Source organism: Dasypus novemcinctus, chromosome 16 (genome assembly GCF_030445035.2).
Source record: "Dasypus novemcinctus isolate mDasNov1 chromosome 16, mDasNov1.1.hap2, whole genome shotgun sequence".
NCBI classification, from domain to species: domain Eukaryota; kingdom Metazoa; phylum Chordata; class Mammalia; order Cingulata; family Dasypodidae; genus Dasypus; species Dasypus novemcinctus.
Genome location: NC_080688.1, coordinates 6,222,349 through 6,294,437, shown reverse-complemented (window position 1 = coordinate 6,294,437; position 72,089 = coordinate 6,222,349). Strand labels below are relative to the sequence as shown.

General features: G+C 40.4%; 2 long non-coding RNA genes across 2 annotated transcripts; both read left to right on the top strand.

Moving 5' to 3' along the window:
- Positions 1 to 24,070: 24,070 nt before the first annotated feature.
- On the top strand, positions 24,071 to 29,256 carry LOC131273620 (uncharacterized). The gene is made up of 3 exons (XR_009180868.2): positions 24,071 to 24,158; positions 28,588 to 28,824; positions 29,153 to 29,256. It is a non-coding gene; the product is annotated as an uncharacterized lncRNA (long non-coding RNA).
- A 3,210-nt stretch (positions 29,257 to 32,466) lies between these two features.
- LOC131273619 (uncharacterized) lies at positions 32,467 to 34,228 on the top strand. The gene is made up of 4 exons (XR_009180867.1): positions 32,467 to 32,650; positions 32,896 to 33,000; positions 33,762 to 33,910; positions 34,195 to 34,228. It is a non-coding gene; the product is annotated as an uncharacterized lncRNA (long non-coding RNA).
- The last annotated feature ends 37,861 nt before the right edge of the window (positions 34,229 to 72,089 follow it).

Sequence of the window (72,089 nt, the reverse complement as noted above, 5' to 3'; positions counted from 1 at the left end):
TGGGTCCAGTTTGCTAGGTCACTTTAAACACTCTTAGTGTTTCCCTCTGGTGAATGGAGTGACTCAATATTGAAGGGAAACTGTCAGGAATTGTTCATTGAACAATACTTTCCTTGTGAAATGTTCAAAGCTTCAATATAAATGAATTGAATGTGTGTATTATTGATACTTCCTTTATCTACTTCAAGAAATGCTTAATAATTAAGAATCTACCTTTGCATCTAGTTCCTGTGAATACAACAGCAACCACTAAATTTGAATCTCAGCAATTTGGTATATTCAGATGAGCTGAATCACATCTTTCCCCCATGGAATACACAGGGAACAAAATAGCTTCCTTGTTTTATCTCCCCTACTTTTACTTGAAAACTTTATCAATTCTGGATTATACAAACAGAGTTTTGCAAAACAAACAAGAGCTCAAGATATAAGCTGCATTGTGGGAAAACCACCTTCATGATCATGGTATCGTGCCATGGATGACAATTTTGGTTAATAGCACAAATACAAGAATATCCAGTGAACTAGAATGGATGTATGTCAAAATTGTGGGGTGGTGGGAAGCATGGGAAAAATACAATTAATGTAACATATAAACTATAGTTAACAATATTGTAATCTTGCATCAATGCCAAAGAAATGCTGTACTAATAATAGGGATGTATAAAAAAAAAAACAAAAAAGTATGCTATATACCCTGGTAAATGGTACTAGTCTGAGAATATTATTTTATAACCTGTAACAAATATTCCACAATGGTGTAGTGTGTTGGTGAAGTGGTGTTGCTTGGGAAATCTACAGATATGCATGTTTGTTTTGTAATAACTTCTGTAATAAAAATATATTTTAAAAAGATATGTTGTGAGCTAGAGAAGAAATTAAAACCCACAGACTTTAGAGGGAAAAAAATAAATAAATGAACAGCAGTATTGCAGGAGAAAAGTGGGAATCATTCCTGAAGAAAGGTGAAAAGAAGACAAAATTAATAACATCAAATACTCATAATATTGATTAATTATGCTGGATAGTCATGCCAGGAATTCTGGTAGAGGTACAAAGTTGTTGCAGATACAGGCAAGAATGAGTGGTCATATTTAGTTGTAACGGCAGAGACCTTGAAAGAAAACATTTTGTTTTACTACAAGTTCTCTGTGTTCTGTTTTAATTAAAATTGTGGGGACAAAATGGCAGTATAGAACACCACTGGGAGGTCAGACTTTCTTGTAGATAATAGCCAGTGCCCAAGGGTAATGTCTAGATGCTGAGAAAGTAGGATGAAAATGAAAACCATATATGAACATCACTTTTGCATTTTAAATATTACTAACGTATTTGAACGTGTGTATTTTTTGTGAGTTCTTGAAAACAAGAAGTTAAGAGGCCCCCAGGCAGCCTATACCAAATCCCTAGAAACCAGGTTGTACCACTAATCCTCAAGGCCTGTGTTTGAGGAATGGAATAATTTTCACTAGTGAGACCAAAGTCACAGAATTTGTTTCATAGAAAAAACAGCCCATATGAAATAGTTTATTATGGCAACATAAAGGGATTAAATGCTATTTATCAAACTGGTTCTAAAGCCCAGCACCCTACAAAAAACATTTGGGATAGTATCTGGCACTTATTGCTTATTAGAAATATTAATATAATGGTACAACTTACATTCTGTTCCTGTCAGGAGAACAGAAGACTTTCCCTGGTTCTTAGAAATATTACTAATATTTCTATCATTGATATCCAGTTATATTAACTATGTTCAAAAAGCACAATCTATTTTTTGAATGTGAATTCATCATTTAATCATGCAAATTTTTAAAATTAGATTTGAGTATGGATGTATATTGATAATGTACACAAAGAAAAATGTTTATTTTTCTGCAAAATATTCCAGACGATTTTGGTCAAACAAGGTGAAATATCTCACTTCTGCATGCTTTCTGTTCAGTGAGTCTGGGATATGGTTGTCCATTTTTGAAGTTACAACTAATGTAAAGATTCATTCAGACAGGGTTTATGAATCATAGGATAATGAGTCCTACATTTTAAATTGTTTTAGAAGTTCTTTAGTAACATCCATAGAACCAGTGTCTTTTTCAGCAAGATGAATACAACAGCTAAACTGATGCAAATATATTATGTATTTTCTTTTTTGTTGTTTTTAATACATTTTAATAGATACTTAAATTATATAAAATATTATATAAAAATATAAGAGAATCACATATGTCTCTCTACAGACACCTACCAACCTTCCCCACACTAACAACTTCTTTCAGAAGGATGGTACACTCATTTCAATTGATGAACACATTTTTGAGCATTGCCACTAATCATGGATTATAGTTTACATTGTAGTTTGCAATCTCTCCCATTTAATTCTGTAGGTTATGACCCATATCTTTTACTGTAATGTCACACAGGACAACTCCAAGGCTTGAAATTGCCTCCATATTACAGCTCTTTGTCCCTCTCTCAGACTTTAGCACCTCCAGTGGCCACTGTCTCCACATACATAAGATAATTTCTCCATTCCAAGAATCACAATAAATCTATAGTAGAATACCAATAAGTCCACTCTAGTCCATATATTATAGCCCAGTACTAAGGATTCTGGGATTGTGATGCTCCTTCTATAATGAGAGGGGGATTCAGACCTATATGACTGATGTATGGGCCTCTCTTGCTTGCTGATGTAGACTATCTCATTTCCCTCATGTGGTGGTTGTCCATTCTCACATCCTTGTTAGTTGTCCTTGGTGAGTCTACACCCTGTCATATTCCTTCACTGCATTACACAAGCTTTATGAATATTTTGCACTGAAATATTTATTTATTTATTTATTTTTGGAACACTGCAAAGTCTAGTTTGAAATATGCACAAAATACCCTTGAATTGGTGAATAATGGGTAGTTAGCAAATCCAGTATACGTTAACTAAATAGATCAATGATGCTATTCTCCAGACTTTATCAATCTTATTTCTTGTTTAAAGAAATCTTCTATACAGGGATACAATTTGGATGGGCTTTGTAAGCTTGAGGGCATCTAGGGTGGGGAGAATGGGTCAGATGGCCCAAGGAATTGGGGGTAGGGTTGGGGAGCAGATAAACATGCAAGATTGCAAGGTACATAGTTGAAACTATAATGTTGAGAACTCTTTAGATAATATAATAAGGAAGGATTATTCATTTAAGGTGTTTGACAGGTGGCATCTGGCACAGGGTGAATCTGGGGAGTCTTCTAGGGAGTGTGTGAGTGCTCATTTTGTCATAGCATTTTATATCATTGGGTGGAGACCCATACAATGAGTGGGAAGGTGTTATATCCTCAACCTGGGAGATCTGATGTTCACAAAAAGAGAAGAGGGTGTCCCTCAAGAGCATGGTGGCTTCCAATGGAGGACAGACTAGTGTGTCAAGCCCTCACCATCATTTCAAGTATCTATGAATTTATCCTTCAATCAGTGAAGCTTTGTTGTCACTGTGGGTCCCAAGAGAAGGGAGAGAGGGGAATAGAATAGATGGAAGAGAGGTAACTGGGGGCAATGGAAGTATTCTGCATGATTGTACAATGATGGATATAGGCCAGATTAAATTTCACCAAAAATTTATAAAAGTGCATAGGCTAAAATGTGGAACATAATGTAAACCATAATGTAACTAAAAATTATAGAAGTGTACAGTTTAAAATGTAGACCATAATGTAAACCATAATGGAACCATGGTTAGTAGCTATATTTCAATATCTGCACATCAGTTGTATCAAATGTAAAATCCATATGTACAAAAGATCATTGTTGTGGAAGCGGGGGAAGGATTTGATGTTGGTAATATGTGAGTCCCCAATATTCTATACATGACATTACTGTGACTGAAAACTTTTTTGAACACATAATAAAAAAGAAGTATGTAGACACTGAGGAAGAAATGGAAAAGACTGTTTTGCTATTGTAAATACAGGGCAACACCTATTATAGTGATGAAAGTCAAAACATCAAAAATTATGATATTTTTCATTTTTTTAATATCCCAATTTATTATTTACTTTATTTTAGTTTTTCTAAATCATTATATATTTTATTTCAAAAAATTTTTTAGGTTTTATATATAGATTTTTTTTAAATTGTCTTTTTTTATAAAACATACATAGATCACAAAAATATTACATTAAAATATAAGAGGTTCCCATATAACCCACACCCCACCCGCCCCCACTCCTCCCACCTCCAAAACCTCTTACACCATTGTGGTGCATAATTACTGTTTCATTTTCCTATTAATTGAATTTGGAAATATATTATGCTTCTTTTTTGAAGTTTTAGATCACAGAGGGTTCAATTATGGCAGGGGAGGTGTATTGGTGTGGGGTGACATGGATGGGTGATGCATGGGAAGATATTTGCTTGGGCATGCATATAATGTATATTGATGTTTAGATGACATTGAGTATTGACATAGAGGGCAGAGTTTCTCACAACAACTGAGGAAGTGCTGAGTTCCCATCCTGGGCAGTTGTGTCACATTCCCTAATGGAACAGCAACAATCCCCCAAGGGCAAGGGGAAATACCAGTGAACAAAGATGGTCCAATGATGGGCCTTTGACACTGATGACTATGTATTTGAAATTTCTACTAGGCCTAGAGCTACACTGTGCCTAACAGGCACCTCCTGAGAACCTCTGTGTTACTCAAATATGGCCACACTCTAAGCCAAACTCAACATGGGACATTGACTCCCTGGTGCCAAGGTAATATTACCAAGGACCAATTGGTGATGCAACTAGAAAAATACCTTGAATACAAGGGGAAAATCATAAAGATAAATGAGTTTATATGGCTAAGAAATGTTAAAATGAGTTATAAGCTCAGCAGTGGCATTGCACTTATGCACCTCTTAGCAGGATTTCTGAAACAGCCAAAGTAGATACAATTCCAGATACTGGTGCTCCTGAGGGCTATGGAGACAACAAGGTCCTGTGGTCATAACAGATGGCTATGGAGTTCAGTATCTTGCCAGTGAGCCCTGCTTTGGAATTTGTGCTTTTTTAGTGTGATGGATTTGGACTCAGATGTGACTTCTCTACATATGTCATTTCTGTCATTTTACTGAATCTGTGATTGGTGCTGGGGTTTGTATAAGCTCAGGAGACTTGAATCTATGGTCACTCCATGTGCCAGTTGGGCCCTGAGCTTCAGAAGTGTTGCAACACCTACTCTCCAGTTCATTGGACTCACCCAGATTAACCAATAAGGAAGTGAAGCTGGTCAATCACCACATCAAGGAACTGAGAGTGTCTACAACTGCAAGCAGGAGAATCCCATCCATCAGCCATGTGGGATCTAAGTCCTCTCTCAATTTATCATGGAGTTGGCATTGCCATCCCAGGGTACACAGGATGAAAGAATAAATTATGGATTAGAGTGGACTCTACTATAGAATTACTGTGATTCCAGCAATGGAAGAAATTATCTCATTGATAAGGAGACAGTGGCCACAGAATTTGTTGAAGACAGGGATAGGGAAAAAGAGGTGTGATATTGGGCCATTTTCGGGACTTGGAGTTGTCCTCAATGATATTGCAAGGAAAGATGCAGGATATTGTATATCCTGCCATAACCCACTGAATGGACTGGGAGAGATTGTAAACTACAACATAAACTATAATCCATGCTGTGCCGCAGTGCTCCAAAATGTACTCACCAAATACAACAAATGTACCATGCTGAAGAAAGGAAATGCCAATTTTGGAGGATTGGAGGTTGTGGGGAGTAGAGTTTATGGTAAACTCATATTTTTAAATGTAATATTTTGTGTCATCTATGTATCTTTAAAAAGGTATAATAAAAAATGAAAAAAGCTGACCAATAATATTTCAGTTTAAATAACTGGATTGCAAGCTATAATAATGCATATGAAAATTACCATGAACTGTCACTCCTATTGTTAATTATAACTTCATAATAATAGTTTCATGGCATTAAAAACCCTTACAAGTTTCCACAAATTATTCTTTAATAAATAATGAAGCAAAAAATTACATACACACAGAAATGTCTACTTGTATCACTGACTGGAGTGATATTCTTTATATGTGCTTATTATGACAAGTTTCTGAATTGTGCTGTTCAAGTGCTTTATACCTTTCCTGGTATTTGTCCATGATTTAGAGTCTCATTACATTGTATTTTTATCTCCAAATAAGATTTTGTAATTTTTAAATGTTCCTTTGTATTACTCTGTTTTATGCTGTATCTGTTTGGAATATTTATTAGTAGGTGGCTATAAATATGAAATTACTATGACCTCCTAATAGATTAACTTTCTTTTCATGAGACAAAATCCTTAACATTAACATACTTCATGCCTCATCTCTACATGTTTCACTAGAGTTTAGGCTTACAGCCAAACCAGCTGTCTTTGACTTATGTTACATTATGCATTTTTCATTTTATTTAAAATATTATTTTCAATGCATTCATCCTTCTCTGTTATCTATTTTTTCCACTCTTGGATTGATGAAATTAATAATAACTTTTACTTTTTTAATCAACAAATTTAATCAACAAAAGCTTTTTAGTCATCCAAAGTTATCATTTATTTTTAAATGTCTTATCCTAAAAGTATTTTTTGCAAATGTGTTATTTAATTTATTTACTCACTAATTGTGATAGGAAATAAGGACATCGATTAATATAAATATGTATAATTGATATATATATATACATATAGTATAGATGTATACTCAAACATCCAGCTTTAACAATTTTTAGGTGTATAATTCAGTGGCATTAATTTAATTCACAATGAAGTCCTACCATCCCTAACCTCCATGTTGAATTTCTTTCAGCATACCAAAAATGAGACTCTGTACCAATGAAGCACTATCTCCCTATTCCACCCCAACCCCAATGCTGATAACCTGTGGTCTATTTTTTGTCTCTGTATGTTTGCTGAATACTTGACTCCATGGGGAACAGCCAGACTATTTTCCAGGCGACTGAACATCTCTACCAGCAAAGTGTTGTGGTTCCAGTTTCTCGACCTCTTCCAACATTTGTTTTTTTTCTGCGATTTTTAAAATAACAACTGTCATTGTCATTTAATTGAATAGGTGCCTCACTTTGTTTTTGAGGGGCATTCCCCTAATGCCTAATGTGTTGAGCATCTTCTTATGTGCTTTTTTGGGAAAATCTTTATCAGAGAAATATCTATTCAAGTCTCAATCCGTTTTTTAAATGGTTACTCATATTTCTGTAGCATATGTGCAAGGGCTTTTTAGGTATTATGGATATTATACCATTATCAGATATATTTTCTCCCATTCTGTACAGCATATCTTCACTTTCCTGATTTTGTCCTTTGATATACAAAAAAGTTTTTTTTTTTATTCTGATTATGTCCATTTAACTATTATTTCTTTTTGGTGTTCATGCTTTGGTGTTATTTCTAGGAAATCACTGTCAAGTCCAAGGCTAAGAAGTAATTTACCGGGAAGTGGATTTGACTCACCTGATAGAGTGTCTGCTACCATATGGGACGTCCAGGATTCAAACCCCGGGCCTCCTCAACCCATGTGGAGCTGGCCCCTCTGCAATGCTGATGCTCACATGGAGTACCCTGTCATGCAGGGGTGTCCCCCACATAGGGGAGCCCCATGTGCTAGGAGTGTGCCCCATAAGGAGAGCCACCAAGCATGAAAAAAAGTGCAGCCTGCCCAGGAGTGGCATCACACACATGGAGAGCTGATGCAGCAAGATGATGCAACAAAAAAGAGACACAGTTTCCCAGTGCCACTGACAAGAATACAAGTGGACAGAGAAGAACACACAGCAAATGGACACAGAGAGCAGACAACTGGCAGGGGTGGGAGGAAGGGGAGAGAAATAAATAAAATAAATCTTTTTTTTTTTAATTAATTTACCTATGTTTCCTTTTATAGTGTTCAGGGTTTAGGTATAAAGTTTAGGTCTTTGGAAGAGTTTGAGTTCATTATGTGTGTGTGTGTGGTAAAGTGGTATAAGTAGATATACTTCTTTATCCCTTTACATGTGGACTTCTGGTGTTCCTTGCATCGTTTCCTGAATGATTGATTCTTTCCCATTTATATACTTAGATCTCTTATCCAAATAGCCAAGTGTGAGTTTGTGGATTAATTCCTGAACAGTCAGTTGTATCCCATTGGTTTATATGTCTATCTCTATTCTGTCACCACAATCTTTTAATGACTGTATTTGCAGTAAATTTTGAAAATAGGATAAGTTGCAGCTCCATTTTGTTTTTCTTTTCAGTTATTTTCAGGGTTGTTTACCTCTACATATGAACTTAAGAATAGGTTCTCCAATTATGGAAGAAAAGTTTGCTGAATTTGATAGCTTTTGCATTGAATCTGTACATCTTTTGGGGTGGTACTGTCATCGTAACAATATTAGGTCTTCCTGTTGATGAACACTGGATTTCATTCCATTTATTGGAGATTCTTAAAAATTTCTTTTAACAGCGTTTTGTATGCTTTTAATGTACATGTCTGTCACATTCTTGTATAAAATTATTCCTAGAAAATTTTTCTTTTAGATGCTAATATAATAGAATATTTTTCTTTGTTTCAATATTGGATACTTAATTTGGCGTATGTAGAAAGAAAAGTGAGTTTTATCATTTGCCAAGTTTTTTATTTTTTATTTTTTTATTGTTTGACTTGTTTTTTACTCATATAATAATAATAGATAGGTTTTACAATATTTCTTTCATACTCAATATTCCTCACCTCAGGAAAGTCTTTAAGTGTTTTATCTGATGCACCACAGTTAGGAGATTTCCCATGCTGACTGGGGAGAACATGAAGTATATCCCATATGTCATAAATTCCAACTATTTTTCTACATGTTCTTTTTTTGAACCAGGCCTTGAGTAGGCCTTTGTATACGCAGTGTCCTCAGCTGAAGACTGAGGGGAGACCAGCGTTCAGCTCTGTATCACTCTTTCTTTTCCTTTTGTTCTCTCTATATATAATGATATATGTCATTTTCTACCCTGAACAGCTCTCTCCTTTACATGCAGCTCTCTTCCTCACACATTCTGAACTATAAATTCTAGTCAAAATGCCTCCGTGGGCTCTCCACTTCATCTCCTGAACTCAAGGATACTACCAGGCTCATTCAGGGGTCCCCCACCTGTGGGGTGGTCACCAGACTGTCCTAGCCTGCCCTGGGGAGGACTGGTCTTGACAACAGTGTGGAAACAGCAGTTAGGCCCAGTGGTCACATACTACACTCATGCTCATAGCTTATCCCAAATGAAGGTTCTAAATGCTTGGCCACAAAATAACGTTGTCCAGTGGTCAAATGGCAGTTCAAGGCCATTAAATTTCTGAGAACTTGACAGACCTGTGAGGGATAATAGAGAAGTAGGAAGAGTCAGCTGAATGCTACATACACAGGTAAACAAGTCAATTCATTAAAATATTGCTTTGAAGTTTTTGAGGAAGACCATCTTTCAGAATTACTATTTTCTTTCCAATTTGTTATTTTTAAAAAGATACTTTGATAACAGAAATGTTACAGAGAATATATAGGGGATTCCCATATGCCCTGCTCCCCATACCTCCCACATTCTCCCACATTACCAACATCTTTCATCAGTGTGGTACATTCTTTGTGATTGATAAACACATTTTGGGGCATTGCCACTAAGCGTGGATTATAGTTTACATTGTAGTTGGCACTCTCTCACATTCGAAGCTGTATATAATGGCTGGCTATATAATGGCCTGTATCTCATTGTAATTGCATTCAGATGATATCCAAGTCCCAAAAATATCCCTTTATTGCACCTGTTTTTCCCTCTCCCTAATCCCAGAACTTCCATGGGACACTGCCTCTGCAACAATGGTATTTCTTCTATTGCTAGAAACACAATAAGTCTATAGTAGAATGCTAGTAAGTTTCTTTTAGTCCATAGTTCATTTCCCAATTCTGAGGACTCTGGGATGGTGTTGTCCACTCCACCATTAATTTAAGAGGTCTTCAAACCCATACATTCGATAGATGGGACTCTCTTGCTTGCAGTTCTGGGCACTCTCGGTTCTTTGGTATGTTGTTTGTCCAGCACCTGCTCCCTATTAGTTCTCCTGGGTTAGTTCACTGAACTGGAGAGTAGGTGTTGCAACTTCGCCTAGACTCATGTCTTAGCTGGCACATGGACAGCCCAAAGATGTAAGTCTCCTGGATGTACACTTACCAACTCTAGTCGTAATTACAGGTTCAAATAGAAGGGCAGAAAAGTCATTCATAGGGAAACTTTTGCTGAGTTTAACTCAGTCACACTGGGGAGCACAAATACCAGATTAGGGCCCTGGTAAGGAGCTAAATTTGAGTTGTCTGCCTTGACTAGTGTCTGCATGTCTCGATATCCCTAAGCAGCCTCTCTATTTGCAGTCGTATCTACTTTGGCTGCCTATGAGTTCTTGTCGAAATGCTCATAAGCACTACTTCTGGGATGGCCTCCCAATGTACTTTAAAGTCTCTTAGCCATGCACACTCATTTATCTTTAGTCAAAGTAGGTTTTTGTTTGTTTATGTGTGTGTGTGTTTTAATTTTCCAGATGCATTGTTTGTTGGTACTTGGTAGCAATCCCTCAGTGCTGGGGAAGCTCATCCCCAGGAGTCATGTCCCATGCTGGGGGAAGTTATTGCTTTTCTATGCTGTATTCTGCTCAAAAAAGAGGCCACATTTGAGCAACAAGGAGACTCCCCATAAGTAAGTCTTAGGTCAGAAAGGATGGAGAGCAGTCCCTTTGTGGTTGTTTTAGCCAGCTGAGCCCCTCTTGGTTGTTGGAAGGGGCCCTGAAGCTACAGAGATAGGGGAAGGGGAACTCTTTAACCATCAGCCTAGACAAAGAGTGAATTTACATCAGAAAAGAGGCAGAGGTAACAGGGAAGGAAGAGTAGCTGATAGATTTCTAAAAAGTCTTGCACACCTAGGAAGGCACAGTAGTTCAGTGGGAGAGCTCCTGCCTAGAATAGACAAAGTCCCTGGTTTGATCCCTGGCTCCTCTCTGAGAAGTGATACAAGATTATCAAGCATCCAGTGAAACTTTATGACAGGGAACATAATGACATCCTTTTTGTATTATCCTTTATCGAATCTCTTATAGAAAAAAATAAGAGTTTCCATTTTTACTTTCCTTATTTTACTCACTAAAACCTGGCTTAAAGCCTGCAAAGAACAGGCTGCAGGGTGATTGATTGTTGAATAGCAACAGTGTGAGAAATCAGTAGGAGTCCAACAGAAAAGGCTGTTTTTCCATGTTTATCTTGTTTTTTTAATTCTTTTCCTGCTTTCTTCCTGTTTTCTTTCTCTTTTTTAAAACGAGAAAAATGAGTAGCTGCTGTTTCGATTTCTTGTTGTGTCTCCCCTTCCTTTCTTTTTCTGTTCATTAATTTTTTCTCTTTCTTTTGTTTCCCAGTTTTCTCTACCTAATCTCTATCTTTTCCCTCTTTCATCCTTTTATTTTCTGTTTTCTGTTGTTCTTTCATACCACCTCTTTGGACTTGGTCTTTAATTTTGTTTGTACTCATTTCTCTCTCTCTCCTCTTTCTCCTTATTTTCTCTCTTTTTAAAAAATTTTTTGTTTACTTCTCTCTTCTACTTTTCTGTTCCCCTCTTCTAGTCATTGTGGATTTTAATTCATTCTATATTTTTCTCTGTTCTATTTCATGTTTCATTGTTTCTGTTCCACTTTTCTAACCTTATTCTTCAGTACTTCTTACTAGGAAATATATATATGCACATGTATATATATATGTTAGGAAACATGTGTGTGTGTGTTAGGAAAAGACAGAGAGGTACTCTCAGGAGAGGGGAAGTAAGAACTCCTTTCCTTTCTCTGGCTGGAGAAAAGTGTTTCAGTCTCCTGTGGTGCCTGGGCATGTGCTAGCTCTGCTGCTGACTCTACTTGGGATGGTGATGTTGGAGCCAGGGCTTGCATTGCACCCAGCTCCCTATCTGAACTTGCCATTTTTGCTTCATCCAGCTCAGAGGCTGACTCCAAATTCATAGGGTCTGCTACACATGGCATCACATCTAGGGTTGGTGCTAGAAGTGGACATGATTTCAGCCCAACATCCTGAGTTGGTCCAAAAGCCAGCATTTGGTGAGGGAGGAGTGTTCTCCAGCACTACTAGTGTCTCTTCCTCTCATGCTGGGACAGGAGTAGGAGATAGTGCCAATGGAGCTGGCTCGAGACGTGACACTGGAGCTGGAAGAAGAATGGCCTTCAGCATCATGGCAGCCTTGGTAGATGTCTTTTTAATAAAAGGAACTATTCCCAAGCCTATCATATGCAATGGCCCCAAATCACCAGTCCCAAATCAAGAACCGTTTTCAGACAGATGTCCATCACATGACTCTTCTGAAGTTATCAAGCTCCTGGCTCCACAGCAGCCTTGAAAACTCTTGCCTTGGTACTCCCCCCAGGTCCTCTGCTCACCCTCATAGGCAACATCCTCCAATTCTTCTCACCTTCTGGTTCAGCCTCTCTTAAATCCAGAGTCTCAAGCTGAGCACAGAAAACATGTGCCTGGCATTGTATTTCCAAGCCCCAGATCCTCACCTCTTGAAGCCCAGCAAGGTCTTGAGTGTGGAATAATTCAGTGTATGAAACAAGTCTAATTGAGGTGAGGCAACCAGATTTCCAGAAAGTACAATATAGCATTGGGGGCAGATGAGTACTGAGCAGATAGAGGCCTCGCCTTTCCATTAACCATCTTCTTAAATGATATGCTTGTGTGTGTTGGTGGAGGGCTCCTTTGCCAGCCATTCCTCATCCCTGTGTCCCCAGCCCACAAACAACCCCTCTGTGACAGTCCTCTTGATGGCTGGTGGGTGCATGAGCAAGGTAATGTTTGGAAACGGTCAAAATTAAGGAGATTGTGATCAATTTTCCCCAACTCCAGGACCCCCTGATGTATATCTGTCTTTCTCCTGGACCAAACACCGCAGAAATCTGTGCTTCAGGAGGGCAGGGAGGAGCTGTCTTCTTTTCTCACTTTTAACAGTACATGCCCCATATATACAAGGTACTGGGAAATTTCTGAACCAGACTTCCCAGAGCCACTATTGGCCCTCAAACTGATATTTGTGCATTATTATTGTGCCTGTCTGGATCTCATCCCCCTGAGACTGTGCTCCTGCAGACATGGGTAGAGCTTGGCCCTGCCTTGCCTGCAATAGAACATCCTTGCCGGAGTATCCAGGCAGGGTGGGGAATAGGCTGCTCACCACATCTCCTGTTCTGGGACTATGTATCTTGGGTTAGAATCAGGAATAGGGGCAAGTCAAACACAATGGGATGATGGTGGGATGGTTCGAATCCTCGCATATGGGGTACTCAGTGACCTGGCTACAAGTCCCTGCCCCTACACTTGCCCTATATTTCCCATCCCACTGAGGAGAAAGAATCATCTCATTCTTTTTCTCAGAGTTCACTCACATTTTCAGTTTGTGCAGAGATCTTCCATCAGCTTCTGCTACATGGAAAACTTGTCCATACCTAGAGGAAGCACACTGGGTGTCCCACCTGATATGTTGAGTTCCCTCCCAGTTTGTGATTTCCATAGTCACTGTCTGACTTCCCAACTACAATGGAAGGCCAAGAGGCAAGGAGTTTTCTCCTTTATTCCTCCAATGGATGTTGTTAATGTGGGAAAATGTGGGAGGGGCAGGAGGTGGTGCATATGGGAATTCCTTATTTTTTATGTAACATTTATGTAATCTAAAGTTTCTTTAAAATAAAATTTAAAAATTTTTCAAAAGAAAAATAATTTGAAATTTTAAAAAAACCTCCCCAGCACATATAAGCACCCAGGCTATATTGGTTGATTGACTCGCACTAGCACCTTCCCAGATGTGAGAGCGGGGTTGGGGCACGTCTCCCATCCCCCAGACATATCTTTAGGGGGATGGAAGCCCCAGACAGAGCCCCAGACAGAGCTCCACCAGATGACTCTTCTGAGGTTCCTCATGTCCCTGGTCCAAAATGAGCCCTGGAGGCTCCTGCATGGGTGTTCTCTCAATGTCCTCCCCTTTGGCTCACAGACACCCATCTGGAGTCTTATTTACCTGTGCTTAAGTGCTCTTGAACTTGCTCAAGCTGAGCACAGTAAAGATGGACCCAGCCCTGCAACTGTGAGCCCAGAATTTTAATCTCCATGTAGTCCAGCAGAGTCTTACTTCCTGGAGAGCCCAGGGGATGAAAGGCACTATCCCTGAGGTGAACCAGCCAGGTTCCCAGAAAGTAGGATACAGCAGTGATGGGAGGATGGTTGGCAACTAACCAGCAGCCTGGCCATTCCTCTCAACATCCCCTACAACAATATCCTTTTAGTGTGTGGAAGACTCCTGTGCCTGCCACTGCTCCTCCCCAGTTTCCCACCCCACAACCCACATCCTAACTATTAGTACTGGCATTGAATGACTAGTAACTGAGCAGGGGACTAGTGAAGTGGTCCAACATAAATAGAATCATGATCAAACATCTGAACAAGTCTCTCCTATTTCAGGAACCCTGACACATATCTACATATTTTATTTGTCTACCCATGGCACAACATGGGAATCTGGGCTGCAAGATGGCAGGGAAAAGCTCTGACTGCTCTTCACGTTACACTGTGCTTGCAAGAGTAGATGCTCCTTAAATACTTGGTGAATGGGGGACCTCCTATCTCAGCCATTACAGGACCTTCTTTGTACCTCAACCTGAGGCTTGTATAACAAGAGTTGTTTTGTTTTCTATGTGTTCTTTGAGGGTCTCATTTACCTGACACTGTCCTCCAGGCTGAATGACTACAGCCTGGCACTCCTTGCCTGTAGCTGAGCATACCTAAGTGAGCAACCAGGCAAACTGGGGAACCTGTTGTTGTCCAAATCTGTATGGGACTATGTATCCTGCACTGGAGTCGGTAATGGGGGATGTCAAACTACCATGGGGTGATGATGTGATGGTAGGATTCATCAGATGTGGGGTACCCAGTAATTTGACCTGCATGTCCCAGTTTATACCCCCACACCACATTTCCCATTCCACTAAGAAGATAAAATCACTCGATGACTGACTCAGAGTTCAATCACATTTTCAGCTTGTCCAGAGGTCTTTTACTCACTTCAGTGATTAGGAAAACATGGCCATACCTAGAGGCAGGCAGTACAGCATCCCATCTCACATGCTGTGTAACCTTCCAGCTGGTGAGGTCTACAGCTACTGTCTGACTCCCCATCTGGAATGGAAGGCAAGGAGGCAGAGAGTTTTCTGTTTTATTCCTCAAAAAATGATAAATTAAGAATGAACCTGTACAAATAAGCACACAGTCTATATCTGTTGATTGAGTACTACCATCACTTTCTCTGATATTGGAATGGCCCTTGGGCACTTCTCCCAGATCCCATGGATCTTTACTGTGAATAGACCTTAGATGGGGACCTCAAGGATGGAATCTCCAGATTTCTTTCCAAAAGGGAAAAATTTAACGTGGCCTGGTGATGGAATAGGTGATGCATCCCTGGAGGATTGGAAATGTATAAGTCTGAATACCGTTAGTGCCTCCAGCACGCCATCTTGCAGAGCCAAGCCACTGTCAGTCATTCCCATGACTCATATTCTTGGTCCTCATTATAACACTACACATATGTTTTACTACTCCTTGCTCCTCTTAGGAGCTACTTGATGCTCAGTGAAACAAAATGATCCCCCAATTCTCATGAGAAGAGCTTGCAGTGTCAGCGTCATGGATGGGGCAGGTGCTTTCATGCTGACCAGCTGGACCAGGGCATGTTGAGTGTGGATGAAGGGTCCATTCCTCCCTAGGAATGAGGAGGTGACAGAGCACTCCCTGCCTAGATTTGCAGGCATAAGGCACTGTCTGGGCTTTTCCTGTTTGCAGGACCTGGGGTCTGTCTGCACCTGGTTGGTCTCCTCCATGTCCTTAGCAGGCTCATTTTCACAAGAATGTGGGGTTTGGGACAAATGAGGAACATGCAGTCAGATACTTCATGGACATGTGTTGTTCCCTGCTGCTCTGTTGAAATGGCAAGAGGATAGTCCTCGAAGATTATTAGAATTGACTTCTTCTGTATCTTTTAACACTATCAATACTTCCTTCCCCAAGAAGTCAAAACCTAGTTAGGCAGTAAAAAAAATAAATGGGCGCTTAAATAATGCTGAGTCCAATAATAACATATGAGGGCAATACACAAAAATAATACAAGAATACCCACAGGGCAGTGTATGCTTTGTATGTGAATAAAATGACAAACTTGAATAGTATTTTTAAAATTTCCTAAAATGTTTTTATATACATTTTATCTATCACTTATAACAGGTTAAGTGGTTGATCAGGAAGGTATGAATATCCTCATCTTATAGATGGATATATAGAGGAAACCAAGCATTTAATCGGATTATGTGACTGACCATAGAATGTAAGTGACAGATTCAAGACTTCAATTTAATACATTTTGAGTGCAAAAAAAAATTGATTTATTTGATGCCTCATGCTGTTTAACAAAGGGTAAAGTCTTGGAGGACTGGAGAAATCTAAAAAGGCTTCTTGGAGAAGGTGATAAATCTGAGCCGAAGAGGGAGAACTTCCCAACTGGAAGGGAAAAAGCACATCCTGTGTCCAACCCACAAGGGGAAACAAGCCAGGCCTGAGCAATAGCAGATGAGATAGTTGGACTAGAGAGGAAGCATTGGTCTAGAGTAGTTGAAGATCAAGTTAGGGAAGGATGAGACCAGAGTGGAGAAGGTACCAAATGGAATGCCAGAGAATCTCTGTACTTTATCAATGGCAATGAGCAGAAGATTTTAAGAGTAAAGTGAAACCATGAATATATTTTAGAAAGTTGAATATATCAATAACTATATATATTAGCTGAATTAAGTAGAAGGAGATATTGAATAGGAAACTGGAATTGTATTTTTTGAGGGCTAGAAAAATAAGGGGAATATAAGGAGGGATTAAAATTTAGGGATAATTTTTTGATAAGTTTTATTGCACTTCTTTTCCTATTACTTAGGGAGGAAAATGAGGGACACTTTTTTTTTTTTCCATTAATTTAATTCTAAGTTTAAATGTTGCATTAGTTTCCTAGGGCTGTCACAATAAATCACCACAAACATGACGGCTGAGAACAACAGAAATTTATTCATAGTTCCAAAGGCCAGAAATCCTGAATTAGGTGTCAGTGCACTCTTTCCAAAGGCTCAGGGAAGTATCCTCCAAATTCTTTTGGTTCCTGGTGCTCCTTGACTTGTGGCAGCCTAACTCCTATCTTTGCCTCTGTCTTCACATTGCCTTCTCCTTGGTATTTTTGTGTTTCTCCTCATCTTACAAAGACACTTGTCACTGGACTTAAGACCTACCCAATTAATCCAGGATGACCTCACTCCAGATTTTTCCATTAATTACAGCTGCAAAAAAACAAAAACAAAAACAAAAAAACCCTTTTCCCAGAGAAAGTTGCATTCATAGTTACTGGTGTTAGGACTTAGACATATCTATTTGGGGAATCATCATTCAATGCACTACATATTTTTAGCCCCTTCAATTAATAGAGAGGAATATTGAGTCCCAGGGTGGTTAGACAAAATAGAATCTCACTTTCTGACTCAATTTAATATATTTTTCCAATTTAACTGGTTTGCTCAACAAACATAAAAAAATGAATAATAGACCAATTCACTTACATGTGCTGAGACCCTAAAACAAAACAACAAAAGGAAGTGTCATATTTTACTTTTTAAAATAATCCAATGAAAACTTATATCTAGATAAAATAGGACTGAGAAGATTAAGGACTGATAAGAGGGGTTGGGTAAGAATTGTGTTAACAAAGAATTAATAAGGTTTCAAAGATGACTCCAGGTTATGAAATACAGTGAATGGGCAGGAAAATAATTGTACAGAGTGAAAAGGGAATGAGATCTATTTGGGATATGTAGAATTTGCAGAAATGGCAGGCCATATGAGTGGAAATGTCCACCAGAGTTGTAGTTGCTGGTCTGGAGACTGGGAGGAACAGTAGGGAAAAAAAAAAAAAAATAGCAAGAGGAAGTGACCCTGTTAAAGTCAAAGGGAATGAACCCTGGATGTGCTCAGCCTCTGCTCAGGAACATAATGCCCACCTGCTGCTTGTCCTAGAGGTGTCATGGTGGTAAGCTATGTGAGCAGGTTTGGTGCAGAGGAACAGGTTTTATAGTGGAATCCACCCATCTTTTTAGGTAAAAGCAACGCAAGAAATGTGAGGATGAGTAAGAATGGAGACGATGCATTGGGACAATCTAGCTAACAGCAGGTGGGACACCAGAGCCATGGAACACATGCAGGCAGGTAGAGCAAACAATCTAGAGCTAATCTATAACAAAGACTGTTATGATTAAACATGAAGGTGAATAAAATCTCTTTTCTGATATTGCATCAAACACTGCATATGGTCAGAGGTGTATTGGTGAAGGTTAGGTGTGGGTTGGAACCTGGATCCCTCTGAGAGTGGGACTGAGCGCCAACAGAGGGGAGTCCCTGAGAGGGATCCTGGGGTGCCACCCTGGTAGGGTCTGGATACTGGCGTGCCCTCTGGCTCTTTTGGAATCTGGGTCTGGGAACCTCTCTATTCCCATTTCACTTCCAGGCTGCTCTGCTCTGGTCTTGTGGGTGAAGCTCTGCAAAGACAGGGCCATCAGCCAGGCTGGGAAGCAGCAGCTCTCAGCCTGGCATGAAGTTCTCCTCCCAGATAGGAACTGACCCTGTTTGCTGTTCCCCTCCCAGAACGAGACACCCCAAGTCCTCACTACCAGCCATGACCTGGATGTTAACATGCCGAACCTCCCATATATCCACTCCCAACTCCCTTCTCCTGCCCAGGGTCTGTCCACACTCATGCCCCTCTCCTGCACACACCCACACTGTGAGTGGGAGGACTTGAGGCTGCAAAGGCAGGACCACAGGGTTGGCCTAGTTTGCCTTTCCTGCTGGGGGCACTTGGGTTACATTTGGTTATGAGTCATCTATATGGAGACTCACCTTAGAACTAAGGATACCAATAGACTGAAAGTGAAAGGCTGGAAAAAGAAATTCCACTCATGCAGTAACCAAAAAAAATCTAAGTAGCTATATTTAGTTCAGATTAAACAGACATTGAAAGCTGAACTGTTATGAGACAATAAAAGATATTATGTTAATAAAAGGGGCAAATCACCAGGAAGAGATAACTGTCATAAATATATATGCACCTAACCAGGGTGCCCCAATTTACATGAGGTAAACACTGGAAAAAATGAAGGGAAAAAGAGCTATCTCAACAATAATAGTTTTACACTCCATTATAGCAGTCTCAGCAATGGAGAGAATATCTTATCTGGACAGAGGATAGATAAATAAAGAGAGAGCTTGAATAATATAATAAATGGTCTAAACCTAATAGACATATAGAGAACATTATACCCCAAAAGAGCAGGAAATGCATTCTTCTTAAATGCTCATGGGTCTTTCTCCAGGATAGACCATATGCTGGGTCAAAAAACAAATCTCAATAAATTCAATAAATGGAAATTATTCAAAACACTTTCTCTGATTATTCAAAGCACTTTCTCTGATTATTGGAATAAAGCTGGAAATCAACAAATGGTAAAAAAGGGAAAACTCACAAACATATGGAGATTAAACAACATACTTTTAAATAAACAGTGGGCTAAAGAAGTCATGAGAGAAATCAATATCTATCTTGAGATGAATTAAAATGATAACACCATATATTAGAAGCTATGGGATCCACTGAAGGCAGTGCTAAAAGGACAAAAAAGAGCTAAATTCAGTGGCCTAACTACACAGCTGGAGGAAGTAGAGAAAGAACAGCAAATGATTCCCAAAGCAAGCGGAAGGAATGAAACAACAAAGAATAGAGTAGAAATGATGAAACTGAGAATGAAATAACAATAGAGAGAATTGATGAAACCAAAAGCTGGTTCTTAAGGGAGATTAACAAAATCAACAAACCCTTAGTTTGACTGATAAAGAAAAAAGAGAGAAGATCCAAATAAATAAAACAAAAAATAATGAAAATGGGACATTACTACTGATCCCACAGAAATAAAACAGATCATAAGTGGATACAAGGAACAACTGCATGCCAACAAACTAGACAATGTAGATGAAATTTCCCTAATGGTTTTGGATGCAAAAATCCTCAATAAAAATATTTGCTAATCAAATCCAAAACACATTAAAAGATGTATTCCTCATGATCCAAGTGGGTTGATACCAGGCACACAAGGGTGGGTGAACACAAGAAAATCAATCAGTATAATCCGCCACATTAATATCAAAGAAGAAAATTACACAATCCTATTGATTGATGTAGAAAAGGCATTTGACAAAATACAGCATTCTTTCTTGATAAAAAATACTACAAAAGATAGTCATTGAAAGAAAGTTTCTCACCATTGTAAAGGCCATGTATGAAAAACCCACAGCTAACATCGTACTCAATGGAGAAACTCTGAAAGCTTACCCACTGAGATCAGGAACAAGCAAAGATGTCCACTGCCACCACTGTTGTTCAATATAGGACTAGAGGTTCTAGTAAGAGCAATTAGGAAAGAAAAAGAAATAAAAGGCATCCAAATTGGGGAGGAAGAAGTAAAACTTTTGTTATTTAGTGATGACATGATCCAATACCTAGAATTTCTTGAAAAATCAACAATAAAGTTGCAAGAGCTAATAATCTATTTCAATAAAGTGGTAGAATATGAAATTACTATGCAAAATCAGTGTTTCTATATGCTAGTAATGCACAATCTGAGGAAGAAGTAAAGGAAAAAAATCCATTTACAATAGTGACTAAAGGAATCAGTTAGGAGTAAACTTAACCAAGTACACAAATTACCTGTACTTAGAAAACAGGGAAGCAGACTTGACCCAATGGATAGGGCATCTGCCTACCACATGGGAGGTCTACAGTTCAAATCCCGGGCCTCCTTGACCCATGTGGAACTGCCCCATGGGCAGTGCTGATGCGCGCATGGAGTGCCCTGCCACGCAGGGGTGTCCCTCATGTAGGGGAGCCCCATGCACAAGGAGTGTGTCCCATAAGGAGAGCCACCCAGCATGAAAGAAAGTGCTGCCTGCCCAAGAATGGCACCACACACATAGAGAGCTGACACAACAAGATGATGCAACAAAAAGAACACAGATTCCTGGTGCTGCTGATAAGGATAGAAGCCGTCACAGAAGAACACACAGCAAATCGACACAGAGAGCAGACAATGTGGTGGTGGGGAGAGAAATAAAAAAATAAGTAAATCTTAAAAAAGAAAAAAGAAAACCACAATGCATTCTTAAAAGAAATTTTAAAAAACCTAAAATGGAAGAATATTCCATGCTCATGGATTGAAACACTAAATACAATTTAGATGTCAATTCGAACTAAACTTATTTACAGATTCAATGAAATCCTGATAAAATTGCACCAGCATTTTTTAAAGAATGGAAAACAAAATTATCAAATTTATTTGGAACTATAAGGTGTACCGAATAGCCGGAAACCTCTTAAAAAGAAGTGTGAAGTTGGAGGACTCTCACTTTTGGACTTTGGATCATATTACCTTAGTTGCAGTGGTAATAGTTGCAGTGGTAAAAACAGCATGGTCCTGGCATAAAGATAGACACATAGACCAATGGAAGCAAATTGATTGTTCAGAAACAGACCCTCATATCTCTGGTCAAGCAATTTTGACAAGACTCTCAAACCCACCTAGCTGGGGCAAAACAGTCTATTCATTAAAGGTGCTGGGAGAACTAGCTACCCATAGCAAAAGACAGACAAAGGACCCTATCTCATACATTTACAACAAATAACTCAAAATGGATTAAGACCTAACTATAGAATTTACAATCATAAAGCTCCTAAGAAAACATAGGAAAACCTCTTCAAGACCTGGTGGTAGGTGGTGGATTCTTAAACCTTAGAAGAAAAACGCAAGCAATGAAAGAAAACATGGATAAATACGACCTCCTCAAAATTAAACTCTTTTGTGATTCAAAAGATTTTTCTGAAAAGGTGAAAAAGGCAGCCCACTCAATGGAAGAAAATATTTGGAAACCACATATCTGATAAAGGTTTGATGTATTCTATATAAAGAGATCTACAACTCAACAATAAAAGAGCAAGCAATCCAATTATAAAATGGGCAAAGGACTTAGACATTTTTCCAAAGAAGAAATAAAAATGACCAAAAGCACATGAAAAAGGTGTTCAGTATCACTAGCTATTAGGGAACTGCAAATCAAAATCACAGTTGGATATCACCTCACACTTCTTAGAATGGCCACATCCACACTGCCCACACCCTCAAAACTGTGCTCAGAGGCCACCTCCTCAGAGGTCTTGTGCAAAGTACAGGCTTTAGGGTTTGGACCCATTCCTGGGCCACATGAGAACCCGAGACAGGCAAGTTCATGTGGTTTCTCAGAGCCTCGGTTTCCTCCAAATCAAAGTGAGTGACTGGACCGCTTGAGGGTATGTAGGGCAAAGTTGGGCAGATGAGGGCCAGAAGAGCCTGGACTCAGGAAGCCACCTGGACAGGGGGCTCCTGTCTATGACAAGCCCCTGAGTGTCAGCACAAGACAAGGATGGTACAGAGCAGTGATTCTGAGTCCCACCTCTGGGCTGGGTTCACTTCTCTCAAGCTCAGGGACCCTGAGTGCTGAGCTTACGCTCATCTACAAAATGGGAGACAGCACTGGACCAGGAGGGGCGCCCTGACAGCAGGAACTGCCCCTGTGCTCAGGGCAATCCGGGCTCTGCCCCCTCCCAGGGCTACTTCCACCCCAGTTGTACCAGCTGAAAGGGGAAGGGTGGTGGGAGAGAAGGGGAAGGGACCTGACCTCCCCTTCCTACTGCCTCCCTGGCCACAACCAGCCTGCAGGTCAGCAGAGCCTCCACAACTGGTGGCAGAAAAGGAAGAGCTGCGGCAACTCCAGAGTCTGCACCAGCACCAGGTCCACTACCCTGCCGCCCTTCCCTGATGGATCTGGGTGTCCCACGGCCCTCAACGCCAATGCAGGACAAAGAGCAGGTGCTTAGTATGCTGGGGTCAGACGGCAGCTAAGGGGCAGAGACATCGGCGCACTGCGCATGCCTGGTGAGGCAGGGTGCATTGTAAGCACTGTGGTCTCTTTCCCGCGGGACCCCGGCATCCTGCGTGGCAACCTCTGTATCTGCACATTAGGGGAGTCCCTTGTTAGGATGCGGCCCCCACTTCGGCATCCCCAACCCATACCCAGGCGGAGGGCCCGCCCTCCGGTCTTCTTTGAACACGCCCTCACCCCAGCATCCGGCCAAGACCTCTGTGTGCAAGTAGGAAACTGAGGCCCAGAGAGAGGCGGACAAAAGGAGCGGGCAGAATCCAGAGAATCACGAAGCTTCTGGCCTCCTAGGCCTCGACTCAACCCATCCGTGGTGTTTGCCTGGGAGATGAGAGCCCCTAAACCCTGGGGGACCCCAAAATGCTCCTGCGCATGTGAAGCTCTTTTCTCAGCATCCTAATGAGTTCACAAACATAGGCTCAGAGATACAGAATAAGTAATGGGCGTGGGCAGTGGAGGGGGAGGCAGAGTAGGAGCTGGATGCAGGGAGGTGAAAGGCGACAAGGAGAAGGGTTGGAGACAGCTCTGCCAGGGGGCAATGGCCTCAGCTGTCTGGGTATGGGAGGGGGATGCCGCATTGTGGGTTGGGGGTGCTGTCAAGGGGCTCTCGTTACTCCAGGAGGTGGAGGACTCTGCGCGGGACGCCCAGATTGTGCCAACAGCTGGGGTCCGCACAAGGCCCTCAAGGAACAGAGGACAATCTGTGGACGAGACCCCGCCTCCGAAGCATGCGCAGCGCGCCAACGGCTCCACCGGCTCCCTTGCCACGCGACCCCCGCACACTAGGCGCGTGCTCTTTATCCTCTACTCCCTTGAGGACGTTGGGTCACCCCAAATCCATCATGGAGGGGCGGCAGGGCAGTGGACCTGGTGCGGGTGCAGACCCTGTTTTACCTGCCGCCCTTCCTCTCCTCTGCAGTGTCCTCTCCTCGCTTGTGTCCAGCGAAGCCAGCAGGAGATCAGGTCAGGACCCTCCCACTCCTCCCACCCTACCCCAGGTCAGCTGGTGTAACAGCGGTGGGGGCTGCCCTGGGAGGAGGCAGACCATGGACTGCCCAGAGTGCAGGGGCAGTAGTTATTGTCAGGGCGCCCCTCCTGGCCCAGGGCTGTTCCCCATAAGTCGATGAGCCGCAAGCGCAACAACAAGGTCCCCCAGCTCTGGGGACTTGAACCCAGCCTGAAGGTGGCACTCAGAATCACTGCTCCGAGCCATCCTGGTTGTGTGCTGACCCTCGGGGGCTTGTCCTGGGCTGGAGCCCCCTGAGCCAGGCTGCCTCCTGCGTCCTTCCCTTCTGGTCCTCATCTTTCCCAGCTTTACCCTGCACACCCCAGTGGGGTCCGGATGCTCCCCACCTTTCTATTGAGAAAACTGAGGCTCTGAGAAGTCACATGCTTACTTGCCTGTCACAGGTTCGGACATAGCCCTTTGGTGGGTCCAAACCCCAAAGCCTGGGGTTTACACAAAATGCACTAAGAGTTGGCCTCTGAGCAGAGCCTTGAGGGTGTGAAGAGCGTGGAACAGGATCCTCGGGAGGGGCACTGAGCAACGGGGGTTCAGTGGTGGTCAAGGGCTTGATGGGTCTCAGGGTGAAGGAGGTTCTAGTGAGGGGATACACGGTGTGGGGAGCACCTAGGGATCATCCGAAAAGGTCACACAGGGCTCTAATGCCTGGTGAAGAAGTTGGGGATGCGGAAAGGTGAGGGTGGGCAGAGACCCTGATCCAGGAGGTTGTCCTCCTGGAGCCACTGCATCCCAGAGCTGGGGGAGCTAAGTGATCACCTAGTCCTCACCCCCCATCTGAACATCAGCAATGGATGAGTGGCTGCCTCAGTGTCCTTCTGGGTACCTGAGGGCCATGGCAGCCATCTGCCTCCTGCTAGGGGTGGGCATGCTGCCTGGAGGTCACTGGTAAGAGTTGTCATTCAGGAGAGGTGGATACATAGAGAGGACACATCCAGGGGTCAAGGCGATGCCCCTGCCACTCCCCTGGATGCTCTTGTACCTGTCACTGTTGTCCACTACCCAAATGTAGTCCAGGTCACAGCAGGATCCTCATGAAGTGAATGTATTTAAGGTGTCAGTATGGACATACCAAAAGAAGAGCAGGGAACATATATTTCAGGTTATGGTCAGCTCTTAAGGCAAGTGTGGGCCCTGACTGGCAGCGATTTCTGCAGGCAAACATTCACACATTCCATCCGAGAAGGTCCTGCTTCTGACTTATGGCAGAGGGGCTTCTGATAATGTCAGTAGGAACCATTCCAAAGATGTGGTCCTTCTTTAGTGAGGGACCACCAGTCCAGCAGGATGAAGACATTGATGGTCTCTGTAATTTGTGGAAGTCAGATCTTTAGGGTTATTTGAATTAATATCCACCAAATGACTCCCCAAAAAAGTCATGGAATTGTGGAGCTGGAAAAAGCTTGTTTTACAGCTGAGGTGACACCAGTCATATTGGATTTAGGGCCCACCCCACTCCTGTAGGACCTCATCTTAACTAATGCATCTGTAATGACACTATTTCCAAATACTTCCACATTCTGGGATACCAGTATTAGGACTTCAACATATCTTCTGTGGGGACACAGTTCAACCTCTAACAGCTGATGATATCCAATAGGAGGTGACTTTAATCATTGCTATGTGCTGCCCTTACAAGGGAGGCCCTGAGTTAATGCTGATTTCTCATGTAGCTGAGTTATTTTTTAACCTTGCTCTAAAATTGGCATTATGTTGACACTGTCTATGGTGTATCATGCCATGTGTAATCACACCCTATCATATTCACAATAAAGCCTAAGGCATAAACTGCTCACAGTCACCTCTGCCATGCCCCCTCCCTCCTGCTGCTGCTACACACTGGCCTCCCTATACTTCAAAAATACCAGGCACTCTTACTGTTGATTGTTGTGACTCCTACTGCCTGGAATGTTCTCCCTTCAAACCAGTGCTTGGTCCCCACATTCCTCTCTTTAGAACAAATTCTACCTTTCAAAAGAGAATTTTCTATACTGGTCTCTGCAAAACTGCAAGATTTAAACTTCCCTCCTGTTGGATATCATCAGCTGTTATGGGTTGAAATCTGCCCCCACAAAGATATGTTGAAGTCCTAATGCTGGTTTAGCAGAATGTGGAAGTATTTGGAAATAGAGTCATTGCAGATGAAAGTAAATGAATTAAGATGAGTATATACTGGTGTGAGTTCAGTCCTGAGTGGAAATAAAAGAACAGGCACTTACAGTGCGGGTTAGCAAGGCAAGTGTTGGGGCAGAGCCATTGGGAACTGACTATGCCTGGTAAAGGAGGCCCATTCCATGTACTGTCCTTTGTCCCTTGTGGGCCCCATGTGGGTACCCAGCTGTCAGCATGACCCATGTGTCCCATGCAGTGCCTTCCACATTTGCCTGTTAGATTAGCCCCATGCCAGTGTACCCCTGAGCATGGCATCCCCCACCCATACCCAGGCAGGGGAGCCTGACTGTCCTCCTTGAGCACCTCTGAACCAGTCCAGGCACAAATGCCTGTGTTCAGTTAGAAAAATTAGGCATAATCCAGAAGTCTTGGAATCAATTGGCTGCCTAGGCCAGGCTCAACCACTCCTGTGGGGTTTGCTTTGGAAGTGAGAGTCCCTAATCCTGTGGAACCCCTACCTGCTCCTGCCCATGTGAAGTGATTTTCTTCTGAAAATCCTAAATTTCATTCACAAGTACAAATACATACATGCACACAAAGGAAGTAACCAGTGGGGACGATGAGGGGGAGGCAGGCAGGAGCTGGCACCAGAGAGGTGAGAAGGGGACAGAGGTAGGAAGTTAGAGACAGCTCTGCTGTGGGGCAGTACCATCATTCTCCTGACAACATGCCCACTGCCCACAGCACAGGGAGGCAGAGATGCCAGGTTGATGGGTAAGGAGATGCCTGATATTGCCAGGGATCTTCTGGGCCTGGTCAGCTCCAGGACAACCAGAAGAGGACAGAGCTGGTGTCCTGCCTACCCCACTCTGGGCACCTGGAACTAGGATGAGCCCCTGTGTACATGGAGGCTGTGATGGTTAGGCTAATGTATCAACTCAGCCAGGAAATTGTGCCCAGTTCTTTTGTCAAATGAGCACTGGGTTAATTGTAATACAAGGACATTTATGGACTTTAGTCACCAGTGACTTTACTGCATAGATAGCTGATTACATCAACATCAATCAGGGATGAAGCAGTGAGTGAAGCTTTTACCACTCGGTTGAATGCCTTAAAAGGAGAAGTGATTTCAGCATTCAGAGAGAATTTCCCAGCTTGTCTTTGGACAGCCAATGTCCTCAGGAAACTCATCAAGGACCTTCATTGGACTTTCATCAGAGCCCCTGGTTTGCAACCTGCCTGTGGAACCTCGACTTGTGCATCCCCACAGTCAATTGAAAGACTTTTATAAAATCTCTTACTATCAACAGATAGCTCCTGTTGATTCTGTTTCCCTAGAGAAACCTGACTGTTACAGGGGCTTTGGAGAGAAGGCCTCAGTTTCCTTCTCTATAAATTGGAATACTTAGAGTAGGTGACCCCAAGTGTTCCTCACCTAGAAGAATTATGCTTGGCTGTGGTTCTCCATCAATGAACTGCAGTGCCCTGAGACCCTGGAAAATACATTCCACATGCTGGGGTTCTTCTAAGCAGATACAGGCTTGAAGGTTTGGGATTGTGTGGCCCTGGGGTGGCACAAAGCAGGGAATGGAACCAGACCACAAGTCTGGAGTCTAGGGAAAGACAAACTTTGTGGGAGTGATCAATAGGATACAATATAGAATGAGAAACTTTGGAGGATTTTATACCCAAGTGGTGACAAATTCTGATATTCACTGAATTTCAAAACCCTCCTGCTGTGGACTTAGAAATGAGGACAAAGTAATAACTGACTTTCCATGATCATAAACCCTGAACTCTGCCCTGATTTGAGTTGTGACCCATGCTGCTTCCCACCCTTCTTGTACATCTCCCTTGTCTCCCTTCTTGAAGTGGCTACACATGACACCAGCCCTCGAGGTTCTTGGTATCAGCTCCCATTCACCTGATGCCATCCCTGGGAAAGAGGAGCTAGATTGGTCTTATTGTGGAGAAGGGGAGACGTAGGAGACCCTGAGGGTCACACTGACTTATTCAGGGTAACAGAACTGGCAGGAGGAGTGGGTCTGAACCCAGCTCATTCCCCTCAGATGGTTTCTGATGCCCCCAGGCCTTAGTAGTGCAGTCTGGATGCTGTGCTGGTGAAATTGAGCACAGTTGGGAAAGGACAGGGGAGAGGATGGTGAGTAGTCAGCAGCCCACAGGGGTCCTTGGGGAGTTGTTATCCAAGAAAGGGGCACAGGGAAGGGGACACAGGACGTGACCTCACTTCCCTTGCAGATGGAGCCCAACAGAACTTGGAACCTGGTAACCAGGCACCCACATTCTAGAGACAACCGCTAACTGGTCACTCCGGCAGAGAAACTTGAGAGAGCAAGATGTTCACTTGCTGCCTCCGAGCTTCCCAAGGCTCTTGCGTCAAAAGTCCCTGTGGCGAGAACCTTATGCGACGCTGCCGGCATTGGCTCACCCCCACGGCCTCGCTGGCTGTGGCCGTTTACTAGGAGGAACCATGAGGTAAACCATGGGGCTGGGCAGGAGATGTAGGCCAGGCCTACCCTGTGGCCTGCCTGGGCAGCCTCAGATCATCCACTCTGGCCTGGGTGTGTGCAGGGGATGATCATGAGTGAGGACATCTCTGGGCAGGAGCAGAGGGTTGGGGGAGGATGCCAGGTGGCTTGTCATGTTCACTTCCAAGCCATGGCAACCAATGCATGATGGGGAGACATAGGCTGGCATCCCTCTGCCAAAATATTGATTCTGACCCATGGAGCTGTCCCTTCCCATTGACTGTAAGGCTGGGCCCTGATGCTTCCAGGCCTGGTTGACAGACCTGTCTTTGCAGGGTTCCAACCACAAGACCAAAACATAGCAAGACATGGAGGTCATCAACCCCTCATCCCAGACCTGGAGTCTCAGCATCATGCCACCAACAGAGACCAGAGCAGACTGGAGGTGAGATGGGAGCAGACAGTCCCCACGCCCAAGTCTCTAGACAGTCATGGGAGCTCCAGGACACAGAACCTGCTTGAGCTGCACACCAAGTTCCCTCCTGGGAACTCCTTCTGTTGGTGCTCAGTTCTAGCAGAGGGATCCAGGCCCCAACCCGAACCACAACACCTACCACACAGCCCCAACCTTGACCAGGTGCAAAGTTTGATAGAATATCAGAAAAGAGACTTTGTCATGATTCACCTTCATGTTCATTCATGATGGTCTTTGTTTTTGTTATGTGTTTGTTTGTTTTCTCTACCTGCCATCGGGTGCTCCCCAATGCCAGGAGTCGCACCTGAAGTCAGCTAGATTGTCCCTCCACACCATCTCTATCCTTACTCATCATCAGGTTTCCTGGGTTGTTTTTACATAGAAAGGGTGAGGGGATGTTACTGTGATACATGTTTCTCAGCATCCTGCCATCCCACAGAGCTCACCACTAGTACCCTCCAGGTCAGGTGACAGGGCTGCATCATTTCATAGGATAGGACAGGGACATGAGGGGTTCAGCCTCTTACTCCCTTGGGCCTTGATGGGAATCCTTCCTCTTGCCATTTCAACAGGATTGAAGGGAACATCCTGTGTCCCTGAATATCCTAATGTTTCCAGCTCACCCAGAATAGACTCCTGGGAGTGAGATACTCTGGGCAAAGGTTATGCATATATAAAGTTTGAATGGCTGGGGCCAGAGTACTTGAAGGAGTTAAAGACCAAAAAACAGGCTGCTTCCCTGCCATCTGACAACCTTGTGTGTGAAAGGGTTTGAAAACTTTGTCTGGGAAATAAAGTCATATGTGCAATTTCTCCAGTGAAAGGGGGATCTACCATAAACATTTTCAAGGCCATTTAGAATTTCTCTTCACTGCATCATCAGCTCATATCCTTGGTCAAGCCAGGCTCTTTGTCCCATTCAGAAATTTCCAAGCATTTACCCATATGCAGAATGAGGGATCACCATAGAATGAGTTGGTAGTTGCTGAGGGCAGGGAGAGGGAAGAAGAGATGTGACATGGGGGCATTTTCGGGACTTGGAGTAGTCATATGTGATATTGCAGGAACAGATGCTGGACATTATATATCCTGCCATAACCCATTGAAAGTACTGGGGAAGAGTGTAAATTATAATGTAAACTTATCCATGTGGTGCAGTAGTGCTCAAAAATGTATCCATCAAATGCAATGACTGTGCCACAATGATGAAAGCAGTTGTTGACATGGGAAGAGTGGGTTAAGGAGGGTGAGGGTTATATGAGAACCCCTTATATTTTTTTAATGTAACATTTTTAAAAAATAAAGAGATCATAGGAAACAAAACTCTCTAAAAGCAAAAGGAAGAAGAGAAAGCTTCCTGCTTTGTAATCAAATGCATGCACCCAGGGTGAGACTCCCTGAGATCTTGAGATTTCCTGGTCTGACCTCTATCCCCAACCCTCCTGGTAGACAGAGAAACTCTGACTGTGTGTTTCTATTTTATCCCTGATGCCTACATACCAGTGGGAAAATGAGCCTCCAGAGAACATAGAGAAGACTAGCCCAGAACTGATGTTGCCTAGGGACAGAAGGCAGAAGGAGCATGGCCAACTTTTGGGGAAATTTGGACGTTTCCCCTGCAGGCAACAGGCCTTGCCTGTCACCAGATGAGCACCCTGCCCCCACCAGGCCCTACTCCACTAGACTTTAGCATGTTTCTTGGGATGTCACTTCAACACCCTGAACCTCAAGTGGCTCATTGGGAGACTAGGGCTTGAGAGGACACAGCTAACAGGGTTATTGTGTGGAATAAATGAGATACGCCATGAGAAGTCCTGACACAGTGCTAACCAGTGTAATGTGCTGCTGGAGGACTGGAGATTTTGAGACATATTCTCACTTTTCCTCCCCCATGAGGAAAAATAGGACTCGGCCCTCACATACTCTTTGTCCATGAACTGTCATATGTTCTTTCTGTCAAGATGTTGGAGATGCCATCCAATGTCAAGATCTGAAGTCTAGTCAGAAAAGATTTTGCAGTGGGCTGGGAGGAGTGCTCCATGCCCACTCTGGCTTCTAGGAAGGTGCTGGTGGGACTCAAACAAATACATACAGGTGTCTTTGGGTGCAGGTATATTTCTGTATTTAGCCTAGTTGCAGGAGTAAAGTAGAAAAATATCTGGCTATTGGGCTTCCATTCCAGTCAGTAAATCAGACAGTGACTCTAGATGTCATGAGCAGGAAGGGTCCAGAGGGAAATGACATCCTCAAGCCACCCCATAGGTGTGAAAGAAACTTCCTTGTCATGGATGGGGATAGGAGATGCATGACACAACTAAAAATGTGAGTGGACACTAGGTTACAAACAAAAGCTTCCTAAATCTTCATTGGAATGAAAACTGTGGAGTGTGGGTAGTGCCTGGAGGAGGCACTTCAAGTCACTAGGCCCCCATATCTAATGTTTCCCACCTTCCCAACCTCACCCCATCATTGTTCAACTTTCCCCCATTTCCGAATTAACCCAGGATACATGGTCCCAGAACAGGAGACATGGGTAGCAACCTGTTCCCCATTGGGCTGCATCATCAGTCAAGGATACACACCTACAGGAAGGGTGGCTAGGCTGTACCCATGCCTCCAGGAGGACAGTGTAGGGGGATGAAAGCCTCACATGCACACAAGGAATAATGCACCTGTACTTGCATGAGCCTCAGGTTGAGGTGCAATGAGGGCCCTGGGAAGTCTCCAGTAGAAGGTCCACAAGCCACCAGTTATTTAGGGAGCTCCTACTCATGAATGCTCAGCACACTGAGCAGAGGAGATACAGGCCATCTCTACCCAGCTGAAATTGAGATCCCTGTGGTTCATGCAGGGAGAGAGACAGGTATGTGTCAAGGATACCTGTAGTAGGAGAAACTTGTGAAGATGATGGGGCACGAACACCCAGTGGTTTAATCGTTTCTCAAGTTTCCTCTCTGTTAGCATTCATCCACTGAAAGGACAACGAGGGAGGGAATGGGTTGTGGGGTGGGGACAAGAGGACAGGCAGGGACAGTCACAGGAGCTGTCCACCCACACACATGTCCACCCACACATTTCAAAAGGAATACTTTTGAAAGGGACAGTGTTTAAAAAAAAAAAAAAAGGCCAGACTTCTGATCTGATGCCCACCATTATATCCACAGTAAAATATCCTTCTTCAGGGGAGCCTGGCTGGAAGACTGCACAGCAGATGTCTTTCACATCCCGGTCTCTACCATCCTCAGTGCTGTGGTTTGCACAGTAGAAACGAGCATCGTGGGATCAGGTTTGCAGCACCAGGATGAAATTTCACATGTGCAGCTTGAGACTGTGTATTTAAGAGTGGCTGAATCAGAGGGTGAGGAGGACTGGGGGTTGCAGACTGTGAAGCTGAGGGGAGGACGGGAGTACTTGGATACACCTCCAGGCAGGAACCCCTAGGGCTGGTGTTAGTCCAGTGGCAAGAGGAACCTCACATGAGTCATCTGGTTGTGGATAGGTCTTTAAGTGTTTGCACCTGAAAGGCATGGAGATTATTTCTGCCTTCATAAGGGCACTGGAGATGCCAACATTTGGTGAACACTCATCCTTTTCCAACTCCAGCATCAAGACCTGCACCAGGTTGATTGGCAGCTCTAGCTCCAGGACCAGCAAAATGGCCAGAGAAATGCATAAAGAGCTGGAATCCCCTCAGCAAGAACTGAAAATGTGAGTGGACCCTTGGGCAGGCACAAGTGTTTCTCCAAACTAGAATGGGAAATGTCGGTGTGGGTAGTGTGTGGGAGGGGCAGGTCAGATCACTGTGTCCCCCACATCTGATCTTTTTAACCATCTCTACATCTCCCCACTATTGTTCCACTTCCCATGATCCTGACACTACCCCAGGATACCGCGTCCCAGACCTGGAGATGTGGTGTGCAGCCTGTCCCCCAATCTGCCTGGATGTTCACTGAAGTATGCTCAGCTGCAGGCATGGGTTGTCCAGGCCACACCCTTCCTCCAGGAGCAGAGTGTTATAGGGGTGAGGACTTTACAGCACACAGAGTAGATGGAACCCTTTGGCTCGAGATTCAGATTGTGGTACACTTCTAGTCCTTAGAAAATTTGGCAGGAGGCCTCTCAACCACATGGTTTTTAGGGAGCATTTACTGTTGATGTGAGCAGAGCAGACACAGCCCCTGCCTGTCCATCCGGACCCCAAATCTTGGGTCTACACTCAGGGAGACAGATGTGTCTGAGGTTTCTGAAGTAGGAGAAATTGTTGAGATGATTGATCATGACCCCTTAATGTGAACTTTCTCCTAAAAGTCGACCATGCCAGGACTAACATGGAGGGTTGCAGCTTGGGTTGGGGACATGGGGATGGGCAGAGGCAGGTAGAGGAACATCCTACAGACACAATGGCAAAAGTGGAGGAGGTGGAGGAAGGAAGGACCAGTCCTCTGATCTGCCCACCCTCCCCCCACCAGGGCCATAACCTTCACCCTGGGAACCTGGCTGGACCACTTCAGCAGAGAATTCCCCCATCCCATGGGCTATCCCAGCTGCAGGGTCCTGCTGAGGTCCATGGAAATTAAGACCCAGCATGTTGAATTACCATGCTGGGCACATCTCTGTGGTAAGCATGAGACCCTGAATTAAACAGGGGCTGGGCCAGAGGGTGAGGTGGGCTGGGGGTCATTGTTTGTGAGGGTGATTGGAGGACCTGGGGGGAGCATCTGGGCAGGAGGTTTCAGGGCCTCTGAGGGGATAGAAGAACATCAGAGGAGTCATCTAGTGGTCCTCTGTAAGGAAGAGTTACCTTTGGGGGTTGGGGCCTTTGCCTCTGAAAGGCTTGGGGATAGTTTTGCCATTAGGCACCTGGCATGGCTATCATGACTCTGAATACTGCTTCTCTTCCAGCTCCAATGTCTAGTCAAGCAGCAGCAGCCTGGCCAGCTCTACCTCCTGCTCATTCAGGTTCTGAGCTTTATGAAGCAAAAATAGCAGGGCCACACGTGAAGCTGGGCACAACGCCAGCCCTGGCTCCAATGTCACCCTGCACAAAGAGGTCACCTGAGGAGGTCACGCCTGTCCAGGCATCACAGGAGGCTGAAGCTCCACTTCTCCAGTCTGGTCCAGAGGAAGAACAGGAGACTTCTCTTCCTTCTCTTGAAAGTACCTTCGGGGTTTTTTTCTTAACTTTTTTGATTGTTTTTTATTTTTTTATGGTCATATTTATTTCCTAGTGTTAAGTTATATATATTAAATTTTTGTTATCATTACTCCTTTGTAGTGTGTTTTGTCAGAGTCTTAGGCAGATTTACTGCTGTGCCAACATCCATCACTGTCTTTGAGAAAGTTTCTTTACGCCAAAATGAACCCTTCCCTACTTGGCAGCCACACTCCTTTCTTACATCCTTTGGACCATGGGAGCCACTGATGTGCTGCTGCTGTGTTATTGTTTCCTGGGCTCTGGCATGAGCAGGTGGACAATCTTAGTTCCTGGCTCAGAGTCAGGCTTGACCAGGGAAACATTATCCACTTTTGACAAATGGGTGCAGCGCCGCTCAGGCATGTTAAGGGACTTGCCCAAATTGCCCCCACTGCAACATCAGGCAACAAGGATAGAACCCAGACCAGGACTCACAGCAGAGCAGGTGTCTGAGGTGTCTGAAGGCCAAGTCAACAATTTTGTGGTGGGGGCCCTCCGTTCTTCTGCCCCTGCCAGTGTCTCAGCCCCACGTACCTTTTCAAGTTCTGGCCACTTCTATCCAGGAGGTGCTTTTGGCTTGTTTTACAGGATATGGTTAGAACCGAATGCATGGAGAAGGGCAGCCCTGTGGCCTCCTGGAAATTGTCTACACGATCCACCCTACAGGGCACTTGTCATCCATGAAAATGGAGGGACAGGTAGGGAGAGGTCTTGTAAATTCTGAGAATGACAGAGGAGAATGCCCTATATTTCAAGGCATTCACTGGGCATGATCATAACAAAAAGATCCTGGAGGGAGACTGTAAGAGGAGTATGGAAGGATATGGGGAATTGCTCAGGACTCAAAGACTCAGGTCTTATTATGGTTTCTACAATTTTGATGGCATATATACTCACCTCCTCTTGACATTTTAAGGCATCATGCTACTCATATTCAGTTTCATCAAAATATATTTTTCTCTCAAATGATTCTTATTCTTCATTTAATTGGATGAGGTATGTGTCCTGCAAACTTTAGCTTTGGCCTAGACTGAAAGAAGCTCAGAGATACATTTTCTCTGTTCTTGCTAAAAAGTTTCTCCCTACATTTCTCAGTATATTTATTTTATCTTCATTTCCTTTAAGAATTCCCAACCTGTTTTTTATTTTACTTGACCATTAGTTTCTAGAGGTGTTTAAAGTTTTAGGGGCTTGAACTCTATTGTAAAGGATGAAGATGGAGCACTTGGGAGTCATTAAACAGATGACATCATACCATGTTCTCTCCGTCCATACTGTAAGACAGCTGTTACATAGACCTAAGGATTTACTATGTACGGGCAAGTTTGGGTGGAACAGGGAATCCTAGGAGTATGTAAACAGCTTGAGACTGAGATGTTATAATGGGACCTCTCAGTTTTCATCGGGTCTGATCAAATCAGATGAGACAGGAACATGGAGGAACCTGTGCAAGTTTTCCCACAGTCACTGAGTTATTGAGTTACCTGATAAGAGAACATTACAGGATGGTGAAGAGTCCCAGATGGGTCTCCCCTGGGAACCACCCTGCACCCACTTTTACTTTTAATGTTGGCTCTGGTGCCTAGACTATGGTGGATGGTATTTTGGGAGAGAAGCATTCCAGGCGAAGGTGGAAGAAAAGCATCTGGACTCTGGAATGCAGGGGAATGCACTGGTCTCAGAAATGGGTTCACCTTGGATGCACAAGGCAATCGCTGTATATGAGAAGAAAAAAATCTCTACTTTGTGTAAAAATTGGTTTATATTCAACTCTTTTCTTGGTCAGGCATCATCATTAGAAAGAAAGGAGCCTGAGGGTTTGGAAGGGACCTTGCAGAGCTGAGCAGCTACATGTCCATGAACAGCAATGAGGATGGTCCACATCCAGGTAAGGTTCAAAAACTCCACACATAGTTGAGGGTAGGCTTCCCTGCAGAAGGTGGAACACAGGATGTGGTGGGAAGCAACTACAAGCAAAACATTTGCTTCCACCTGCCCTATAATATCTAAGCCTCTTGTCAACCTCCAGCAGTTACTACAGACATCTTCCCAGTGGGCAGGGAAGGTGGTAGCTGGGGGAGGTCCAGGAACTCAGACAAGCCTCAGGGTAGGTTAAACATGAGAAAGTAGTTGCTTTCTGATGTAAGCCCCTGGATGGGATGGCCTGCTGCAGCTTTCCCAACCTTGGCCTCTCATCAAGAAAGGAAGACAACTGAGGGCACCAGGTTGGGCAACTGTAGTCTTTATGGACTATACAATCATAGACATCAGTATGCAATTAAGCTATTTTATGGGGGCCTTGAAGCTTGTGGGTCAACGGGCCACTAAGTCTCATACAGAGAAAGCGCCCAATCCCTAGAGTGACCCAGGGAATGAGCACATGTACCTGGGCAAGAAAAAGATCAAACAACTTTGTTGGATTAGCGATGACTCTGATTATAGAGGTCTTCAACAGACCAGAGCATTCAATGAATCTCTAACTAACAATAATAATATTTCTGAGAGATATTCTTCTCAAAATTTTGAAGAAATGTTGTTAACAAATTAACTTCTATCTCCATATATAGCATTCAAACTCTTCTTACTGCCTTTCTATTATCCTCACAGATTTGTCAAATGGGAAGGAATTTAGAGACTTTGAGGCCCATCTGCCCATTGGCCACAAATGGTTTTGTACCCCAGCATTAGAGCCACACTGTGGGCTGAGCTCTGAGCATCAGTGCAGGATGTGACCCCAAGGCCGCCTGGGCTGTTTCCACAGTATTGGCAAGACCAGCCCTCTGCAGGGCATAGCCAGTTCAGGCTGGTGACCTCTTCAGAGTTTTGGGGTCCCTGATGGAGACTGGCTGTGTCTCTGAGTTCAGGAGATGATGCAAGAGCCCAAGGGGACATTATGGCCAGAATTTACAGTAGAGAGTGCATGAGGGAGGGAGCTGCAGGCAGAATGGAGAGCTGGCCAGGGAGGGAGAAAGTGAGATACAGGGAGAGAGACAGAGAAAGAACAAGAAGGAGTGAGAGGAGAAAGAGGGCTCTCCAGAGCTGTACACGGGTCATCACTCAGGCTTCAGCTGAGCACAGTGCACATACAAAGATCTACCCAAGACCTGGGAGGAAAGCAGCACAAAGGAACATGCCAAATAGTCCTTGGAACTCATCAAAGATGGGGAATACTTCATGTTCTCACCAGTCAGTTTGGGAAAGCTCATACTTGTGGTACATAAGGCAGATCACACAGAGGCTTTTCTCAGTTCAGGATTAATGTGTAAAACCTATGAATAAATGTTGTATGACTAAAGAACAAGTAGAACAAAACAAAGTTTTTAAAATTTGCAGGTTACATGACTAACATACAAGAATCATTTGTCTTTCTATATATACAAAAAATTAACTCTCCAGAATAGAAACTAAGAAAGTAATTTGATTATAGTTCATCTAAATGAAAAAGAATATGTAGTAACTAAAGTTAAAGAAAGTAACACACATATATACTGAAAAAAATACAAAACACTGTTAAAAGAAATTTACAAAGTCTTAAAGGAATGGAAGAAAATCCTGTGTTCATCAGTAAGAAGACCTACAATAATTAAGGTGTCAATACCAACTCAAAAGAACTATGGTTTCAATACAGAACCTATCAAATTTGTCAACATTAGTTCAGGAATCAAGAAACTTATTCTTAAATAAATATGGGTAGATTAAAAAAGATAGCTCAAATACAATTTTGAAGTAGAACAAAATGCAGCTCTGACACTTCCTAATTTCAAAACATACTAAAACCACAACTGTCAAATGAATGTGTCAACAACATAAAGAAAACCATGTAGTACACCATTGGAATAGAAGAGGGTGTCAAGGAATAAACTCACACACCCAAGCTTGCCTGATTTTGGACAAGGGATTCAAGTATACAAAATGGGAAAAAAATTGCCCATTCAGCAAATGGTGCAGGGAAAACCAGATGTTCACATGCAAAAGGATAAAGTTGGACCCCTACCTACACCAAAAATAAAAATGAACTAAAACATTTCAAAGACCTAAACTAGAACAAAAATCTGAACACTCTGAAGGAAGCACAGGGAAAATACTTCATGGCCGTGAATTTGGCAATGATTTCCTAGATTAACACCAAAAGCATGAATACCAAAAACAATAATAGATAAAATGGACTTCAACAGATTTAGAAGAAAAAAAACTTTTGTACCTCTCAGAACATGATCAGGAGAGTGAAAACAGAACCTACAGAATGGTAGAAAATATATTTGACAAGGGTTTAGTATACAGAATACCTAAAGAACTCTTAGATCTATACAACAACAACAACAACAAAAGAAGTTAACTTGGGCAGAGACTTGATAGTTATTTCCCCAATGAAGATTTTTAAACAAGCACCTAAGAAAATGCTCAGCAATACTAGGCATTAGGGAAATGTCACTGAAAAACACAGTAAGGCACCATGTCAATCCAACTACAACAGCTATTATTTCTTTTTTTAATTGCAGAAAATAATGAGATGGTGAGAAACTGGAATTTAGTTGGTAGGGATGTTCAGGCACTTGGAAAATAGTCGGGCTGTTTTCCAGAATGTCAAGTATAGATTTACCTTATGAATGAGCATTCCCACATCTAAGTATGTATCCTCAATATTGAAAGGTGAGACCCAAGCTGATCTTTATACACCACTGTTCAGAGAGCATCATTTTAAATATCCTGAGGTGGAAGCAACCTAAGTGACCATCAAGCAGATATAAGGATGACCAAATGTGGGCTATACATGAAATGGAATATTAATCAGCAAGACAAAAGATAAAGTTGTGATATATTCTACACCATGAATAAACTTGAAGACTACACTTGAGAGAAGTAAGACAGAAATGAATGGTAAATATACTATGAGTTCACATAAAGGGAATAACTAGATTAAGCACATTTCCAGAGGCAGTAAATAGACTGCTGGTTACCAGCATGGGACCTTATGAAGAATTCATGTTACATAATTCCATTTTAAATATGCTGAAAGAAATTCAGTATGGATGCTGGTGAAGGTAAGACCTCATTGTGAATGAAACTAATGCCACTGAAATATACACTTGAAAGTTGTTAAAATGGGAAGTTTGAGTTGTCTAAGACACTACAATAAAAAGCAAAGAACCTTGTATTTATAATAATGTCAAATGATAATGTTTTAGATGATTTAGATGAAATATATACATTCTTACATTAACTTCACCTGCTTACTTGCTTTTTTGAATAGTGCCTACAAGCCAATATAAAATTACTTATGGGGCTTTTATTATAACAGGAAGGGAGTAGAGTGTGCTACAATACTCACACACACAAAAATTGGATTATGCATAAAAAAATTTTCTGGATGGATAGAAAAGAAACACCTAAGATTGGTTGGATCTAGAGTGATATACCGTAGATTGGAATTGGAAGAAAACTTGCTTTACACTAAATACATGTTTGTAATGTTCAACCAAAAATAGATTCTGTAGGATAGTTGGACTAATATTGCAGAAATATGGGTACAGTGCTAGTGCTTTACAGTTTGTAAGGTGCTTTTTCATCCATCATTTCCTCTGCCCCCATCCAATAAGGGTATAGCACAGAGTGAAAAGAAAACAATACTAGACAAGATACTATTTCCATGAGTTTATTTGAGAAGTTACGTATTCAGAGAGTGGTAGCTTCCAAACTGCTCTAAAAAAGTGCTTCTGGAAAACAAAAAGAGGCAGTTATAGAGGGTTAATTTGAAAACTTAAATTCAATATTAATTGGATATTGCAAAAAAAGTAAATATTTTTAGGTATTACTGGCCTTTGGTTAGGTGAGACACCTGGGACATAAGGTTTCTGTACATTCCATTTATTTTCACAGGTTCTGTTGGTGGCATTTGCTGTATTGATCAATGTCCTCCTTTGATCAAGTTTTGCTAGAGAACTTGGACAGCAGTTGGCCTGTCCCACTTCTCATCAGTCTTCAGTGTCCAGATTCTTTGTGTGGTCAGTAGTGAGGATAAGGCCTCATAGCCATTGTGTCTGTCTTCCTGTTCCAGGCTTTACTTTCCCTTCTGAGGTTTCAATCATGAAGAAATCATCTACCAGGGAAATGGCTGAAACTCTGCATTTAAGACTATGATACAACCAAAAGTATCCAGGGATGCCATCGCATTCATTATCAGGAGAATAGAGGCAGCAGACTGGAGGTGTTTTGAAGCCAGAGACCAAATCCACAAATTAACCCCCACTGAAAAAGTACCAAGGTCTCAGCCTGCCCAGTTCATCCAGTTCTTTTATTTTTTGCTTAATATCTTCTATTTACTGTTCTACTCTTGCAGGATGATGTATACAGAACAACCCTTTCATTTAAAAGGCACTAGTGCCCCCCTGATGATACAATTCTCTAGGGCCCTTTGGACCTGGACTCTCCCTCTGACATGATATTACCTTCCACTTGTATGGTTTCAATGGCTGTGATGTTATCTATCATTCAAGTTCCCTTTATAAACATAAACATTTTAGATGGCTTGCTCAGTTTGAACAATCCCATGGAAGCAAACATGGATCTGAGGCAATTCCATCCTTCCTCAGTTCTTGCAAACAGTGGGCATTCTTCAGTTGATCAGGGTTTCCAAAATTGTGGTATTCATTTATGAGTAAAGAACCCTAAATTTAAAGTATCTTTGGAGTCTGAGGTAGAAACTAAAGTTGGGTATTGAATCAGGAATTTACTCAGTTCCTCTGTTAGTCAGGGTTCTCTAGGGAAAGAGAACTGAGAGGGGATATCTCTGAATATTATGGCATTTTCTAAAATTGTCTCAAGCAACTGTGGGGATGCACAGGTCCAAATTCTATAGGGGATGCAATATTCTGGGAACTACATGAAGGTTTTCAGTGAATTCTCCAGGAGAAGCTGGCTAGCTGAAGTAGAGGTGGAAAAATCTCTCTTCTGCCCCCTGAAATTTTCCCTTCTCATTAGATAGCCTTCCACTGATAGGATGAGATGTCTATCATTGATGAAAATAGTCTCCTCAGGTGTTGGTAGATGTATTTGGTGCAATTAACTTTCGATGACTGATGTCCAGGAAATGTCATCACATTAACAACAGGTCAGTGCTTCCTTAACCAAACAACTGAGTACCATTAAATGGCCAAGCTGACACATGAACCTGACCATTACAATCCACCCTTTGTCAACTAGGCAGTCACAGACATCACCTTAAAACCTACTTGATCTTAAAATAAAAAAACATTAATAGAGATATTTTTTGTGTAACAATATTCAACTGTCCTGTAGACAACCAAATGCTATAAATGCTATAAATCCCTCCAGAAAATGGTAGAATTCTTTGAGTAATATTCACTCTTAAATTTGTCTGTAACTTAGAGACTGTAACATGAAATTGATACAAGTTATGTCAAATGATAAAGCCAAATGATAGGGAAGAAAGCATAGATGTTTGCTTTATGAACATATTCAGTCATTATAAACCATGGAAGAAATATTCATAACCAGGACAGTCCTTATTTCTGTAACTAGTTATGGGGTAATGGTTCACATTTATCATCGTCTTCCTCCACTCCCAAAGCCACTTTCCCTTTACTCTCAGCAAATGCCTGAACTCGTCATGGCTCCTTGCCTGGTGAGTTGATCCAAACCTTTATTCCTGAAAATTCTGAGCCATTGAACCTGGATTGTATTGTCTCCCTATTTCCTTGATATTATTCACAGTGCTTGGTAGTACTAAGAGACACCTTTAGGGGATATACTGTTTCTTTAGGCAAATTCTCCCTTACCTCCATTGTGGAATTCTAATCTTATTTCCTCTTGACAGTCAGCATCAATCACCACAGGCAATACAGCAAGTACGTCTTTACTTGTTGCTTCAGTATCATGAGGACACCAAAGGGGCCAGTCGCAGTCTTAACTTCCAGTTCAGTGGATACATTGTTGTGTCTCCTGGTGGAACTAAGGTATCTAGACTGACAGAGATTAAGGATGCGAAGACAAGAAACAGAAATCATTCAACTGGATCACCAAGAATAAGAGTGAGTGGTGAAACTCACGTTTCCACCCCTTACTTTGTGAATCTGTCAGTCGTGCCCGAGGAGAAACTTCAACATTGATTGGATGCTGATTTAGAGCCCCCATTCATGATAGCAAACACACATGGCAATATGATGGCCCATAGCTAAGGGTTTGGATTTAATGTGTCCCAGAAGTAGGCAGAAGAATACTGACCTACAGAAAATTGCAGTGCTTTGCTCCAAAATAAGGATCTGTGCTGCCAGTCTGTTATAGGAGTCCACAAAATGGTCCAAATTTCATATCTATTTGCCACCAAAACTTAAATCACCATAGGATCTGCGAGATAATATGGTTGAAGAGGCAGAACAGCTTGCACAGCAGACTGGATGTACTGGAGAGCCTCCTCTTATTTCTCTCCCCACACAAAACCAGGGTATTTTGAGTCATTTTATAAATGGGGTGGAGTTCGGTTCCCAATGGGTCCTGAGTTAATGCTGATCATGTTCAGAGTAAAGACCTAAGGTGTTAGAGTGGCAATGAACTGCTCCCTGTCACCTCTGCTGTCTCCCCTACCTCCTGCTGCTCCTGCACATGGGCCTCCCTATCCATCCTTGCAAATAGCAGACATTCTCCTTTTGATGGTTGTGACTCATACTGCCTGGAATGCTCTCCCTTCAAATAGGTACTTGGCTCCCTCCTTCCCCACTTTGGAACAAATGCTACCTTCTGAAGGAGGGCTGTCCTCACTGCCCTCCACAAAACCACATTCCCACCTCCTTCAGAACTTCTTTCTCCCCTTTCCTGCATTATTTTCTCCATGGTTTCTTAATGTCATCTGACATGGAATCTAAATGTAGGGGAAAATTCATAATAAATTGTTGAAACATAATCAACTAAATATTTTAGTATATTTTACCAGTGTATTTTGTTGTTGAAGGTCTTTTTTTTTTAATAAAATAGTTTATTTTTAAAGCAGTTTTAGATTGCATGAATGTTACATCAAAAATACAGGGGATTCAAGACAACCAGAAAGATGACAGTGGACTAAGGAGTCCCTAGAGAAATGTCCTGCTTCAGGGAAGTTTGTAAATACCCAAAGCTATCTGGAGCTAGCTGACACACCTGTTTTGGGGCTCCAGGAGACCAAAAGAGCACGCTGCCACATTCTTGAAGGAATGGAAGGAGGAGACTGCCCATCTGCAGAGAAGATTCATAAGTAGAGTGCTCCACATAATGGAAGCTGGTGGCCATCCTCCTTGGAGGCACAAGCTGTTTTAGTTGTTCCATGGCTGGAACTGAAAGCTCCACTCCCCAAAAAAAACAGGAGAGGAAGAGGCAGTTGGGCACAACTTCAGCTACTGATGAGTAAATTCAGCGGGCTAAAGTAGAATCCTGAGAATAGCTAAAGTTTCAGCCTGTCCAAGTAAGAAAGAGGCCAGTAGACACCATCTTAACTCTGCACCTGGCACAAGGGGAAGCAGGGCAGACTGAAAATCACAGGACTAGTGGGGACCAACTTCTTTCCATCCAGGTCAGATTGCAATTCTAGCCTAAGCCCCAGCCCATCTCTGGGAGGGAGGAAACTGGGGGGACCTGTGACAGCCTCTCTGGGAAATTACCAGCCAAGCTGTGGAGGTCAGTGATTGTCCTACTTTGGCAGCACAAGCTCCCCCAGAAGCTATTGTATGGCTGGAATTGGAAGCTTCATTTCCCAAAAACAGGGGAGGAAGAGACCATTGGCAACTGATTTTGGCTACTGATTAGTAGACTCACCCGGCTAAGGTATAACCCTAGGAACAGCTAGGGTGTGAAACTATCCAAGTCAGAAAGAGGCTGAGAGCCACCATTTTCACTCCACCCCAAGCCTTAGAGGAAGCCAGGATGGAAAATCACAGGGACAGTATGAATGTGTTTCTTTCACCCAGATCGACCTGGAACCCTAGGCTAGGCTTCAGTCTGACCTCTGGCAGGGAGGAGACTGGTGGGCCCTCCACCAGCCTATTGAGGTAACTGAAGGTACCTTGGCTGGCACAGACTTCTGGGGCAACTATGGTGATCTTGGACACATACTGCATAGATTACTGCTCACAGCTGCAGCTCCACCCCTGTCCCAAACAGGGGAGAAAGGGGTGTGAATCTTCATCAGTCTCTCAGCTACTACAGTCTAGGCCTGCACAACTTGGAATATTCCACACAGGTTTTGCTCTATCCTACCTCTGGTAAAGGAAAAAGTTGGGAGAAGCTTCATCAGTTCCTGGGGCAATGAGGGCAGCTTGAGCCTCCAAAGCTCATACCACCAACTACATCCTTGCCTCCTACTGCACAAGCAGCAAAGGAGAAAAGGCAGGAAGCCCTAAACTAAAGAGAAAAACTGCACCCAGAATAAATACTCTAGTAAGCCATATGCCAAGACACCAACATAAAATTATAATATACACCAAACAACAGGAAGATATGGCCCAGTTAAAAAAACAAGATAAGCCTCCAGATGACATCAAGGAATCAAGACAACTAATCATAGATGTTCAAACAAATCTCCTCAAGGAGAGATTTGACCAATCTCTTAGCTAGATTTGGACCATTCTAACTCTTTCTTCCAAGGCATGGCATCAGGTGAATGGGAGCACATCTTAGAAATTCAAGTGCTGGTGTATGTGTAGCCACTGCACAAAGGAGAGAAGGAAGAATTACAAGGAAGGGTGAGAGCATGATGGGTCACAACTCAAATCAGGGCTGAGTTCAGGGTTTGTGAGCAGGAATGTCATTTCCCACACTGTCCTCATTTCTATGTCCACAGTAGGAGGGTTTTGAAATTATTCAATGAGTGTCAGAGCTTGTCACCACTTGGGTGTAAAAACCTCCAAACTTTCTCATTCTATATTGCATCATATCCATCATTCCCACAAAATTTGTCTTTCCCTAGATCCCAGACTTGTGGTCTGGTGTTATCCCCTGATTGGTGCCACCCGAGGTCTTCACAAACCCCAAACCTTCAAGCATGTTTCAGCATAGGACACAAGTGAAATCAAGTGCCAAAGAAAAATAGAATTCTGAGAATAGCAAGAGAAAAGCAATGCATAACATAAAAGGGATACCCAATAAAATTAAGTGCTAATTTCTCACCAGAAACTATGGAGGCAAGAAGACAGTGTTATGATATACTTGAGATACTACAAGAGAAAACCTTCCAGTCAATGATCTTATATCTGGCAAGATTGTCTTTCAGAAAAGAGGGTGAGATTAGAATATTCATAGCTAAACAAAAACTAAAGGATTTCTAATGAAGAAACCAGATTTTCAGTTAATGGTAAGTGGTGTGCTAGAGCCTGAAAGAAAACACTGGAAAGAAAGTCCTTGAAGATGGTCTAGAAATGAAGATTATATCAATAAAAGTAACCAAAATTGCCAGAAGAGAGAGGAAAATAAAATATGACAGATAAAAATCAAAGGAACAAACTTAACCTTTGATGTAAAGCACTTGTATTCAGAAAACTGCAACTCAATATTAAAAAAAGAATTAAAAAGGCCTAATAACTGGAAGAATATTCCATGCTCATGGATTGGATGACAAATATCATAAAGACATCAATTCTACTCAAATTGTTACACAGAATCAATGCAATCCCAATAAAAAATTCCTCCAGCATTTTTTTTAATTGAAAACATTGTTATAAAATTTATTTGAAAGGGACACAGGTCCTGAAGAGCCAGAAACATCTTAAAAAGAAAAAGCAAACTCTCATCTCCAGACTTTAAATTATGTTACCTATCTATACTGATAAAAACAGCATGGTACTGGCATAAACACAGACACATAGACCAATGGAACCAAATTTATGGTTGAGAAACAGACCTTCACATGAATGGTCAAGTGATTTTTTTTAAACATTAAATTGTCTTTTTTTAAGGTACACAGATCACAAAAATCTTACATTAAAAAATATAAGAGGGAAGCAGATATGGCTCAACTGATAGAGCATCTGCCTACCATATAGGAGGTCCAGGGTTCAATACCGAAGGCCTCCTGACCCATGTAATGAGGTGACCCACATGCAGTGCTACCATGTGCAAGGAGTGCTGTACCACATGGATGCCCCACACATAGGGATGCCCCACACACAAGGAGTGCACCCTGCAAGGAGAGCCACCCGATGTGAAAAAAGTACAGCCCACCCAGGATGGAGCTGCACACATGAAGAGCTGATGTGACAAAAAGAGACATAGATTCCTGGTACCACCTGTCAAAGAATGCAAGGGGACACAGAAGAACACACAGCTAATGGACACAGAGAAGAGACAGTGGGGGGTGGGGAAGGGAATAAATAATTAAAATAAATCTTTAAAGGAAAAAAAGTATATATATAAGAGGTTCCCTCACAAACCACACAACCCCCCACACTCCTCCCACATCAACAACATCTTTCACCATTGTGCAACAGTCATTTCATTTGGTGAATACATTTTAGAACACTGCTGCACTGCACGGGTTATAGTTTAAATTGTAGTTTACACTCTCCCCCAGTACATTCAGTAGGTTATGGCAGGATATGTAATGTCCTGCATCTGTCCCTGCAATATCATTTAGGACAACTCCAAGTCCCCAAAATGCCCCCACATCTCATCTCTTCTTCACTCTCCCTGCCCTCAGCAACTACTATAGACACTTTCTCCAGATCAATGCTACAGTTTATTCCATTACTAGTCACAATAGATCTATAGTAGAATACCATTAAGTTCACTCTAATCCATATATTTTCCTCCATCCTGTGGACCCTGGGTTGATGATATCAACTGCACCTCTATATAGAGAGGTGGCTTAGATCCCACAAGGTTGATGGGTATGAATCTCCTTCTTGGAGTTGTAGGAACTCTCGCTTCCCAGGTGTGGTGGTTGACCATCTTCACCTCCCTGTTAGTGAACCTGCGCAAGTCCAACAAACTGGAGAGTAGGAGCTGCAAATCTGCTGAGGGTCAGGCCCCAGCTGGCACATGGCCAGTCCAGAGATTGAAGTCTCCTGGGTTTCACCAACCCCAGTGCCAACTATGGGTTCAGTAAAAGTGACAGAAGAGGCATGTGTGGAAAGGTCACTTCTGAGTCCAACTCCATCATGCTCAGGTACACAAATTCCAAAGTATGGCCCACTGACAAGGCACTGAAATCCAGAGCCAATTCTCATGATTGTACATCCTGTGTGTCTCCATAGCTCTCAGGAGCACCAGTACCTAGGGTTGTAACTACTTTGGCTCTCTGGGATCCTGCTGAGGTGTGTGTAATCATGACCTCTCTGATGGCCTCCTCTTTTTTGAAGACTCTTAGCCATATATACTCATTTGTCTTTACCATTTCCTTCTCTTATTCAAGGTCTTTTTCTACTTGCATCACCAGTTAGTGATGGGTAGTAATCCTTCTGCTCCAGAGAGACTCATCCTCAGCAGTCATGTCCCAAAATGTGGGGAAGGTAATGTATTTATAGCCTGTCAAACTCACACAACTCGGGCAGAACAGTCCATTCAACAAATGGTGCTGAAAGAACTGGATATCCATAGCCAAAAGAAGGAAGGAGGACCCCAATGACACACCTTATCTAAAAATTAACTCAAAATGGATAAAAAACATAAGCATAAAAGCAAGAACCCTAAAGCCTCTAGAAAAAAATTGTTGGGAAATACCTTCAAGCCCTGTGATAGGTGGTGGATTCTTACAGAGATAAGAGGAGAACTGAGATGGACTACTGATGTTTAATGTATGTAAACGTTTTAATTAGCCTTAATGTAAAAGTGTGGAAATGTATAGAGTGGATGGTAACAAATAGTAACAGCTAGTTTATAAATGGGGATGTGGCTGAAAATGGTAGTCTAGGGATATAAATGCCAATTGACAAAATGCTAGAGAATAATCTAGGAATTGAATAGCACAATAAACTCCAAAGTGAATGAGAATTTTGGTTGATGGTACAGATGCAAAAGTGTCCTTTGTGAACTAGAGCAAATGTACACCACTACTGCAGGGTGGTGGGAATGGGGCAAACAATGGGAAAAATACAACTGGAGTGATGCTTGCATCTATGCCAAAGATGTACTGTGTTGATAATGGGGCAGTGTGGAGAATGTGTGCCAAACATACACTGTGGACATGGTAACAATCAGATGATATTATTTTATCTGTAATGAATGTTCCACCAGAGTGTGGTGTGTCGATAGATGTATGTTGTTTGGGAATTCAGCACATGTGCATGATTGTTTTATATGCTTATAACTTCTGTCATAAAAAATATATTTTAAAAATAGTAATAAGGTGGGGGGAAAATACACCAAATGTAAGTTAAGGACTATAATTAGTAGTAAGATTTTTACAATATTCCTTCATAATCTATAACAAATGTCTCAACACAATGCAAGGTGTTGGTGGAGGGTTGACATAAGGGACCACTGTATAATGTTACACATTTGCTTTGTAAGTCCATAACTTTTACTACACACTTATTGTTTATGTATGTTCATATAGAAATGATATAAAGATAATAATAATAAGGGGGGTGGGGAAACATACTTTTCTTTAGTAGAAATATATTGCCACTGTTCTTTAATCATTAGTGAAAAATGTTTAACAACAATGCCAGGTATTGGTGGTAGGGTGAGTTATGAGAGTCCTGTGCAATGCTATGTAGGTTTGTTTTGTAAGTTCACAGCTATTACTATACACCTGTTTTTATGTATGTTTATGTGTGACTGACATACTTCAATAATTTTTTTAATGGAAAAAATACATAGAGGATTTCTTGAATTTTCACTTCTCACAATGATAAGGTTTTATGCCAATTTATTTGCATTATGATTGTCACAAGGATAATTTAATAGCTGTATTTTTTCCATTATATTATACCTTTGGATATTTTTGCCATTCCCTTATTGTGATATTTATTTTAAAATTTTCACTATTATCAATAACACTGAGATGAATTTATTTTTGCCTTAATTTCTTCCCTTACATATTGAATCTCTCACTCCAGTTATTTTACTCAGCTATTGTGACCCTACTCCTTACACATCTCATTAGATTTATGTGAACTCAAAGTTCCATAAGAGATACTTTCTACCCAGAATCACTGGCCACGTGTTGGAGCAAGATAGTGGGCAGTGCCTAAAATGGTCCAGTCTTCATTCTTCTTTAGGCTTTATGGTCTCAGCTCATTTCAATCTAAGTTATCAGCTGGCATAAGACTCGTCTGTCTCCCAAGGGCTCATTTCTCTTCAGTATCAGCAACCACACGCTATTAGTCTCATCTCTTTTCCCAGGGCCTCTGCTGTGTCTACAGAGCTGTCTGTATTCCTCTGTGTTCTTCTCCTGTGTATTTACTTCCTCAGACTCCAGCGCAACAACTCCAAACTCCCTTCTCCACAGTGCTTTTTTCTGAGTCTCCACCCCCTTGGTGGTTGGGGACTCAGCAACCTACCTATGTGGCCCCATCAAAGCCTAATCATTATTTATTCAAGTAAAAGTGAAACAACTGAACCCAATATAATAGAATATGCCCAGAGGAAAAGACCAGTTCACAAATATAATGAAATATCTATTTTTGGAATTCATGAACAATATCAAACTGCTACACACCCCAAATTTTGCAATCTTTGACCCCATAAGGACCATGAAATGCTGACTCATCAGCAGGTTTGTAGTTAAAGTCCATTGAAATGGACCAGGCAGACCTAGCACATCCAGATGTATCTGGGAGGGACCGGGATCTGGGATTCATTCCTACCTAGAGGAGTTTGCAGCAGATGGTCCCTGACGAGGTGTTTTCCTGGAGTTGCTGCAGCTCTTCCTGTCCTGCCAACCACCCACCAATTCTGAGAGCCTGTAGATAGCTTGTGGCCAGGGGGTAAGGAGCAGGAACCCCTGGCCCCCTCCCACTCACCCCCATCACCCTCCCCCATTCCAGCACCAGCTGGAGATGGCCATGGAAGGAGGCAATCCCCATGGGCTGTGTGGAGTGCTGTGTGGAGTGCAGAGGCAATTCTTGTTGTCAGAGAGCCCCTCCTGGTCAACAGCTTTTCCCCATTTTGTAAATGAGAACTAATCTCAGCCCTCAAGTTCCCCCAGCTTTGGGCAATAGAATATGGCTCAAGGATGGGACTCAGAATCCCTGCTCTGAGCCATCCCTGTTCCTGAGCTTACACTTTGGAGCTGGTCCTGGGGTGGAATCCCTGGGCCAGTACACCTCCTGAATCCAGGTCTTCCTGGCCCTTACCTGCCCAGCTTTACCCTACATACCCTCATGGGGTCGGGTCACTCACCTACTTTGCCTTTAAGGAAACTGAGGATTTGAGAAGACACCACTTTAATTTGCCTTTTTGTGCTCTTACAAGGTCTATTGGTGAGTCCAAACCCCAAAAACTGTGCTTTGAATGATAGTCTCCAGATGATAGCCTCAGAGTACAACCAGAAGGGTGAGAATAGTGCTGACATGGGGCTGGGGGAGGGCCACTGAGCCACTGGGGCAGTGAGGTTGGCAAGGGCTTAAAGGGTCCCAGGATAAATGAGGTTTTTGTGGGGGTTCAGAGTGTAGGGAACATTCAAGGGGGCAGCTGAACAGATCAGGGCTTTGAGGCTGGGTAAATTCATCAGGGGCCTGGCAGGTAGGAGTAGAAAGGGGGGTTTGATCCAACAGTCTGTTGCTAGAGTCACAGCATCCCAGTGCTAGGATGACGTGAGTGGACACTTTTCCCCCATCTGAGCATCAGCAGCCTCAGTGCCCTTCTGGGCACATTGGGCCATGGCACCCATCTGCCTAGTGCCATGGGCAGGATTGCTGCCTGGAGGCACAAAGCAGGCCCCTGCTTTTAGTAGTCATTCACAAGAGGTGGGTTTCCAGAAAGGATGCACCCAGGGCCAAGGGGACATGACCCATGCACTGCCCTGGATACTCATGTACCTGTCACCTTTGTCAACTATGCAAATGTAGTCCAGGTCATAGCAGGACCCACATGAAACAAAGGCACTTAAGGAGTCAGTGGAGAGATACTACTAGGACATGAAGGAAGGCAACTTCCAGAAAGTAAAGGCCAACTCTTAAGGCCAGTGTGTGCCCTGGCTGGCAACCATTTCCACAGAAAACATTCCCTCTGAGAATGTCCTCCCTCTGACTTATGGCAGATAGGCTTCTGGATATGTCAGTGATAACCATCCAAAATGTGTCATCTGATGTCAGTTGCTGAACAGATGCCCAGCAGGGAGAAGCCATTGATGGTTTCTGAGTGATTTGTGGAAGACAGACCTTTAAGTCATTTGAATTAATGCCCAGCATGTGATTCCCCCCCCCCAAAAAAAAACTCATGGAATTGTGGAGGTAGAAGGAGTTTGTTTTACAGCTGAGATGATACCAGATATATTTAAGGGAAACCCCATTCAGTAGGACCTCTCCTTGATTAATTGCATTTGTAATAACCCTATTTCCTTATACATTCACATTCTGGGACACTGGTTATTAGGACTTCATCGTATCTTTATGGGGACTCATTTCAACCTATAACAGGTGATGAAATCAAGAGGAGGCAACTTAAGCTTTGCCATATGATGGTCTTTGAATGAGGGTCCTGAGTTAATGCTGATATTTCCAATCTAGTTGAGTTATTTTTCAGGCTTGTTCTCATAATGGCTATGATGTACCACACTTTGTGTGATCACAACCCATCATGTTCACAGTAAAGGCCTAAGACATGCTGGTCATGAACTCCTCCCTGTCACCTCTGCCATCTCCCCCTCCCTCCTGCTGCTCCTGCACACTGGCCTCCCTTTCCTTCCTTGCAAACACCAGACGCTCTCCTGCTGATTGACCTGTCTCCTGCTCCCTGGAATATTTTCCATTCAAAGAGGTACTCGGCTTCATCATTCTCCACTTTAGGACAAATGCTTCCTTCTGAAGGAGAACTTTAAGACCACTTTCTGCAAACCTGCACTCCCCCTCTCTCAGAACTTCTTATTCTCCTTCTGCATTATTTCCTCTATGCCTTTTAACAACATGACATACATTCCACATTCTTTATTGCTTTCCTTATTGACTCTCTGCCCACAGTGGAATGTAAATTCCCTGGTTAGGATCACACACTGCTGTATTCTTACACTCTCAAAAAATGCAGTGAGCATCATGGGTGCTCAATAAATACTTATTGGTGAAGGATGAATCAATGCCACACCATGCATTCCAATTAAAGTAGAGTGCCAAACTTTAAAGTGTCCATTTTCCTTTAACTCTTTTTTCATTCAAAGTTTATTTCAAATTCATAAATAAATGAAAAAGATAGCTCAAGAGGTTGTGGAAGCATTGCTTCTAAAAGTTCTGTCTAGATGGCTTTTTCTCATCGAATTCCATCAACTAACTCAGTTGTTCCCCTAGTGTTCATAAAGATATGCAGTGAACACAGGCTAGTTAAATGACATAGGTAATTTTTTTTTCACAAAAACATTTTATTGAATGTTTACAAGTGAGAGCATATCATTATTTGAACCAAGAGGGAATCAATTATTAAACAAATACTTTTTCAATTTAAAGACAATTAATTTTTTTCTTTCTAGAGGCAGCAGATGAAAGGGAAATTACCTGAGTTTCCAGGTCTAAGGGATGTAGTGTGTAGCAAGGAAATGAAATTCCAGCTTCCTCATCTGTATAGCAAGAACACTTCTTATGTGCTTAAGATATTTATAATTCCTAGTCAAGGGTAATACTCAAGATATTTAGTCAAACACATCAGTGATGGAGTAGAGCCAAGAGATGTAGCACAAATCATTTCAATTACTCTGTCATTCATTGAGTATTATTTTCCTTATAACTGCAAAAATGAGGAGAAAAACAATGCTTAATCATATTCATGTATTAACTTACTTTAACTCTTCATCCTTCCATTGGTATTAGTGATTGATATTTCACCATATCATACAGGCAGCTATAATATTGCATCCAAGCTTCTTAAACCTTTGGCTAAATATAGGTAACTATTGCCCAAATTGTACAAATCCAACTTTCTAGATCCAATTAAAAATTTCAAAAACACAACTAAATAATTTATCAAAATTCATTTAGTTTTTGACAACCTTACATAACTTGGTCAAGTGGAACATTTTCTTCAAGTTCATATTTTTCAATGTGCTTGAATTTCTCAAGAATCCACTTACAAAAAAGATCCCAAAATATCTAGATGATATTTGTGGAAGAGGTCTTTCTGCCCAAGTTTATATGTCCTGGTCAAATATCAGTTAAATTTATATGAGAGATTCTATATCAGAAACCTCAATTCAGTTCCATAGGCCTTTATTTCTAGTCTTTTGAGAATACTAAGTAGTTTTGACCATTGTAACATTATAGTATGCTTTAAAGTCAGGCCACATGATTTCTCTAATTGTAATTTCTTTTTCAATAAGTTTTTGATATTTAGGGCACCTTGCCCTTCCAAATGAATTTCATAATTGACTTTTCCAATTCAGTAAAAATGATGTTGTATTTTTGTTGAACTTCCATTAAATCTGCAAATCATTTTGGGTAGAATTATGTTTAGTGTTCTAAACCATGAGCATAGACTATTCCCCATTTATTTGGGTTTTCCTGTATTTTGTTTAACAATGTCGTGAATTTTTCTGTGTGCAAATGCCTTAAATACTTAGTTATGATTATTCCTGTGTAGTTGATTGTTTTAGTTGCTATTTTAAATGTAATATTTTTCTTGATTTCTTCCTTGAACTGTTCATAATTGCTGTAAAGAAAAGCTACTGATTTTGCAGCAGATCTGATATCTTTCCAACTCTAGAATTTGTCAACTCTGGTAACTATTTTGTATATTTCTTAAGTCTTTCTATGTATAGGATCATGTCATCTGCAAATAGTGAAATTTTTACTTCTTCCTTTCCAAATGGGATGCTTTTTATCTTTTTTCCTTACTTATGTGTTAAAGGAGGTAATTCTAACACAAAGGTAAATAAGCACAATGACAGTGGAATCTTTGTCTTGTTCCAGGTCTTACAGGGAAAGATTTAGTATTTCATCATTGATTTTGATATTATCTATGGGTTTTTTGAAAATACACTTAATCATGTTGAGGAAGTTTCCTTCTATTCTTATATTTTGAAGTGTTTTTATCAGGGAAGGGTGGTGTATTTTGTCAAACGTTTTCTGGAGCAATAGATATGATCATGCAATTTTATTCTTTTGCTCTGTTAATGTGTTTATTACATTGATTGATTTTCTTATGTTGAAACATACTTGCATGCCAGGGATCAATCCCAGTTTTTCATGTTGTGTAATTCATTTGCTGTGTTGATGAATAGAACTAATAAGCATTTTGTTAGGGATTTTAGCATCTAGATTGGCATTATAGAATGAATTAGGTAAACTAACCTCAAATTCTGTTTATTTGGAAGAGTTTAAGCAGGACTAGTGTTACATCTTTCCAGAATGATTGATAGAATTCACCTGTATAGCCAGTCAGTACTGGGATTTTCTTAGTTGGGAGAATTATAAGGAATAATTCAAATCCTTGCTTGTGATTTCTCTCTTGTAGTCATCAATTCCCTGTTTTGGCTATGTAGGTTGCTTGTGTATTTCTAGAAATTAATTCATTTCATCTAAGTTATCTATCTTCTTGGCACACAACTTTTCAATGTATCCTTTTATGACACTCTTTGTTTCTGTTGGATGAGAAGTGATATCTCCTCTCTGGTTTATATTTTATTTATTTTCATCTCTCTTTTCTCTTTGTTTCTCTAAGTCTGTGTCAATTTTATTAATATTTTCAAAGAGCTAGGTTTTAGTTTTGTTAATTTTTCAGTGTTTTCCTTTTTTAAAAGAAATTTTGGATTACAAAAATGTTACATTAAAAATATAGAGGATTCCCATATACCCCACTCTTTCATCCTCCCACTTATATCCACATTAACTATAACTTTTATTAGTGTGGTATATTTGTTACAATTAATGAGCACATTTTGGAGCATTGTAGTAAACAAAGACTATAAGTTTATATTATAGTTTTCACTTTGCTCTCTGCAATTTTATAGGTTTTGTTAAAATCTATAATAGCCTGTATTCATCATTGCAATTTCATGAAGGACAATTCCAATTTTCACAAATTGCCCCATTTTTTGCACTTTTTCTTTCCTCTCCCTCTCCTCAGAACCCTTGGTAGCCATGCCTTTATATCAAATGCATAATTTATTCAATTGCTAGAATAATAAGTCAAATTTAGTCCATAGTGTCTGTCCTATTTTATGTTTATTCATTCCTCAATTTTGAGGAATTTAGCCTGGTGAGGACCACACTGAATCTGATTGATAGGGGCTTAGGTCCCATATGGCAGATGTATGGAACTGTCTTGCCTGTAGTTGTAGATCCTCTCTGTGCTTTTTAAGATGGGCACTGTACCATCAATTTGGTTCCATTTGTCAGTATGTCTATCCTTATGCCAATATCATGCAGTTTTGACCACTGTTGCATTGTAATATGCTTTAAAGTAAGGATGTGTGATTCTTTCAATTTTGTGTTTCAATAAGTTTTTGGCTATTCAGGACCACTTGACCTTCCAAATAAATTTTATAAATAGCTTTTCCAATCCTTCTAAAAGTGCAGTTGTAATTGATTGGGGTGAATGTGTTAAATCTGTAAATCAAATTATGTCAGAGAGTGGCGCTTAATTAGGATTAGTCTTCCAATTCAGGAACATGGAATATTCTTGCATTTATTTAGGTCTTCTTTGATTTCCTTTAACAGAATTGTGAATGTTTATTCTTAGTTAAGATTATTCTTAAGTATTGGATAATTTTAGTTGTCATTGTAAATGGATTTTTTTTCTTGATTTTCTCCTTTGGCTGTTCACTTTTGGTGTAAAGAAATGCTACTGATTTTTGCTTGTTGATCTTATATCCTACCACTTTACTGAACTGATTTATCATCTATAGAAACTTTGACATATATTTCTCAGGGCTTTCTATGTATAGGATCATGTAATCTGCAATAATGAAATTTTTGTTTCTTCCCTTTCAATTTGAATGTATTTCACATACTTTCTTGCCTAAGTACTTGATTAAATACTTCTAAAACAATGTTTAAAATAGCAACGTCAATGCTCATCCTTTTCTTGTTTCAGAGTTAGAGAGTAAAAACTTTAGCATTTCACAATTTTATGTGATGTTAACATTGGAGTTTTCATACATACCCTTTATCATATTGGGGAAGTTTTCTTCTATAAATATCTAAGCGTTCCTTTTTATCAATAAAGGAGGCTATATTTATTAAATGCTTGTTCCATAACAATAAAGATAGTTCTGTGAATTTTTTTCTTTGATATATTTCTTTTTCTTTTGGTATATTATATTGGTTGGTTATCTTTTGTTGAACCATCCCAGCATACAAGGGATCAAATCCACTTAGCCATGGATTATAATGCATTTGATGTGTTGATGAATATGACTAAAAATTATTTTGTTAAGGATTTAGCATTAGATTTGTCTGCAGGTTTCCTTACTTTGGCATCTTTATATGACTTTGGTATTAGAATGATGTTCATATCATTGAATGACTTCTACAAATTTTCACCAACTTTTATTTTTGGAAGATTTAAGCAGGATTCTGTAAGTTCTTTGCAGAGTGATAGGATTTGTGAAAGCAGCTGGTCCTGGGCTCTTCATTTTGGGGATGTTTTGATGACAAATATAATCTCATTACTTGTGATTCATTTGTACAGTTCATTGGTTTCTTCCTTTGCCAATGAAGCCTGGTTGTGTGTTTCCAAAAATTTGTTCATTTCATCTAAGTTATCCAATTTGTAGGCATATTATTTTTCTAACTAAGCATTTATAATATTTTCTTTCTGGGGATCATTGGTGATGTCTCCTCTTTTGATTTTTATTCTCTTTATTTGCATTTTCTATCTTTTTATTAGTTACTAAAGCCAAGGGTTTGTAAATTTTATCAGTATTCTCAAAAAAACATATGTTAAGTTTGTTGATTTTTCCTAAAGTAAGTTTTTTCATTCTCAGATTTATTTAGTTCTGCTCTGATCTTTGTTCTTTATTTTTTTGGTGTTTTCTTTGGAAATAGTTTGTTGCTCTTTTTGTAATTCATCCAGATGTGCATTTAGATCTTTGAGAGTTCTTTGTCCTAGCATGTGGTCTATTATGGAGAATAAATGAACTGTGCTTAAGAAATTATATGTCTATTAAGTCTAAATCTTCTAATGTATTTTTCAATGTCTCTGTGTCTTTTTTGACTCTCTGGTGACAAGTTCTGCCTAATTATGGTAATAACATGTAAATACCTTACCTTCCCCCCAGCATGGGGTAGAACTCCTGGGGATGAGCTTCCCTGGTGCTGCGGAATTACTACCAATCTATAGCTGGTGATGCAACTAGAAAAAGATGTTGCAAAAAAGAGGGAAATGGTAAAGACAAGTGATTTTATTTGTCTAAGAGACTTCAAAGAGAGTTGAGAGGTCATCAGAGGGGTTGCACTTATGCAAGACTCAGCAGGATTCCAGAGACAGCCAAAGAAGTTACAACCCCAGGTACTGGTGCTCTTGAGCTATGGAGATACTGACAGGTTCTACAGTCATGACAGATGGCTCTAGAGTTCAGGGCTTTGTCAATGGGATTTTTGTTCCTGAGCGTGATGGAGTTGGACTCAGATGTGACCTTTCTACACATACCTGTTCTGTCACTTTTATTGAACCTGTGGTTGGTGCTGGGGATAGTTTATACTCAGGAGAATAGAATCACTGGATTGGCGATGTGCCAACTGGGCCCTGAGTCTCAGTAGAGTTGCAAATTCTATGCTCCAGTTAGTTGGACTTACCCAGGTCAGCTACCACGGAGGAGAAGATGGTCAACCACCACACCAGGGACTGAAGAGTGCTTATACAACTGCAAACAGGAGAATCACAGCCAATAACCACGTGGGATATAAGCTCCCTCTTGATACAGAGGTGGAGAAGACATAACCATCCCAGGGCCCACAGGATGGAGGAATAAACTATGGCTTAGAGTGAACTTACTTGTATTCTATTATAGAACAATTGTGACTCTAGTGATGGAAGGAATTGTATCATTGATGTGGAGACAGTGGCCATGGCAGTTGCTGAGGGCAGGGAAAGGGAGGAAGAGATGTGATGTGGGGGCATTTTCAGGACATGGAGATGACCTAAGTGATATTGCAGGGACAAATGTTTGCCATTATATATCTTGCCATAACCCACTGTACGTACTGAGGGTGAGTGTAAACCACAATGTAAACTATAATGCATGCAGTGCAGCAGTGCTCCAAGATGTGTTCATTAAATGCAATGAATGTGCCACAATGATGAAAGAGGTTGTTGATGGGGGAGGAGGGTGGGTAGGGTGTGTGGTATATGGGAACCTCATATTTTTTAATCTAACATTTCTTTGTGATCTATGTCTCTTTTTAAAAAGACAGAAATAAAAAATAAATAAAGTAATATTACATATAAAAATTTAAAAATAGTAAAATAAATTACTCCTACAGTTGTAGAGGTATAGAGTTCTCTATTTAATTTTTCCAATGTTTTCCTCATGCATTTTGAGGCACCCTGTTTAGTTGCATAAATGTTTATGATTGTTTTTCTTCTTGGTAGACTACTACTTTTTAAAAAATACATAGTATTATTCTTTATCTTTTATAAAAGTTTTGAACTTAGTCTTTTTTGTCTTGTTTTATTATAGATGCTCCCATTTTTTTTTGTTATTGTTTGCATTTACACTTTTTAGCCAACCATTCACTTTCAGTGTCCTTGCATCCCTGGGTCTGAAGAGAATTTCTTGTAGATTGAATATGCAGCCTATAGAAACATGGGTCTTATTTTTTATTCATTCTTCCAATCTGTAACAATTGATTGGAGAGTTTAATACATTAACAATTAGTGCTATTACTCTGAAGGCATTATTTACATTATCCATATTTTCTTTAGATTTATATGTGTCATCTTTTGTTTTATCTTTCTAGTTATTCTACTAATGAGCTTCCTTTCTACACTTTCCTTCAACACTATCTTTTTTGGTTTTCCCTTTCATCTTGCAGAACTCCCTTTATTATTTCTTGAGGAGCAGGTTTCTTATTGATAGACTCAATTTCTTTATCATTGAATATTTTGAACTCTCACTCATTTCTGAATGTCAGCTTTGCTGAATACAGAATTCTTGGCTGACAGCTTTTTTATTATTATTTTACCCCCTTTAGTCATACCACAGCATTCTCACATCAATGTTTTTTTAATGAACTTTTTTTGAAGACACATAAATCACACAAAACGTTACAAGAAAAATATGATGCTTCCATATACACCACTCCCCACACACCCCACTTCTCCCATATTGACAGCTTCTTTTATTAGTGTGGTACATTCATTGCATCAGATGAGTACATTTTGGAGCATTGCTACACAGCATGGATTATAGTTTATGTTGCAGTTTACACTCTCTCACATTCCATTAAGTGGGCCATGTCAGGATATATAATGTCCTGCATCTGTCCCTTCAATATAATTCAGCAAAGCTCCAAGTCCTAAAAATGTCCCAATATCACAACTCTTTTTCCCTCTACCTGCCTTCAGCAACTCTCATGGCCACTGTCTCCACATCAATGACATAATTTCTTCCATTGCTAAGAATCTCTATAATTCTATAGTAGAATAGCAGCAACTTCACTCTAAACTCTAATCCATATTATATTCCTCTATCCTGAGGACCGTGGGATGGAAATGTCCACTCCACCTTTAAGTTGAGAGGGGCCTTAGATCCCACATGGCTGATGGATTGAATTCTCCTGCTTATAGCTATTGACTCTCTCAGTTCCCTGGTGTGGTGATTAACCAACCTCACCTACCTGTTTACTGAGCTGAGTAAGTACAATGAATGAGAGTAGTTGTTGCAACTCTCCTGAGGCTCGGGGATCAGCTGGTACATAGAAAGTGAAGAGATTCAAATGTCCTGAGCATATATTAAAACCAGTACCAAACACAGTTCAGTAAGTGACAGAAGAGGCATGCATACAGAGGTCATATGTGAGTCCAACTCCATGAAATTCATGAGTTCAAATTCCAAAGTATGGCCCAATGGTAAGGCACTGAATTCCAGAGCCATCTGTAATGACTATAGGGTCTGGGTGTCTCCACAGCCCTCAGGGGTACCACTCCCTGGGGTTGCCTCCTCTTACACTCTACAGATCCTCCTGAGATGTGCATAAGCATGACCACTCTGATGACATCTCAAATCATTTTGAAATTTCTTAACCATATAAACTCATTTGACTTTTTCATTTCCACCTTTTGTTCAAGATCTTTTTCTATTTGCTTCACTTACTGGTGCTTGGCAGTAATACCTTGGCATCAGGGAGGCTTATCCCCAGGAGTCATACCCCACACTGGGGGGAAGGTAATGCATTTACATGCTGAGTTTGGCTTAGAGTGTGACCACATTTGGACAACATGGAGGTTATCAGGAGGTAATACTTAGCATCCTGCAGCTCTAAGCCAAGTTGAAATTTCAAGCACACAGGCTCATAAGCATAGTCATCCATATCAAAGACCTCTCTTTGGACCATCCTTCTTCTCTGGTCTTTGCCCTTTTACTTGGTGGATTGTTGTTCCTCCATTCAGGAGTGCAACAGAGTTTCCTGGAATGGGAACTCAGCACTCCCTCAGTTTTCATGTGATATCTACCATCTATGTCAATACACAATGAACAACTGAACATATCTATATAACCTATGCGTATGCCCTGGAGAATGCCCTCTAACTTATATATGCCCCATCAATGACACCCCACACAAGTACTTATCCCCTGCCATAGTTGAACCCATCTGTGATACAAAACATCTTCAAATAAGAAGTCTAATACAAATAAGAAGCCAAATTCAATTAATAGGAAAATGAAGAGTAATGTTAGGTTTGAAAATTAGAAATAGAGTACATAGTATTTAGAAAAACTAAAATAAAGCAGAAAATAAATTGGGGCATTAAAAAATGAGAAGTATCATAAAAACTTTTTTGACATTTTGCCTTTTATCACAGTAATAGATGTAGTCCTGTATGTACAGTGACAAGACAATCTCTTTCATTTATTCCTTTTTCTACAACCTCCTTTTTTATTGTCTTCAAAAAAGTTTATTTCTCATATAGAATATAGGGAACTCCCATATATTCAAAATCAAACCATTTTCCCCCTTCCCCAGCAATGATCGTTTTACATTTGGGTGTTATATTTGCTGCAACTGTTATACAGTTATTGAAAATGGCTAACATATGGTTCCATTATGGCTTATATTATGGTTTACATTTTACACTATGCACCTTAATAAATTCTGGTGGTATTAATAATGGCCTGTACCCATCATTGCAGGGTCATTCAGAACACTTCCACAATTAGCTGGTCTTCCAACTATTTTTTCCTCTCTCACCTTCCCCTTAGGACCTACAGCGACAACCCTGCTTCATTGTTTGAAGGACAAGATTCATAGAAACATGCAACAATGCTGAGCTCTTGACTTACTAGTCTTTCACCCCCTAAAGGAGACAGCCATGCTCTTTAGAGATACCAGCCCTCTGTTTGAGAACATCAGTGCTCTGCAGGATGGGGCATAACACCTTCCTGCTCATTGTATGGGTCTCCATCCACACTGATATTATACACTATGACATGAGCACTCACACACTCCCTTAGAACCCTGGTTCAGGTGCTCCCTGTGTCAGGTGTCCCACATCAAACATCTTAAACCAGTAACCCTTCCTTATTATATTTTCTAAAGAGTTTTCTCAACATTATAGTTTTAACTACATGCTCAACAATCCCCCAGGTTCACTTGCTCCCTCTAACCCTCCTACCCATTCCTTGGACCATCTGAGCCATTCACACAACCCAGGACCCCTCAAGCCTGCAAAGCCCAATCCAATAGTATCCCTATGCCCCTAATTTATCCCTACACTGCACAGCTACTTACCTCCTCTTTATCATAGATTTTGCCCATGTGAGCATTGGCTCACAACCTTCCTCTCAAGAATTTCCTGTAGCCTGTCTTCCAGTCTCTATCTCTCTGAGACAGCTGACTTGCTTAATTCATATGAGAAAATCTATGTCATATTTGTCCTTCGATGTCTGGCTTGCTTTACTCAGCATAAGGTCCTCAAAATTCATTCATGTTACCCAATGTGTTAGTACTGTATTCGTACTTAAAGCTGAGTTGTATTCCATTGTATGTATATACACCAATTTGTTTATCCATTGATCTTTTGATGTGTGTTTGTGTTGATTCCATCTTTTGGCAATAGTGAATAATGTTGATATGAACATTGATGTTCATATATCAGGTCAATGCTCTTGTTTTCGGGTCTTCTCATTATGTATGCAGCAGTGGATTTGCTGGGTCATATGGCAAATCTATATCTAGCTTTTTGAGGAACTGCCAAACTGTTCTCCAGAATGGCTGGATCCTTCTACAATCCCACCAGCAGTAGATGAGTGTTCCCATTCACCACATCCTTTCCAACACTTGTTCTCCTCTGTTTTTTAAAATAACCACTAGTCTAATGGGTATAAGATGATATCTCATTGTAGTTTTGATTTACATTTCCCTAATATCTAGTAATGGTGATCATCATTTCATGTCTTTGTTAACCATTTATATTTCTTCTTTGGAGAAGAATCTGTTCAGACCTCTTGCTTGTTTTTTTTTAAAGGGGTTGTTTGCCATTTATTTTTAAGATATAGGATTTCCTTATATATGCTGAATATTAGGATCCTATTAGATATATGGTTATCAAATATTTTCCCCATTGGATAGGCTCTTTTTTCACTTTCTCAATAAACTCCTTTGAAGTTCATACACCTTTAAATTTGAGAAACCCCATTTACTATTTTTTTCTTTCACTGTTTAGGCTTTGGATTTGAAATTCATGAAGCCATTTCCTGTTACAAATTCCTGTAGATGTTTCCTCATATGGTAATCCAAGGTCTTTATGGTTTTGACTCATATATTTAAATCTTCAATCAATTTTGAGTTGATTTTTATAAAAGGTGTGAGATGGTAATCCTCTCATTCTTTCACATATGGATATCCTCTTCTCCAATCAACATTTGTTGAAGAGGTCATTCTCTCACATTGATTGATCTTGGTGGCCTTGTTGAATAAGAGATGACCGCATGTGTAGGATCTATATCAGAACTCTCAGTTTGGTTCCTTTGGTCAGTATTTCTATCCTTGTGACAATATCATTCTGTTTTAACCATTATAGCTTTGTAATACATGTTAAAGTCAGTTAGTGCAACTCCTCTGATTTCATTTTTCTTTTTAAATATGTCTTTGACTATTCAGGGCCTCTTTCCCTTCCAACTAAATCTCATAGTTAGTTTTTTGAGTTCATTAAAAACACTGTGTTCATTTTTTGGGGGATTGCATTAAATTTGTGGATCAGTTTGGATAGGATAGAAATCTTGATAATATTTAGTCTTCCTATCCATGAACAGGGTATATTCTTTCATATATTTGTTTTCTTTGCTCTCCATTAACAGTATTTTGTAGTTCTATTTCTCTAAGTGTTTTACATCTTTAGTTATATTTATTCCTATGTATGTGATTTTTATCATTGTAAATGGTATTTTTTTCTTGATTTCCTCCTCAGATTGCTCATTAATGGTGTACAGAAATGCTACTGATGTTTGTGCATTGACCTTGTAAACTGTGATTTTACAGAACTGAATTATAAGTTCTAGAAATGTTGCAGATTTCTCAGGGCATTTTATGTATAGGACCCTGTCCTAGGTGAATGACTTCTTCCTTGCCAATTTTGATGCACTTTTTATCTGGTTCTTGCCTCATTGTTTGATCAAGTACTTCTAACGTTAACTATAAGGGGTGATAGTGGGCATCCTTGTCTTGTTCCTGACCTTAGAAGGATAGGTTTTAGGATTTAACCATTGTAAATGATGTTAGCTGTGGGTTTCTCATATATACACTTAACATATTCAGAAAGTTTCCTTCTATTCATATATCTTTTAGTGTTTTTATCAAAAGAGGCTGCTGCTGTATTTTGTCAAATAATTTTTCTGCATCTATAGATATGATCATGTGCTTCTTTTCCTTTGATCTGTTTATGCGCTGTATTGTATTGATTGATTTACTTAAGTTGAACCATCCTTGGATACCAGGGATAAGACCCACTTGGTCATGTTGTATAATGCATTTGATGTGTTGTTGAATATGATAAGCAAGTATTTTGTTGAGGATTTTACAATCTGGGTTCATTAGAGAGGTTGGTCTGTAATTTTTCTTTCTTGGGTATCTTTGTCTTTGGTATTCCAATTGCATCATAAAATGAGATTGGAAATGTTCCTTCTATTTTGATTTTTGGAAAAATTAAAGCAAGATTGGTTTTAGTTCTTTCTGGAATAATTGGTAGACTGCACCTGTGTGCCTGTCTTGCCCAGGGTTCTTATAAATTGGGACGATTTAATGATTTTTTTCTATCTCTTTACTTGTAATTGGTTTATTGAGATCATCAATTTCTTCTTTCATCAATGTAGGCTACTTATGTTTTTCTAGAAAATTGTCCATTTCTCTAAATTCTCCTTATTGGCAAATAGTTTTTCAACATATCCTCTTATGATACTCTTTATTTCTGTGGGGTTAATGGTGATATCTCCTTTCTATTTTTCTTATTTTGCTTATTTCTATCTTTTCTCTTTTTGTCTTTTTAAAATCTAGCTAAGTATTTGTCAAATATGTTGATTTTCTCAATGAATCCATTCTTTGTTTTGTTCATTTTTTCTAGTACTTTCTTACTTTCTGTTTCATTTAGTTCTGCTCTGATCTTTCTTTCCTCTTACCTCATGGTTAGTTTATTTTTTTTCCCATAATTTCTCCAAGTGTACATTTAGATCTTCAATTTTAGCTCTATCTTATTTTTAAAGTATGAATTTATGGCTATGAGTTTTCTTCTCAGTACAGTTTTTTCTGCATCCCATAAGCTTTGATATGTTGTGTTGTCATTTTCATTGGTTTCAAGGTAGTTACTGATTTCTAGGATTTCCTCCTTGACCCATTGTTTTTTAAGAGTGTGTTGCTTAACTTCCATATCTTTGCACCAAATCTGGTTCTCTGGACCTTGAAGTTTCCAGCTTCATTCCATGGTTGTCAGAGAAATTATTTTGTATGATTTCAATCTTTCTGAATTCATTGAGGCTTTTCTGTGGTGTAGCATGTCATCTATCTTGGAAAATGATCCATGTGCTTTTGAGAAGAATGTGTATCCAGCTGTATTTGGGTGTATTGTTTTGTATATATCTATTTGGTCCAGATCCTCTAATATATTATTCAAAATCTGGTTTTTTTCCTTGCTTTTCTGTTAAGATGTTGTCTAATGGGGATAATGGTGTATTGAAGTCCACCACTATAATTGTAGAGATATCTATCTCTCCACTTAGTTTTTCCAGTGTTTGCCTCATGTATTTTAATGTGTCCTGGTTATGTGCATAGATGTTTATGACTGTTCTTTCTTCTTGAAAGACTACCCCTTTTACTAATATGTAGTGTCCATCTTTATCTCTCACAATAGTTTTGCATTTTAAGTATATTTTATCTCTATTAGTACAGCTATTCCTGCCTATTTTTGCTTTTTGTTTACTTGTAAGATTGTTTTTCAGACATTCACTATCAACCTCCTTGAATCCCTGGGTCTAAAGCAGGTTTCTTGTAGACAGCATATAGAAGTGTCATATTTCCATATCCATTCTGCCAATCTGCATCTTTTGTGTGGTGAGTTTGATCAATTAACATTCAATGTTATTACTCTCAAGGAATTACTTACATTAGCCATATTTTCTTTGGATTTGTGTATGACATATTAAGTTCTTATTTCTCTTTCTGTCTTTTCAGGTGTTCTTACACTCTCCTCCAACTCCATCTCTTCTATTTTGTTCTTTCCTCCTGAAGAACTCACTTTAGTATTTCTTGAAGGGTATACTCCCTTAGTTTCTATTTATCTGTGAATATTTTCAACTCTCCATCATTTTTGTATGCCAGTTTTGCTGGATAGAATATTCTTGGCAGGATTTTTTAAAATTTTCTTTTAGTACTTTGACTATTTCATACCACTGATTTCTTACCTCCATAGTTTCAGGTGAGAAATCAGCATTTAATCTTATTAATCTTCCCTTGTATATGATGGTTCTCTTTTCTCTTATTGCCTTCAGTACTTTCTATTTGTTTTGAGCATTTGATATATTGAAAAATATATGTCTTTGGGTAGGCCTGTTGAGATTTATACTGTTTGGGTCCCATGCACTTCCTGGATTGTACATCTATCTCTCTCATTAGGATTGGAAAATTTCAGCCATTATTTCCTCCAAAACCCCTTCTGTCTCACTTCCCTCCTATTCTCATTCTGGGATGCCTATAATGCATACTGTTGTGCATTTTTTATTGTTATTCAAATCACTATGACCCTGACTGATTTTTTCCTAACTTTTGATTGATCAATTATATTATCTGTATGATTTCAGATGTACTGTCTTCCACATTACTAATCTTTCCTCTACCTCTTCAAATCAGCTGTTATTTGTTGAGAGTGTATTTTTTTTATTTCTTGGATTGTGTCATCCATCACCATCATATCTGTTATCTTTTTGTATATGTTTAAAATTTCTTCACTATATTCTCCAACTATTTTCTTAAAACTTAATCTCTTCCTTCAATTCATTAAGTTGGTCCATGAAACTTCTTGGAAGCGCTTTGAGTTCTTGTTTTATGTTCTTCTCTTTTTCCTAGTTTTTAGTTTATTCATTGGATTGGGCCATGTCTTACTGATTATTGGTATGGTTTGTAATTTTTTTTGCTTTCTGGTCATCATTTTATCTTGATGCATTTGGTCAGTTTATTCACTTCTCTGTCTAATCTCAAGTTTTATTAAGGTGTTTTTTTGTGTATGTGCTAAATTTTCTCTTTGACACTGTTCTTATTATATTTCCTTGTTGTTGTCAAGGTTCCCTTGGAGGACAAATAATAAGTCAAGGGAAAGCAAAAAGAGGTAAGAAAAGGAAAAGTTTAATTGTAGTATTGATAGTAAATGCTGATAGAAGAACCGTATAAGACCTAGTAGAATGAATGCTAAACTCATTTAAGCTGTGTAGAGGTACAGGAATAAAAATGTGATGCACCTACAATGAGATGGGAAACTGAATAAAGAGACTAATATAGTATGAATTAAAAGGCCAGTGTGATCATGAGAGAGGGAAAGAGAAAAGAAAGACCAATAAAATAAAGAATTAATAAAATATGGAAACAGAATAGAGGCATTAGAAAAAAAAATGCCAGAAAGAAAAATTGGGGCTAAATGAAGAGAGGTGGAATGTAAGAACAACAACAGAAGGTGCAAGATAGAAAAATGTAGGAAGGAAAGGAGATAATATTGGTTGTCAAAATCAGTACATACAGAAAAGAGAAAATCAAGGATCAGGAAGCACAGTAAGCAAGAAACCCCACCAGCATCACCTAATGGGAAAAAAAGGGAGTGCAGGGATAAAGATGAATGAAAAACAAGAAAATGAAATAAAAACAGAAAAGCTCTTAAGCAATAAGCCTCTTGCAGTTGAATAAACTGATTAGAAGTCAGTCCCTTCCCCTTTCTCCCTTTCTCCCTTTCTCCCTTTCTCCCTTACTCACTTCCCTCTTTCTCAGGGCAGCTTGAAGGCCATATGAGAGCTACCCTCTGAGATTCAAATGGGACCCTGGTGAACAATATCACCACAGAAAATAAAGACTTTCAGTTTCTTTGAGATAGAACATGTACACCTTGCTGGAAACCCTAAATATGCCCTTGGAAGCCTACCAAGCACGTCCTACTGATGCCCTCCCTTATGTATGTTGCACTGAACTAGTTAGTTACCTGACTCTACCTTCTCCCAGACCAATTTCCCCTACCCCAGGGCATTTATGTAAATCAGGCTGCCTCAGCAGATTCGCTTCTCACCTCTTCCTAATGTCTCCTCAAGCCAGCTGATATGCTCCTCCAGGCTCAAAATGGGGTTCCAGAAAATTGAGTATACACTCTTAGTGTTCCTTAGCAAGCTTCAACAAAACTTTCCCATTCTCAGAGTTGTCTGAGACCTGTGCTCTTGGAGCATGCTGGGGCTCAAGGCTTGGGTAGTGCTGGTTTCAAGGAATGCAGGTTCAATGAATGTGCTGTTCAGAGAATGTGGGTTTGAGGATCACAGGTTTTGGGATTGAAGTGTTTGGGGAATTTTGCTGTGTAAACAGTGGGGCTTGGAGAACACCACAGCTACCTGCCTCAAGGGAAGGGCTTAGCCATCCCACAGCTCCAGTCTCAAGAACCAGAAACCCATGGTTTTACCTTGAGCAATCTTGCACTCTTTCCAGATCAATGTGCAGAAGCCTCCTGCTTTGTGGATTCCCAAAACAGCTCACTCAGGCAGGATTTCATCCCCACTCAGCCATTTTTTTGTACTACAGATTATAGGGGTTCACTTGCTCCAATACCATCTTGCCCCACCTCCACTCTTTGGTTTTAATTAAGAAATCAGTTCTTAATCTTACCAACCTCCCCTTATATGTGATAGAAATATTTTCTCTTGTTCTTATCTGTGTCTCTAATTTCTTGAGCTTTTGAAAGTTTGATAAGTATATATCCTGGTATAGGTTGATTATGATTTATTCTGTTTAGAGTGTGGTCTAGTTGAAGAACATGTGTATCCATATCCCTTAAAAGAGCTGGGAAATTTTCCTCCATTCCTTCTGCCCCCTTGTCTTCTCATTCTTGAAGGCTCATAATGCATATGTTCATGTATTTCCTGTTCTCATTCAATTCCCTGAGTCCCTGATATTTTTATCTATCTTTTTATCTATCTGTTCTACTCTTTAATTTCAGATGTTCTTTTATGTCACTTTCTTTTGCCTGTTCATATCAGCTGTTATGTACTTCCACCATATTTTTTTATTTCTTCTGTTGTGCCATTCATCACTCTCAGATCCATTATCTTTGTATGTATGTTTATGATTCATTCTGTATTATATCCTTATGTCTTAATAACCTTTTTATCTTCCCTCACTTCATTAAAGTGATTCATGATATTAGTTTGGACATCTTTGATTATTAGTTGATCCATAGTCTGCATCTCCTCTCTTTTTTTAGTTTGTTTATTTGACTGGGCCATAACTTCCTGTTTCTTATCATGACTCATAATTTTTGTTGGTGTATAAGCAGCTCTTAAACCTGATGGGCTTTTTCAAATGATTCGTTTCACTTTTTACTATAAAGCATATTTTTTTTGGTGAGGTTTCTTCTTGACATTTGGTTTAACTTAATCTATATCCTTGTAGGTATCTGTTCCACTTTTCAATTAGCCTGTTTGTCTCTGTACCTCTCCCTCCTGGATGATATCCAGTAATGTACTTGGTTATAGATCTCCAAAGCAACTTCTTTGGAAAGTTTTTTGTCTTTTCTTCCCAGAAATTCTATATCCAACAAAAATGTCTTTCAAAAATATGTCCAAGATTAAGATATTCCCTGTCAAATAATAGCTGAGGGATTTCATCACCACTAGGCCAGTCCTATAAAACATGCTCAATAAGTTCTGCACTTTGAAGGGAAAGGACAATATGATATAATTTGAAACCTCAGGAACAAAAAGATATTGAGTAAGCGAGATGATATATGTAAATATAAAATCCAGTCCTGTTTTGTTTTTGGTTTGCAATACAATTTTTACTTATTTGTTATGTGATTTTGGAAGTATTTTCAAAAATTAAAAAAAAAAACTTGCATGAGAAGTGCAATCCTGGGGAAGATTGTAATTAAGGTGAAAAAACACCGACAAAGGCAAATAAGTTGGAGAACAGTGAGAAAATAACCTTTAGGTAACTCATAGTTTTTAAATTAAGAAGTGCTGTAGATATATTATGATTTATAGTACCCAAATTTTACTTAAGATGTACCTGATAAAAAATTAAGTAAACAAATTAAATCATCAAGCCTGGGATAAACTATTGCATAAAGAGAAGATTCTAAATTTACAAAACCAAAAATAGTGAGGAGAATTAATACAATGAAGGAAACAAAAATATGATGAGACTGAAATGACATTTGACAAAATGCAGGCACTGTCTTGATAAAAAAAATTAAGAGCAAGAGCACAAGATACAAAAGGAAACATAGTCAATATAATAAAGGGCTTATATGAAAAGCTCATAACCTACATCCTATTAATATTTAAAAGACTAAGTGATTGCCCATTAAGAGCAGGAAAATAACAAGGATACTCACTGCCAACACTGTTATTCATATTGGTTTGCAGAATATTTGCCTTAGCAATTAGACAAGGAAAAGAAATGAAAGACATCCAAATTTGAAAGAAAGTAGTAAAACTTGTCCTATTTGCAGATGACATGATCCTATATGAAGAACATCTTTAAAAATCCACAACAAAGCTCCTAATGCTAATGAAAGAATTCAGCAAACTGGCAAGGTATGAGATCATATCCAGAAATCAAAAGAGTTTAAATGCACAAACAATAAATCTTTGGGAAAAGAAAATGGTTAAAAATTTTCATTCAGAATAGCAACCATATAAATCAATTTTCTATGAATAATTCTAACCAAGATTTTAAAGGGCTTATACATGCAAAATGTTGTTAAGGTAAATCAAGAAAGGCCTAAAGAAATGGAAGGATATTCTATATGCATGGATTTGAAGATTAAATTCAACAAGCAGTCCTTCCTACTGAAAGCCATTCATAGATGCAATGCAAGCCAAATCAATACTTCAATAACTTTATTTGCAGAAATGGAAAAACCAAACATCAAACTTATATGAAAAGAGCCCCACATAGCTAAAGCCATCTTGAAAAGAAGAATGAAATTTTGGTACTTACATTTTCCAATCTTAAAACTGATCAGAAATACACAGTAATCAAAATAGCATGATATGGCATAGGAACACACGTATAGAGTGGGATTGATTTGAGAGCTCAGAAATCAGCCCTCACATTCATTGCTAACTGGTTTTTGCAAAGTTTCAATTCCACTCAACTGTTTTAGTGTAGTCTTCAAAAAATGTTGCTGGGAAAATCACATCTCTATATGTGAATGATTAGTACCCCTACTTTGCACTTTACATAAAACCAACTTAAAATAGATCAAAGCCCAAAATATAAATGACATAACTATCAAGCTGATAGAAGAAAATATAAGAATATATCTATAGGACCTTGTGTTAGTCAATGGTTTCTTAGGATTTACACCAAAAGCTTAAGAATACAGAAGAAATGTTATATGAGAATGCATCAAATTAAAAAAACACACACACACAATTTTAAAAATCTGCACTTCAAAGGTCAGAAGAGAAATTACTCCATGGGAGAGAATATTTGGAAACCACATATATGATAAGGACTTAATATAGAGAATGAATAAGGTTATCTTACAACTAAAAAAAACAAAACTCATTAAAAAAGGAACAAAAAGTTAAATAGTCTCTTTAAAGAAGATACACAGATGGCTTGAAAGTACATGAAAACAT